Consider the following 60,948-nt stretch of genomic DNA (forward strand, 5'->3'; position numbering starts at 1 on the left):
AACCTGTAACAAAAAATTTCACCGATGAATTACCGGTGCACCCCAAAGTCAGTTGACACTTACGCAGCTAAAACTACGTTGGCGTGTGGGTTCTGCTCGACGAACAGGCTTTCCCTGGTGTATGATAGTTGGAGCACATCGTCACTGAACAGGTCCCACGAGTGTATATGATACTCTCCAGAAAGAAGCATTCGGTAAAATTCCTCCGGCGAAGAAATATACTTGGTGTTTGGTTTGTTGTCCTGCATGCCCAAACGGCCCCAGAAGCTGCAAACAAAGGCGGTCATTGTGCGCTTTGCAAAGCAACAAGTTCAAGTATATACCTATTCAAACAGAGCTTTGCCAGTGCTCTCATCCCTGGATTGGCTTCTATCTTGTCGCGCTCCAGTTCGATCCCTTCGTGTTCATGGAAATCCCGCAGATACTGGTCTTTTTCCAGGTCGCTAGCGACATCCGCTGGCCATCCACTCGCTTCGGTTTTGATCTTGAGAAAACGATCAATGTAGTCCGCGAACAATCGCTCTTCGGACTGTTCGAAATGCCAAACTTCAAATATCTTTATCACGACGTAACCGCGGTCAATTGCAGCGTGTAACTCCGGCAAACCTAAAAAAAGTTCCCGTGGGGGTTTATGTGGGGGTTTTACACATGCGGAATTCGATACTTACACCAAGTTCCAATGAGTACCCGTTCATCGTTCGCGTGTGTACATGGTGCGTTCTGCTTTTCTTGGGCGCAAGTGCGGCATAAAGAAAAGACCAACTTCCCGTTGGATCGGTATGGCAAGACGGAAAGATAGAGATCTGACGGTGGCAGTACTTCACACTGAATTATCCCAAAGTAATTGGCAATCCCATCAAAATCCTTATTGATGATGGTCGGATGTCCGATGGGGTAGCGCTTGTTCTTATTAACGTAGGGGTATTCGCTGCAGACATCAAAGTAACGAATCTTTTCGTCGTCCTTCACGCTATGAAAAAGCTTGGTGGCATTCGTGCGACCGCCATAAAACGCATCCCGGGGATTAATGGGCTGCCGTACAGTGATCTCTTCAATAAAGGCTGCAAAAAACGGCTCCTGTTTCACAAGACTGTCGAACTCGTGCTCCCAAATCACGCAAAGTTCATGGCCCATGCTACGAATACGAGCATCCCGTTGGATGGTTTCTTCATAAATCTTGCTCATGGGCAGGTTTCGGAAAGGGTGGAACGTATCCGGAGCAGTGCATTCAGGGCATCCATGGTCCCAGCAACCGTGAAATTCAAAAACTTTACCGGTAGAGGCCGAGTACCCATCCACAAAATACTGTCCAATTTTGAATTCTGCTCCTGAGGCTCTGGTCTGGATAGGACAGTTCTCTTCCAGCTCCATCCACTGCAGCCACTTCAGTGCCTTGGCGGACTGGTTTCTGTTGGAGTGGTATCCTTGTGGTGGAATCAAACCGATCTGGTTAGCCTTGAGGATATTTGTACGCCAATACAAACCGCATAATCCAGCAATGGTTATGGACGACGAAAATGGACAGATTCCGTTGCTGATGCCCAAAAAGAGACTGCGGAACTGCAGGCAACACTTACGAAGCACAGTTACGTCGTTACTGCAGTAGCTGACAAACTCTTTGCGGAAGTCAAAGGTGTTCTCTTTGGCAGCAACTTCATCTTCGTACCATATCTTGAAAGATTCCCGGTCCTTCTTGTTCATAAACCGGTACCCGTACTCCTCCATGGAAGGGAACTCCGTCACTTGGTCCCAGTTTTCGGGGCGATTAAAACGGTGTGGGAAAAGGCCTTTAGCGGTATCTGCAATGCCGAACGTGGCGGGCCATTTGGACAGGCTTTGCGGGTTGAAATTAATGCTGTCCCGAAAGCGAATGTTGAGCTGCGGTACATCTAGTTGCATTATCTTGCCGCCGTTCATAATCACTCGGGGAACAATACCGTTGGTCAGAAGCCAGTTCATGATGAAATACCCGTCGAATGCCTTCAAATTAACAACACCATGTACTAAGAAAACAAACAGCCACCGGAGAACTTACTTGAAAATTATGGGCAATAATGTAATGATCACGGTGGTCGTCGCTGAACAGAAATCGGCACAGCTGATCAGTGATGTCGCAAAGCGGTTCATTCTCTCTGGGAAATATCCACTCTTCGCCATCGTCATTTTGCATCACCTACAGTGGCCACAAAAACAACAGACTGTCGGTGGGGGTTTTGGTGGGGGTAGCAAAATCACATCTGTTATCTCACTGTCTAGTTTTTGTGAACATATTATTCAAAAAATACCCCTGTTTCCAAGTATAAAAGATTGCGCAACCAGTTATAGCAAACACATTTTATTAAAATTTGAAAAATCTTACTAACTATCGTGCGTTGCACTTACTGCAAGATTTGGGTACAGCCGCCCGGCCTCAGCAACGTAAGTCTCGAAGTCGAAAAATAAGAACTGAGCATCGGAGTACTGCATCTTCTGGAACGGGCCCAATTTCTGTGGCTTCATATAACAGCGATGGTCCCCTACGACGTGTTCTCGACAGGTCTTGCAGAACATCTCTCCACACAAGTGACTCGCTCCTGGTTGTCGTCTCATCAGAGAATAAACAGATCCGCACTGGTCGCACATTTTCACGGTACTGCAGATGCTTCGCCGATTGCGAAATAACATCTCCGTGCTGGGGCCCAACTTATGGTGGTCAAAACAAGACTGTCCATAAAACTTTACAATCAGTGTAGGAGAGCATATTGGAAGTGTCCATTGGACAACTCGGACGCAAACACTGATTGCACTGCCCAGTGCAACGATGGCTTCTTCGGTCGTTGTAGCCTTTGTTGCATTCAAAACACTAATAGCCACGATTGAAGAATGCCGTCATTGATGTCAACACGTCAAAATGCCGATTATGGAACAACAGACAAATATGTTTTTTCTCGCGTTTTCCACTGTAGACGATACTATTAGCTTGCATGGTGCTGACAACCACAATTTGGTATCCAGGGAGTACCTTTTCGAAGGCCGCAACGTCGGCGAGCGTGTATTCTCGGATGGGTAAGCCAGCGTCTTCAATAAGGTCCTTGGACAGTGCGAGGATTTCCCTTTTTCCCTTGGCAATATGTTTGGCATAATCCTCCCGGCCGTCCGCAAAAGCTTTACCGATTACCAGCGCGCGGGCCATACAAATCTCGTCGTCGTTGTTGATCAAGATGACCGACCTCATCTTCTTCAGCTTCTGGTGAAATAACAACGGGACGTCCTGCACACATCGACCAGAAGGAATCTCCGTATGCTCCATGGAAACCGCAAACGAATCATCGATGACCAACTCTTGATGCGAATTGAGGACCTTCGATATTTCCGCCATCCAACGCTGCACGGTCAGCTGTGATCGTAAGGTCGGAGGCGTCCAGATAGGAAAGGACAAATGGGCCGACTCCACTGATACACGAACATACTGGTGATCAGCGATTCCCTCCAGAACAGTAGCAAGGATGTAATCCAACACAGCCACTATTACAGCAGGTGCTTCAATAAAACTGATGGCGTCCAAATCATGCACGCTAACCATAAACCACTTGAAACGCATGTTGTGAGTCTTTGAAAAACGGTGCCCTTTGGCCTCGACAGCAACATGTTCAACCACTCAAAAATCCTGAGGGATACCGCCACCACCTCCTACTTGAGCCACACCGAACACCCAGTCATTCATACCGGCTAACTCGGCAGCATCAATAATGTCTTCATGCGACAAAACCATTGCCTCATCTTCAAAGACCAAGTCGTCTAAGGCCGCTAAAGCTGCCGCATCAACAAGGTCATTTTCCGATAACTCGCAATCCATAATTTCAAGAATAACAAAATCCGACGGAACGAAATTACGAACACTGAATGTGCACAACAGCAGATTTTTGAATGTCGAAAAATTACAAGAGCAAAATTTCAACTGTCAGAATCTAACTCGAAGTGATTTTTGGACCAACAGATTTTATATTTCGAAAAGCACCGATTTGCATACCAGCCTCCTATGCAATTTGCAGATTTTATTTCACAATGGACACGTACGAGTTCAGAAGTATAACTGAAAACAAGGAAGTGAAAATAAGGAAGTAACTAGCACAAAAAGCAGAACAAAAAATACTGTCCACGGAAATTCCCGTGGGGGTTCCGGTGGGGGTAACAGAAAACAACAGAAATAATTCAACAATACTAGAAACCATACTAGTCCAGCATAATGACGTCGTCACCGTCTTCGTCCTGGTGGTCGCTGGCGTCCATGCCCGGTTCGGAAGCCGAATCCGAAATATGATCCACATCATCGTCGGACAGCAGCCATGTGCTGTCTGCAAGAATTGCCGAAAAAATTTTACAAACGAAGGTTGGAACAATTACGTTAGTAAGAGCAGTTACCTGAATCGGCCATCGAGGCATCGTCGGCTTCTTCCTCCTTCTCTGACCCTGATTCAAAATACATGAAATTTTCTGAGTAAAAAACTTCATAAAACGCAATTAAAAATTAATTTATCACGGTGACAAGGAATAATTCTCACCGCTCATTTCTGCATCGCTGTCGCAGTCGGTCTCTCCACCGTCTCCGTCCCAGTGCATAACCTGCGGCACGGCATCGTACAGCTGGCGGTGATGGGTGCGGTTCACGCTGTTGTAACCAAGGTCCACCGTGTGCAGGGCCGGCAAGTCCTTCAATGGCTTCAGAATGTCGTCGCTGCTGATCCCGTTGTTTGCCAACGTAAGCCGCTTCAGATTCGGTGTAGCCGTCGCGAGCACCTCGAAATGGGGACTGTCCGGGTTGTATCCCAGCTGGTTGTCGTTCAACTGAAGATAGGTCAGGTTGGGCAGCGGTGGCAGTCCAAGGACCGACTTCACTCCACAGGCGTTGGCCGACAGACAACGCAGGTTCGTGAAGCGCAGCAGCGGCACGTCGCGGAAATCGCTGAAAGGAAATTCATCCAGGATGATGGTCTTGGCGTCGTCGGGCTGGTCAGCCAAGTACGCAAACATATTAATAGTGGTATAAATAGGAGAGCGGAACATTTTCCAGATGAAGTACAGAACAGTATACAGTAACAACAAGTACAGTGCTACACACACACAAAAAGTGCACAATACTGTGTAAGTATACAACAATAATTAATCATTAACATTTATTCCGGTACAGTGTACATAGTGTTTTATACACAATCTGTCCTATGCAAAGTGGCTCAGTTCGGTAGACAAAGACAATTTCCACGATTTGCATAGGAGCGGTTGCATAGGAGGCTGGTATGCAAAATTGAATAGTTGGTAACTGTGCACAGGCGGTGGTTGACCGCCATGTGTGCTAACTGCCACCCGCACGCTGTTACGCCACCCGCACACCGTATCCCACCATACGCAGGACTGTAGCCATAGACATTTTCCCAATTATATGGGCTACAGTCCTTACTAGAATGGGCGATTCCTATTGGGGACCGGACCTACGTGCTGCTGTATGGCGGTGAAAACCAGGGACGACGCGTCGCTCTTATCCACATTCGGTTCGTTGGTTGCCATTTCCCCGGCCATGCTGCAGGTTATCGTGATGGGCGGGGCTTCGTAGCAGGTCGCAGCAGTTGACGCAGTTGGTGCCGAAGGGCCTTAAAGAAAATCCAAACGAAGAATTACATTTGAAATGGAAGCAACTACTACTCTGTACCACATGTGCCGCGTTAGAGACGCATGGACTTCCTTACGTTACGTTACGTAAAAACCATTCAAGTGCATCATCAGCTGCTCTGGTGAACTGCTACCTTATTTTCTTATGAAGGCTGGGAAAATTACGTCTTGACTTGAATAATACCGAAAATTTTGTGTGTTTTTTAAAAGCATATTAAAGAAACGTTTATAGTCCAAAAAGCAGTGAAATACGTACAGTAGCGGAAAAGGTCAGAGGTAAACGCCGTACGGGCATCAAAGCTCCTTCCATTGCAAGAAAAATAGACACCGCTGTTGGTGTTGGGTTTGCGTAAGCCGCGTGTCCACCGGAAGAAGTCCTCCACTTCACAACAGCCACATTCCGGCGAGCTGAAGCCCTTACAGAAAGCGTTAGTATAAAAGTTGAAAACTTAGTTTGACGGATTTCGCGGCACGATGGGACGGAGGATGTCGTAGGAGACGTTTGTGATACCGTTCGAGCTGACGACGAAGCTCGTGAGGAAGAGCGGGAAGCCGGGACCGCTGCGCATCAGGGCGGTCATGGGAGGGTTCTGGCTGCTCAAATCGAGAACATCCTGCAAGAAATAAAAATCATTAAAACCATCTTAAGTTGCAAACCATCTTAAGTTGCAAGTAAAAAATAGAAATGTTTAATAATTTTATAGTTTAGAAAAGTTATATTTTTTTAAATAATATTTAAAGTTAAATTTAATTTATGTTTTTTTGTTTTTTAGAATGAATAAATTAGTATTATATTTTCAAAAAATAAAAAATTAATTTGACTTTTGTGTGGTTAATTGTTTTCCAAAAACATAGCAAAGAGAATTTATTTTTTGTTTTTTCTGCTCATTAAAGTTTTTAAAAAGCTGTGTAAGCAGTAATGTAGCGTAATCATTTGTTTCTTAATTAGAAACCTGTATGAAAAAAGATTTAATTACATATTTTAATTTTTATTTATTACAAAATTTTTTAGAAAGTGAAAATGTGTTGTCCCTGTGTTGATGCGATTGAAATTGCGGGATAAAACTTGTATTTGCATTTCCAAGTGAAATCCATAACTCAACGTCGCTAGACTTACCATACTGTACGACACCGGCTTCAGAACCGTTAAATCAAACTGTCGCAGCGCGTTACTGGATAGTGTCAGCTCGCGCAATGTTGACGACACGCTGACGTTAAACCCTGGCGCCAGAGGAAAACGTAGCGCCTGAAACGCAGTCGGCGCGATATCCTGAATATAATCCGTCGCTAGGTTCAGCGCCCGTAACGAGGCAAACCCGCGCAGCAGCTCCGCGTCCAGATACCCAACTTTGCTGTTCGTGATGTGCAGTGCGGTGATGTGGGGCGCCACGTTCTGCAGGAGCTTCTCGAAGCGCGGTCGCGAACCGTTGGTGGCAGATTGGAAGCCTTGTAAGGTGACAGTTAGGAGGGCGGGGCGGAAGGGGATTGGGTCGCAGTCATCGTGCAACGTATTACAAAAATACGAGGCGCTGTACGACGGACAGCCGATGCGCAGGGTCGCCACGTCCGGTACGAGGTCCACGGCGAAATCCCTGGGCAGGTTTTTATTGCCGGTCAAGCATTCCAGGAGGGTTGGGGCGCTGGCGGTGTATTTGCAGTTGGGGTGGGGGAGACAGGCATACGGGGATATACACAGCAGTAACGTGGCGAAGAGGATCACTGGGCGATGCATGGTGCCGATTTCTTGCGATGCGGGAGCCTGCAGACTGAGCAGCTTGATAGCGATTATTACAACTTTAATGTCATCATGCGATGGTCGGGCTACGTTTATCTTGGACAGGATAAATGATGAGCACGCTGTTATCGCAAGAATGCAAACTTTCCATTGTGGCTATCTTAAGTTTTTATTTGGATATCGGCTGTCGGCGTCAACCGCCAACTTCTGTTGTATTAAACACAGTTGCTGAGGAAATAATGCAACTGCGCTGATAAGCGGAACAAACGACAGAACAAAACATTTGATAGGATATCTGCACGTGCAAGCTGCTTATAGTGTTTAGTCAAAAATGATTTCTCAGTCGTTCTGATGCGCGGTTATTCGCTGATCGATCATAAAAGACTTCGGGTTGCCGGTAGCGTCTACTGTAAATCAGTAATTCAATTCGAGTCTGAATTCCAGAACACAATTCAGATCTTTTTTAATTAAGTTATTGCGCAACGCATGTTACAAGTGCATAGTCTTTATGTACTATATTTCTGCATCAAACTTTTTGAAACATCTTGAACTTTTTCAGATGCCGTTAAACTTTTTTTATATTATGGAATAGAATATCGACATTTTGTAAACTGTCCCTGTTCTATAAATACTGCCATACGTTCACACATTTTTTTCTTGTTTTTGATTTTTAAACCACGATAACAATATCAAGAGTTAAGGTTACAGCAAAACACCACTCTCGACGGTACGAATGACACAGGCAGTATTTTCCTGCTAACACCTTCCAAAGACGGATTTCGTTTTCATAGAGCGTTCCCCTGGGTTGCGCTCTCGCGGCGATACCGGCCGGCGCACGATGTCGTGTTTGCAGTCGTGTCTTGGCCGTGGGTTTATGTTGCTGTTTGGTGTACAGTCCGGGCCGGCATGGGCTCCGATGTAAACGGTCACCCGGAAGACTGCCACGCCACGACGGTATAATTACTTGTGGGCTAAAAATGGCCCGTTTTCCAGCGAGGATGAAACCAAAAGGTCTGTCGGTGAAAGATAAGAACAGGCCAGATGTGATCTTCCTTGTGCCATGGGAGCGCGGAAAACCGCTGACCGTGGATGTCACCTGCGTGGACACACTGGCAGCCTCGTACATCGACTGCACCGGCGTGAGAGTAGGCGCAGAGGCCGAACTCGCGGAAAGGGGGAAACGCAACTAAAAAGCTAGTGGAAAAAGCTGAAAGTGGTATAGCGACTACCATTGCCAGAAACATGTGAATGAATTTTGAAAGCAGCGAGTGTCTATCCAAATACGACGAAGAATCGCGATTTGGGTAATGGGTACGATCCCCGATAAGGATAGCATAGAGGAAGTTTTTCTGTTATAATAATTATTTCGTTTTTAGTACTAAGTCTGTATCCGCCTCCGGTGTCAAATAATAATTATTAAATGTATTCATTGCTTTCACACAAGGATACGTAAATTCGATTCTCCACGACAATTTTTGTATGAAACAGGGCTCTTAGTCAGCATTTTTTGTATACAAGCACCGAATGAAACCATGAACCGTCGACGAATAATTTTGTAGATACAGATATTAAATTTTTTAATAACAATTTTCGCTGCTTATGCTGTAAATTACGAGCATACACTCGGGCGAGGAACCTGTTGACTATCGTGATGATTAGCATTAAATAAACACTGTAACAGCTGAAAACATACTATCGCTCGTTGTTGTACTAAGGGCCGGATGATGTCCCGCTAACGGCTGTGGGATGCAGGCTACTCTGCCCGGAAGTCGAATTGGCCGTATGTGAAGTGCTACTGCCGGTCTTCGTATTCAACGCAGAAAACAAGGACCATAATCTCTTGCGGTATTCTTGTGACATTATGAGGAAGATGAACTGCAAAAAAAAACAGTGACTCAGCTAGCCAAGGTTCTGCCAGTTTTTAAAGCTCTTCATGGTATTACAGAATTGAATAAAATCATACTTACCGGTGATCCAGCAAAACCCGCAATATAGATCGTACGCATCCACAGACCCAGCGGTGGATTTTTGGCGTACAGGTACGGAAAGTTGGACACAATCAGTGTGTGCGGCAAATAGCAGACCAGGTACCATAGCACTGCTATAAACAGCATCCGGGCTTTGATCATGCGCTTAAAATTCTGTCTGCGTGCCGCGGCGTTTCTGGGTACGATGGTCTTGGTGTCCCCTACGCGCTGAGGCGCCCGCGTCCACCATGATCCGATCATGATGCTGAGATACGCCGTCATCGTGCCAGCCACAGGAATAATCGTGCAAATATAATTAACCGCTTGCAGCGCCCAGTCCGCACCGTTGGCTTTCTGCACACTACAGCTGTTCCATGGTTGGGTGATAGCCGTGGATTTCCCGCCAATCTGCAGGATAATCAGCAGATTAGCCAGAAACGGTATGATCCAACTGGTGAGCAGAATGATGACTGTGTGGCGGCGCATGGCGAAGGTCTGATAGAAATGCGGAAGAAAAATCCCCACGACACGATTAACGGCCAGGAAGAACGTCGACCACTGCTCCACACCAATCAACAGCATGTAGAAAAACTGGGCAAAATCGCAGGTCATATAGACGAACCGGAACGTCGGCAAGTAGAACATGAAACATAATGCCGGGAACATGATACCGCAGATAGCGAATTCCGTTGCCAGAAGATGTATAATCTGAATGGTGGACGAGGACTGTCGCTGTGTACCGGTGGCGATAACATAAATCAGTAGACACAGCAGGATGATGGCCGGTGAAAAAAGGGTGAGATTCACGGCAAACCATGCTGTTAGGATCGGCTCATATTGTTGCCGGAGAGAAACATTAAAAACTGTGGATGTGTTATTCATTTTAAAGCCTTAACATTTACGGAAAAGCTGTCGTTGCACGTTTTATATTGCAACAGTTTATCGATGAGGACAAAGCGTGGTGCTGCATTCGCTACTTGTATGTGCTTCTCGGTGAGTATCCCATCGCGTCCATAAAGCACCTGCTGGCTTTTTGGTGATCCGGAGGGAGACCCTTTCCCGGTACAGCGATTATGGTTTTCTGGTTAGTTAGGACTCCTATAGTGCAGTGTCCTTTGGAGCCATACCAGCGCACCTTTGCGAAGGCGTATTTCCGGCTTACTAGGGGCACAGTATGTTCTCTTCAGCGTAATCCGCGGCATGCCGCCCAGCTAATTGACTGGATGGTTGTCTTAACAAGGGAGACAAAAGACGCTCTGTACGGTAAATGTGAAGGTACAGTATGTTTTGTTTTCGACTCAGGGAACAGATTTATGTAAGCAGGGTGCCCCATGAATCCCATCGGGATGAAAACCACCCTTAGGCGCACCTAGCGCTTGTCCGGTGTTACTGAGGAAAACGTCCGCCTACGTTCTGCGTTGTAAATATTCTATGTATCCATGAACAAAGGCACGTGATGAATCCCGTAATCCACCAAGGCACGTGCTATTTGACACTCAAACCGTAACAAAACCAAATACCCATCGCGGATGCGTAATTATACGGACAGTACAGAGTACAGATATGTGCACTCTTTGCAGCAGTATGATACTGCTGATGCTCTGTTTCACAGATCTTCTTTTTTTGCTCTTTCTTATTAGTCAGAATCCACTCTAGGCACACTCGCTAGATCATTAATTCCTGACAGATGTCTTGATGAATAAATTAATTTAGCTAGCGCTGAAATATCATCAGTGCATTGGTCATGTCCAACATTAAACATCTCTGTAATAAACGCTCCTTGTTTTAAGCGCCTCTCTTGGAGCACATTAAGCAAAGTAATATGCAGTTTTCCGTGTTATCGTTTTCTAAATCTGTACATATTTCCGCTTATTTATCGGTTTCCATTCATTTTTGACAATGAAGCAGCATGTTCAGTTCCTTTCAACTCGCATGCATATCCATCAGCTAAAATTACAGTATGTAATCGAAATCTTCTACTTACTACTTACTGCTTACTGCTGTAAAGGGAATCGTCCCGTCTCTCGTACTTGTATGATACGCCTGTATGTTTGCTCCAGCATCTCTATCCCGCCCCGTATTCGGGAGTATATAAGATTAAGATATGTACGATATTTCCATCACTGTTAGCATTTCAGTTTTGGTTCAGTATTAAAGTTATTTGCCGAGTATTATACTTTCTCCTTCCGTTTCCCACCACACTGCCCACATCTTCTACATAATGTCAATACGAATAAAACAAAAAAAAGAGGGTACTTTCATTGCTTTAAATTTTTGCCAATAAGAATATATACGAATATATACGAATACTTGTCAATACGAATAAAACAAAAAAAGAGGGTACTTTCATTGCTTTAAATTTTTTTTCTTGTCGGCGATTAAAAGTCAAGTGCAAGAGAAATGCACACTACTTGTGAAGGCGTGGTTGTAGAGGTAAGCTGTAGTGCAATAACCGGTTGGTGAGTTATCCACTTATGAGCAGTGCACTGGCAGCAGTTTGTCGTGGTACGCTGCGTAAGCAGCACATTAATTTTCATCTTCGTCACATGTAAGATTTTTCAGACTGCAATAATCACAACCGTGCAAGTCCTGCTACACATGCGCGTCGTACTGCTATAAAATATTTCAGCCACTATTCTTGGGCTCTGTATTAAGGGACACCATCAATGTACAAGTAGCAAACTCACAGCACATAATGTTTTTGTGTTGATGTTTTCTAAAGGGAATCGTTTTACTGCATAAACCTGCCTAAATTTTGGTACTATCGTTAATTTCACTGGTTGCATGAACACCAGCATCCAGTGGTAATCATCGGTTAATGAGACCAGGCCATTGCGCCGCCATTGACAACGTTAATTTGCTTCGACACCACAATATACGTAATATGGAGGTCCTTAATAAGGAACAATTAACGCAGTTATCCCAGCAAATTTCCAAAGATTTTCCGTGGGCGCTAGCGGATCTACCACTTGCTAAGGAACTGGAAGAGTTGCAGTTGTCCAAGCCAAGCGAAGATATACATCCGGGTGAGGATGAGGAAGACTTTCACTTCACGGAAGTCAATCTGCTTATTCTCGGTAAGCGCCACAGTAAACGGCGTAATACACGCAGTCATAAAATTTTATACAATTATTGTATTATAAGTTGCTAACGGTTTTGCACAAACCAGTGCTTCTCTGTTCGGAACCAGGGCAGACGATCTCTGCAGGCAGCATGCCGGTTGTGTTCCTTTTGCACAACGATTGATTTTCTTATTAGATTTCTGAACCGCAGACCGACTGTCTCGAACTCCGCTTTCCGAACTTTAAATTATTTCTGTTACCTTGAACCTTATGGAAAGTATATCACCTGATTATTGTGCGACAGGTGAAGAAATCGATGCGGGGAAATCCATCTGGATCAGCGGATTCGCAAGCTCTTTAACATGCTCATCCTTGGATGAAGCTTTAAATAAACCCGGTATTCGTATTCCGCTACAATTTGAAATCCTGGATCCATGTTTCTGCAAACATGTGGTTTCCATTGGATCCAGCAGCGATGAGAACGCTACCGTGCCCTTTGCGGGTACGGTCACCTTCGGGACCTACCCTGCGAAAAATACTGGCCGCATTATTCGAATGCTAAGCCCACTCTCCGTTCGGGACGGTAACGATACGGCCGAAAAATATCGGAGAACCGAAGCAATCGTGAAACATTTGGGCACATTCGGAGAGCTTCACGGCATCTGCATTTTACTGAAATCTGGTACTGGTCTGACGCCAGCGCTGCAAGAGTTATTAAGCGTCGTTCTGGGTCGCCTACACCGTGATGCCCGTCGCCATATCGTCTTCGTGTTTACCGACGCGGGATCGCCAATCAATCTTCCAGTGGATACTGTGGCAAAACTAGAGGAATTGCTTGCGGCCGGTGTCGAATTCCATCGGGAAACCTTGTACTGCTTCGACAACGATGTGTTCCGGTGTATGCTAGCGCTGCAAAATGGAGTCGAGATCGGTGCCGTCATGATGAAAGGCGTGTCGAGTTGTTGGGCAATCGCTGCTGACGAAGCCGAGCGTTTATTAAAGCACATAGAAGCGCTGCCTCCGTATAAGACCGAAGCGACGCAACCGATTGCGATGGCACGAGAACTGTATGAGGCAATTGTTGAAATGATCGCGGCCGAGTCGTGGGCTAGTGAATTTGTGCCGGTCGTTAAACAGAGGATCCTGCAGGATAAATTAGCGGAGATCGAAAAAGCCAAAACAGAGCGAGACGAGCTGCGCCGCCAAACGGAAATCAATCCACAGGCTGAAAAGGTACGCCGGTTATTGGAGCAGAAAGACCAAGAAATTGCCAAGGACGAGAGTATCGCCGCCAGCCTTCCGCTGAACCAGCCCACCGTTTTCGACCGGCGACAACGGGAAGAGATGGGGCCAATGCTGCTTGTGGCGGCTAAGGTGCGGGTTTTCCTAAAAGAATTCTGCGCTGTGCCAGGGAAGGACACCATGGAGCAGCTGCTGATGGATCTGGTGGCAGCCGAAACGGAGAAAGTGGCCTCGGGATCCAGTCGAGATAAGCTGAGCATTCGTCAGCACGACTTAAAAGAATACCGGGTGTATTTGATGTTTTGGAATGAGGAGATTCGGACTAAGAATCCCCACCGCGTAACGATGGAAGCCATTCGGGCGGATGTTAAAATACTCAAGACTTTCCCGAATAATGGCCTCATGTTCAGGGATTTTGCGTTGTGATCCTGGTCTACCCTTTACGCTTTCCTTGTTTCAAACTGGTATTGCACAACACGGTGTAATAATGTTTTGTCAAAGGAAGCATAATGCATGCTGCATGAACAATAATTTTTAAAATGGTCACAGTGGATTTATATTAATAGGGTTTGTATTCTGAAGCCTTCACATTAGTACAAACTGCACGGTTATTAGCAGACAAGAAAACGCTAAAATGTCCGTGTATCCTTTGGACTGGAAAACATTTTTAGGCAAATGCACTGTATACAAATTATTAATTTTAGCTTTAGAATTTAGACTAATGATACAAAATTACGAAAAAATGTTAGATAGTGCGCGAAAGTTCTGTGTATGCTGCTGGCTTTCGTACAATGTGCCGATCAGATACCATTGGTGCTGTCAACTGTCTTCAGGCACACTGACTAGAAAGAAACGGATACGGGTAAGTCTAATGTAGTGTTCTGCAATCATTCCAGCGCCGACTGCAGATATCTCATGATACGTTGGAAAGCATCCCGGCACAGCTGATTGGGTGCGGAATAGTAACGAAAATTGGCGAAGACCGCCTGTTCCGGATTCCCATCAGACAAAACCACTTGACCTTTCTGGCACACCGCAATCACGGCGTCCCGTTTCCACGCTTCGGGAGCCCCGCTCTCGACGACCGTATTCCGTTGGGACAAAATATGCCGGTGTATGTTTATGGCGATCTGTCGGCAGCGGAAGCTGTTATCTGATTGGAAAACCAGCTCCGTCGCATCGCTCGATGTTGTGTCGTTGAAGGTGGACACCGTAGCCGTTCCGTTGCAACGTACAATCAGTGGAGGGACTTTCGAACAGATCAGGAACTCTTCCGTCCACCGATTCAAGGGAACAATCTGGGTGCTCGATGACGTGACGTTCTGATTCGGTTTCTGCGGGAATTTTTTCGTATAGATCCAGGCGACGAACTGCTGGAATTTCTCCTGACATTCCGCACTTGAGTCCGTGTCCAGTGTTAGTTGTGTAACGCTGGCAACGTTTGCGTCCCCAACATCCACGGTCAGCTGTCCCTCGACACAAATCCCTGTGATGGTTCCGTGCTGACTTTGGGTGGAATTGCTGTGCGCGGCCATCTGCAGGAGCTTCAAGTGAATGTCGTACAAGATACTACGACAGCGGAAGCCGTTAATGGCGGAAAAGCTTAGCGCCGAGGCGTCGCTCTTGGCCAGATCGGGCTCGCTGGTCGCTAGTTCTCCGTTGCCAATACAGGTGATGGCGATGGGCGGAGCCTCGTAACAAACTGTTTTATCAGAGTTAACTGATGTTAATGGACCTGGAAAACAGAGACATGCGGATATATGTAGTTTGGCAAAATAATTTGTTATTCCCTCGTTTGTAGGAATACAGATTCCCTTGATTTTGCTCCAAGCAATAATATAACGAGGAATTCAAAACTTAAATACTTCGCAATACACTTTTACACCTACAGTGTAAAAGTGTATTGCGAAGTGGTTCTGTGTTCAAAACCAATGTTGGCGGTTTCTGCAAGGTGGATATAGCATACTATTTGGTGAATTTATTATATTTTTGAACTGTGGACCTAATCTTAAATTTTTTAGTCCTACTGTCCTACACTGTGTTGTTGCTTGAATCGCAACCAAGTGTTCGTACGATACAAAGCATAATGCATGGAAGAGTTAGTACATGACACATGTACCGGTTTTTTGAGTGATGCCTGAAATAGTTTACCGATTGTAATTTGCATCGTGTCACCTGAATGCGGGTCGACTTTGGCACTGAAATTTAAGTCTAATAGACTAATCCGAATTTATAAATCTTGGCCGAGGAACTCCACTGTGCCCGGGACCTTGTTTACTTACAGCTGCTGAAAAGGTTGAGGGCCAAGGTGGAGCTCTGGCTGAAGGATTTGCCGCTGCAGGTGAACTGCAATCCGAATGATCCGCCGGGTTTACGGATACTAGACGCCCAGCGAAAGAAATCCTCCAGTTCACAGCAGGAGCAATCGGTTTTCATGGTGCAGAAGCCGTTACTCTGCCAATCAAAGTTGACATACGATGATGATGGACGCGGCGTAATGGACTGTAGAACGTCCCGGGAAACATTCGTCAGACTGTTAGAGCGCACGCTGAACGTCGTCAGCGCCAGCTGGAAACCGGGATGGCTCTGGATGATGGAATTTAAACTGGGATTCTGACCGCTCAACTCCAAGATTTCCTGCAGTCAGGAAATGTTCGTCATGCCTCGGTATCGCAGTAATGTACTCGTATTTGATAAGGCTATAATACTTATAAGTATCTGTACGATATCTGTACATTATATCGAATAAGTAGACTTTCCCAATACTACAATAGTACATACAGTAGAAGTAGCTATAATATTTGCCTGTACAAAAACGTAGCTAAAGAAAACTATTTTTTCCTGTGGAGCGATGCGGTAAAATATATGTGGCGAAGGTTTTTTTGCTGTCATTACACATATCTTATCAGAGCTAGCACAAGCGATTCTAATGCAAAAGCTGCCCAAGTGCAACTCTTACTAAACTTTGCGCAATCGGCTTAAAAACCGATAAATCGATTTGGCGCAGTGCGTTGCCCTGCAGATAGAGATCCCGGAGTCTCGTTGAAACGGAAGTGTGAACAGCGGGCGCCAGCGGAAACCGGAGCGCTTGGAAGGTGCCCGGTGCAATGGCCGGTATATCGTTGTTAGCCAGCGACAGGGTACGGAGCGCCGCGAATCCCCGCAGCAGGTGTGCATCCACAGTGCCCACTCGACTATAACCAATGCGCAGTTCCGTAATCTGCGGCGCCAAACTGTGCAGAAACCGGCGAAAACCCGGCTGACCGGAGCCGGCGGACTGAAAGCCATTCAGCTCCACAGTGACTAGTGCCGGTCGCCCGGGCAGCGGTGGACTGTCTTCCCGTAGAGTATTGCAATACAGTTTCGCGGCGTAATTCGGGCAGGATAGACGCAGAAGCGGCACATTTGGAACCATGGTCACATCGAAATTCACGGGAATATCCAGGTTGGTGCTGGTGCATTCCAGATTAGAGGACGTATAACGGCAGTTGGGATGGGGCAGGCCGTGGAGCGGGATTATGTGTAGTAGCGAAACCAGTGCGTACAGCACACTATGAAGCCGAATAGGAAACCTCATTTTTGCCGGTTGTTAGTAGCAGTTATAACTGGCAAAGTTAGTCATGTCATGGGTGCTTTAAAGCGACATATGGAATACCTACTTCACTTACGCAATGAGGCGCTGCAGAAGCGGCAATTTACCGGCAAGATAACGTTCTGTGCCCAAGAGAACAACTGCTTATCACCGACCTTTAATTCTTCTTCTTCCTTTTAATTGTTACCTACTTACAAACGCAGAGGCGGCTTATTTCGTAATCACTGTTTAAAAGATACGGTTCTACGGATACGAGAGAAAATCACTGTTTAGTTCTCGAACAATGCGATTAACTAATCAACCTTCATTCAAAACAGTTCTGTTGTATCGCTCAGCGGTATTTGATAGCGAAAAATATGGTGTTGCAAGCGATGCACGGCATATCACCCTGCTGTTAAACAGTGAACCCGGCCAAATTAATCACAGCCGCATTATAATGTTTGCTTTGCTGTCTTTGCAATGGTTACAATCATAACACTAAATTTGCGCCTAACGCAGCGAAGTGCAGCATTTAAGGTAATTTCGAAAGTAAAAATTTTGTCTGACGCAATATTGCTGCAGCACTGCTGAAAGCATCTTCGGCTCAAAATGGTTTGAATGCTGAAGGAGCACGCAGCTGCGTAGATTGTTAAAAAAATGTAGGATGCCGGAATACGGATGCCCTTCTTCTAAAATACTCTGCAGGGACATTCGAAGCCAGATACCTAAGTGCGATTTAAAGTTACACAAACCAGACAACAGAATTAAAATCTAAACATCTCTGTAATTTAAAGTCCTGGGTCAATTTAAGATACCCATAACAGGGCCCATAATAGGGCCCTTAACTTTGTTCAGTCACAAACTACGAACTGAAATAATACGCTTTGTAAGATGCAGAGCGTCGATACTGTACGTACTTTGTCGTTCAGATTATATACATTTACATCCTGAAGAACGAAAAACGACCTTACTCTATGATTCTGCATAAGAGCAACATAAAACTAAGCAGGGCGCCATCCGATGGAAACCGAGAAACGGCCGCAAAATGCACGGCAACCTAGGTAACGGCAACTGACTCAAGCAAAAAACTGCAGCATTTTTAAGATTTTCATTGAACTGTGCCTTTTGTGTGCTTCGTAGTTACTGCAAATAATACAATAAAATCCAAATGACTGAAGCGGCTTACAATCAAATAATTAATACCGTTTGGTGGTAGTCAGTGATTCAGAACGGCTTTTTTGTCTGTTTTTCACACTTGGACTGTGACGTACCCATGGTTACCATCGACGTACCGGTTCATCGACCTCGCTTCCTTTGTTGCCACTTTCCCGTTGCGCCGTAGAAAATGGAGCAAGCAAACACGCTGAACCAACACAAACGCTTATTCAGGCCTGATGATGTGCGGCAGACAGGTGCATTACTCAGTTACTGGCCCAGCTGCTCCGAACGCACTCGTTAAGTACTACGCCGGTAAAGCAGCATGAACGAGGTTATAGAGGCGCATTGTAGAATAGGAACCGGTTGGTGAGCTGGCGGCTTATTGAACCGCTGCAACGTAGTACAACACTGCACATGCCTTCCTCAAGTTTACACCGTTTTCAGTCCATATACAGTAATCAATATCATACCTCAAAGCGACTCGCAATGTTGATCGTGGTGATGTGTGCTCCAACTACAGATGTTTGCTATTATTACACTCTAATATTTTGTGCTTTTTTTGCTCTGTGATATGTGGCAGATCTGTATGTATTCTACGGTCATTATCACTGAAACGCCTTTCTCTGGGCGGTTAAAATTAACGGAAACTCGGTACTCACGTTCATTTAATTGAAGGATCGGAACGAAACATGAACAGCCCGTGCCAGTAAACGGTTAATTATCACAATATCACCTTGTTCCAACTACTTCCAAGTCAATTGTTTTAATGCTCCACTATGGATGTTTTTAAGAGCGAACAAATGGCGCGGTTATCCCAAAAAATCTCTAATGATTTTCCGTGGAAATTAGAGGTACCACTGTTGAAGGAGGTGGAAGAATCGCAGCCGCTTAAGCAGACAGAAGAAAGGCCGCCCACGGACGTGAACGAGCCGCAATCCGCCAAGGAAATAACCATCCTGGTTCTCGGTAAGCACTACAATATGGCGGACCAGCAGTCATACACTTTATTGTAATTAAAGCACACGCACAGTGCAGGCCTACCAAAAAACGTGGAAGCGGGCCAATCGATCGCGGGCCAAAAATTTATAAAGCGAAATTTATAAAGTGTGCAACAGAGGCACATTTAGTGCGCATAAGTCGCCAGAACTGGAGAGCCTGCTTTGCACAGTATGCGTTAAATGTAGCAGGAACCTTAACAGATGCAGTTGTCATTGAACATCGCTACATCAAAATCAATCAAAATCATTATTTTTTTATGCAACAGGCGACGGTATGCATTCGGAAAAAGCCCTCTGGATTAACGGCTTCACACTCTCCTTAATGCGCTCATCACTGGATGAAGCTCTGGCGAAACCTGGTATTGCCGTTCCGGTACACTTCGAGATATTGGATCAAGATCTGCGGAAACACGTCGTTTCTAATGACTCCAGTGGCGCTGACAACGCTGCAGTGCGCCCCGGGGTGGTTACTTTTCAAATCTGTACTGTAAAAAAATCCGGCCGAATTATTCGCATACTGAACACACCCACTGTTAGTAACGGTGGCGAACCGGGAGAAATCCGGCGAATAGCGGGCGCTATCTTGAAGTTACTGGAAAATTACGTGGAGCTCCACGGCATCTGCATCCTGTTGAAATCCCGTAACATCGTCATGACACCGGCGCTGCAAGAGTTATTGAAAGCTTTGTTGAGTCGCCTGCACCGTGATATCGTTCTCAATATCGTCTTCGTGTTTACCGATGCCGGGTCACCGGTAAACCTCCCGGTTGACACCGTGGCAAAACTACAGGAATGGGAATTGTCTGGTGTTAAATTAAATCCTGAAGCAATATACTGCTTCGACAACGATGTCTTCCGCTGTGTAACGGCAGCACAAACTGGAATTCAGTTCGGTGCTGCCGTAACGAACGCCATGTCGGCTTCCTGGACAATCGGTGTGCAAGAATCCGAACGGCTACTGCAGCACGTAACGGCGCTGCCTCCGTATAACGTGAAGGCAACGCAACAATTAACCGCGACGCGGCAACTGTTGGAGCAACTCGTGGAGATGATCGCTGCCCAGGCGCGCACTGCTGATATTGCGCCACGATTTTTTTCTGGTATGATCCAGAGCAAAATAGCGGATGTGGAACGCGCCAAGCGAGACCGCAACCGGTTGCGTCGCGAGCTCTACTGGTCGGCGATTGATTGGCAGAGGGTTCCGCTGCCACATCCGCGTGTCATCTGTGTAAGTCCCCGATGCGCCACCTCTCGTGCGTGCCATAGCGTGTGCTACTGTCTGGCCGAAGCATCGCAGCATGGACTGCAGTGCTGTTGCATGGATGTCGAAATAAAGCGGTGCCGGCGCTGTGGTTGTGCGTGGGACTCGCACCGGCACATCACCAGCGTAGTGCGCCCAGTTGAGATCAATGCCGTGGATGAGCGGGTTCGCCGTGTGCTGGAGATCAAGGACCAGGAGATCGCCGAGTTGGAAGACACCGTTACAGCGCTGAACCAGCGCTCTGATGACGATAGTCAGGAAAGCGACGAGAAATTTTGGCTGCTTTTATTGGCGGCGAAGATACGCTGCTTCTTAAAAATACACACGGCGCTGCCGGGGAAAGATATCATGGAAGAATTGCTGGATAACTTGGTTGCAACCAAAACTGCGGACGTAGCGGCTGGCGGTGATCAACTTAAACTGGAGAGTCGCGAACGCGAATTGAGTAACTATCGACGGTTAGCGGAATTCTGGGATGACGTGCGGACTGATGGCTTTCAATTACCAGACGGTTTCAATGAAAAGTTGTATGGGATTACGATGGAGGGCATTCGGGATGATGTTGAACAGTTGAAAGTCCTGCCCCTAATTGGCCTTTTTTTTGACGACCTTCGCTTGTAAAATTATGACCGGCATCTACTTTATGCACTGCAGCTGTAATTTGTATTCCACTGCACAAGCATTACAGCACGCTTTATTCTTATATTTTATTCAAATGAAGAATTTGCCCCAGTTAATGACAAGGGACTGTGCACAATACACTCATAGCATTACCACGCATAATCCCTACCGTTAAATGCTGAAACAAAACACACGAACAGATAGAGCGACTCTCGCCTGTCCTTAAAAACAGTTTCTTCCAAAATCTCCTTTAACAAGACAATGCCGGCCTCACACCAAGTGCCAAAAGCCTCGCATGCAAACGGCACAAAATATCTGTAGTACGATCAGTAAAAGACTTGTACTTCTCCATCATCTTTCTGAAAGCAAGTTCGGCGGCGGCGCCAGCACACTTTGAAGTCGCGCCGTTTTACGAATCCGCTATCGTGTCTCTGTCTGTAAAGGCTGTCGTGGTACCACTTCCAACGCGTGGCTACATCCGGGCGCTTTTTATTTTCGCGCAAAAAGCCAACAAGCTCCGGATACGACTCAATGCCGGCATTGCATAACGCTGGAATTATGATTTCGTTACTGTAATGTCGTATGGGGTTCCCTTCTACCAATGAAGAGCTTGCTTGATTGAAAAACACAATTGTAGAAAGTAGAAACCAAGGGCTAACAGATCGCTTTATTTACAATGTCGCTAGTCCGCGACCAATCGGCTGTGCGCGCAACATTTAGCTGGTGATTGACAACTGACGAAACTGTTAGGGCATACCAAAAAATTAGGTATGTTTATTAACCGCCTTTATCCCGGCAACGCCTGCTAGGTGGAAAAACTACTAGTAAAGTTCGCCAATTTTTACAACGTCAGGACTATTTTCGTTGACTGGGCTAAATATGCAGATAGAGCAAAGATAACTCTTTGCACAGTGAATTTAGTTTTTTTATCAACACGCCATAAAAATCCTGCACTGTTCAATAAAAAACATTGAAAAGATAACGTAAATTTCTGCGAAGAGATCTAAACGGCTGTTATGATTAAAATTTGGGATTAAATTAGTGATAACTTCGTGTGAGTACCTCACAATTTCAGTATCACACAAAAGTCTGCAGCTCTTCTGTAAAACGCTGTGAATTTTCTAAAACAGCTAGTGGAAATTCCACCGCTCGGGCATTGGCGTAGGACAGTAACACGCTTCCTGAACAGGCACAGTGCAGTGACCAGAGCCGCACACTTCATATGCTTCAGCCGTTGCACATTAGGAGAGTATCTAAACCAGAACACTGTCAGCCAACTGATCAAAATATCAAACACATAAGGACATCTGAGGGCTTTTATAATAAACATTTTTCTTATCATATCACAATGTCTTCTTCGACTGCAATAGGTAAAAAGAACAATAAAACGACGTTGTGATCGAAGCAGCCAACCATAAATATGGCTGGAAACCCTGTTGACCCTGTTGCATACTGGCCGGAAATCACTCATTTTTTTTAATGTAAATTTAACCATGAATCTTTTTACGATGAATTAAACTGCATAAGCTAACTATGCAGTTTAATTTTGCAGTCCTCCTTTAAGGTACTCCTGCAGGCACTCCTTGTTTAAGGTTTCGCTCATCCTTTACAAAATTCCCGACAATGTTAATTTGGCTAGGATGGTGTGAGGGGTGGGGAGGGTGCGTGCTGAAAGGGTCCACAATTAGTGCGGCGCTCGCAAAATCAAAACGAAGTTATCATAATTAGACTGCGCACCACCTGTGCTCTAAATAGCAGTAATGGTATGTAATACTGCGTTATCATTTAATTGTTGGTTGGCCACGCCCTTTGAGTCTTTGCAGATAAAGAGATTATTTTGCAGATTATTCTTTTAATTCTATTAGATTATTTTTGCAGATTAATTTTTAATTCTATTAGGGTCCTTTCCAGAAAATATCAGAATTTTCTGAATTTAGACCCGGAAAATATGCACTGGTAGACTCTAGCTCATGAATCGTTTGCACATTTCCACTTTTTATTCGTTTCAAAACATGTGTACTCATTGTGAAACTTCAACTAGGTCAAAATGTTTTAGAAATGTGATTATGGGCCTTTGATGCAAAGTTCAAGAAGTGCCGGATGATAACCTGGCTTTCGGATGCGACACAATGTTGTTTAACATCTTAGACATTTTAGTTCGTCATATTTCAGCAATCTTGTGGTTACACACAGCACAAAACGGTGTTAGGGTCAAAGTCTACAAACTTAATTGGTTGCAACGGACAGGATGAGAGAGAAACAATGAAGAAAAGTGTTTTGAAACGCGCGAAAGCGAAACAATTGATGGATATCTTATGAATACGAAGATAGACGTAAACAATAATAATTTTACCGGCGGATGCAAGACTTGCCGTTTATTATTCAGTGTGCTGAATATCACGTTCCTTTACCGGTGCTAGTTGCGCTCGTCGTTTGTTACTACTACAAAATGACTACGAGATTGCGGTTAGGCTTCTCTATGAATGCAGAAGTATTGTAGTTTTAATAGGACTACATATCGCACAACTGAGCTGCAAATACAATATCTGCATAACTGCATTCAATAATACTGATAAAAAGCCGTTGATAAGTGGCCAAGCTCGCATTATCAGCGTTATCTAACCGGCAAGCTGGCATCTCCGCGTTGCACACGCCGGCCGGGTTATTGAATGCGGCTTTAGTATGAGCCCTTGCCGCCACTAAGGCCGCGGTACGGTTTTTCTTAATTCGCTTTTTTCATTACCGGTAAAATGCAGTCGCCTCCGCTGTATAGTGGCGTTCTAAAGACCGTGGTGCTGCTGCTGTGTTTTGCTGCTCTAAACGGTCTGCCACATCCCAATTGTGCTTACACCGCGTCCAGCCTGGACTGCACGCAGGCTAACCTGGATATTCCCGGGAATTTCGACGTCAGCCTCGTGCCGAATGTCCGCCACCTGCAGTTGTCGTGCCCCAACGTTCACTACCAAACTTTCTGCAATACACTGCGCGAGGACTGCGAACCGTTGCCATGGCGATCGGCACTGGTGCGGGTGACGCTCCAGGGTTTCCAGGCCACAACCGGTCACGATCACCCACCGTTCGGCCGCTTCCTTCAGAATATTGCCCATCAGATTACGGAATTGAGTATCTATTACAGTCAAATTAACGTTGTTGACGCTGAGCTGCTGCGAAGATTTGCAGCATTGACGGTGCTGTCGCTGACCAACAACCGCATCCAGGCGATCGCTCCTGACGCATTCCAGGCGCTCAGCTACCCGCGTGCGCCGGACTTCAACCTGACTGTTGCGCCAACATTACGGCAGCTGAATCTGAACAGCAACGCCCTGCGCCACATCGATTTAACAGTGTTCCGACCAGTTGCTCAAAGCTTGGTGCGTGTTCCATAGCGCTTGATGAACTAATCGGATAAGATGTCGCGAATCGTGCATACTCGTACGATTTGCTATGATCTACAAATATATGCATGTGCTACGAGTATAAACTACGAAATCATATCGAAACTTTGAAAACAGAATGCAGCCGTTTGCGCTGTACTTGATAAATGTGATAAAAAAAGTATTGTCCTATGTACAGTACATTGCGTATCATACTTTCTGCTAAGAAAATCTGATTACAGGATACTCTGGATTTGAGCTCTCAAAGTCCCTGGTTGAACTCCCTTACCCACAGCGACCCCAGCGTGCAGTTTTTACTGACAACTTTTACTGTCCGCTCTAATAGCCTGACGAATTTATCGCGCGAAGTCCTACAGGCCATCGCACCGCGGAAGCCGTCGAGTTTCAGTTTTGACCTGGAAAGTAACAGTTTCTGTTCCAGTACATCCAAAACAGATTGCTCCTGCTGTGAAATGGAGAACGTACTGCGATGGGCATCCAGTATTCGAAAACCCTTGACAAACACCGGGATTCTGTTCAGCTGCGCTGGACGTTCCTATACCGACCGCTCCGCCTTCACGCTCGACCTGTTTCGAAATTGTAAGCTGAAAAGCCTATGAAATCCAGGGTCATAAGAAACCGTTTGCTCTTTTGAAGGTCCTTCACAAACAGCCACTCTCCAGAACGCGGTGTGCTACGAAGCTCCGCCCATCGTCATCAATTGCACCGGCAACGGCGAAATGGCTACCAGCGAACCCGATCTGCCCAAGAGCGACGCTTCAGCTGTGGCGTTCTCCGCCATAAACGGCTTTCGTTGCCGCAGCACCCTATATGACATCCACGTTAAGCTCCTGCAAATGGCCGACATCAGCCACTCCAATCAAAGCCTGCCAGGAATCGTTACCGCTGTGTGTTCTCAGGGAACACTGACTGCGGATGTAAGCGATGCCAACACCGCCAGTGTGACCAAACTGACGCTGGACAGTGACTCCAGTGCAGAGTGCCGGGAGAAACTTCACCAGTTCGTTACGTTCATCTACACGAAAAAGTTCCCGCGGAACCCGAACCAGAACCTTAACACTTCCCTAGCAATTATCCCGGTAGATCGCTGGACGAAGGAGTTCCTTATCTGCACGACAGTTCCACCGCTGGTTGTGCGCTGCAACGGAACGACTACAATCTTTTCGTACAACCATACAGATCCAACCAACGCGACGGCTCTGCTTTTCGAATCGGACGACAGTTTCCGCTGCCGACAGATCGCCATCAACATTCACAAGCACATTCTCTCCCAACGGAACACCGTTGTCGAAAGTGCTGTTTCCGAAACGACAGAGCGGGATGCCGTGGTGGCGGTGTGTCAGAAAGGTCAAGTCGTCCTGTCCGATGGTAACCCGGAGCAGTCGGTGTACGCCAATATTCGCTATTATTCCGCACCCAATCAGCTGTGCCGCGATGCTTTCGCCCGTTTTCGAAAATACTTGCAGTCAGCGTTGGGCTGAGATGAACCGGTTTTTTGTCTACAAATGTGTCCTAATTATCTTGTGTGCAAAGAAAAAAAAACCACATAGCACTAAAGGGCAAAATTAGCAAAATTTATGAAGTAATATCAAGGTGTTTACTACTATCAACAACGGCATAGAGAGAATTTGCTGACGACCTTTTGTTTCTTTTTCCGATTTGTAGTTTAGTTCGCTAGACTTTTGTGGTGTCTTTTTTTTGTGTTTGGGAAATTTTTCTGTCGGTCAGCAACTTGATGTTAGCAGATGGTTGGTGTTCAGCAAACGTTCGGCAATACGTACATATGTCTATCAGAGATTTAACGATTCAACAAATCGTTGAGTCGGTCGGTCGGAATTTGTCGGTCCAATTTACCAAAAAAAACTAAATCCCAGGCAAACTCGGAAACTTTAGAGAAACTAAGAAAACAAACGAAGAAGACGCTAAGATAAACTGAGACAAACAAATTAAGGAAAACTAAGCTATGAAAATCCAAGAGAATAGAAAACTAAGAAATTCTAAGGAGCAACAGCAGAAAATTAAGAAACCCCAAGAAAACCACTTGGTTACGTAAGAAAAAAGGCTAGGAATCCTAGAAATTCTAAAAATGTCTGAACTGGACCGCCAAGCGAGAGGAAACGAACAATGAAAATTAACATTTTCGGCGAAATGTTTGAGAGCGATTTGGCTGAATAACAAAATCGTAGGCCAAGGTCCTTTATCTGTCAGCGAGAAGTGGTGAGCAGCAGTTTCTCGGAAAGCAAAACGAATGTCCGGGGATTGGTGTGCTACCGTCTACGGGACTTTACTGTTAGTGGTCAGAGGTTTTTGAAGCATCTTTGTAATTTGTACCATAAAATTATATATTATCTAAGGTACTGTTTCGTACAGTGTGCCCAATCACCCAGTAAATCTTTGAGTAAGTTTCCATAATTATCGAAAAGGTCAGAACTTGCTGAAAGAAAGAAACTGGCGAAACACGCTTGGATGCAAACAAGATACGATTTCGTTGCTGCAGCCTTCGAAATTTACGGACCTTTTGGAGACGGTACTAAAAAGCTATTAGAAACGGTTGGAAACGGCATAGCGACTTCAACTGGCCAAAAGTGGGCGAAAGAGTTTTTTAAACAGCGAATATCTATGCAAATACAACGGGGAAACGCGATTTGTGTTATGGGTACGATCCCCGATCAGGATAGCATAGATGTTCTGGTGCATAGTTTGTACTCGTACCATGATACTTATTAAAAGTTACATCAGTAGATTTAATTCAGGGATTAAAATAGTAGAAATTCAATAATGCACACTTCCCTCATTCCACCAGGGGACTGCCCCTGGCACTCCGGGGGGGGAGGTTATGAGCCCAGCATTCTTGTTAAGTAGCTACGTATACAGATATGTAATCTTATATAAACAACCTAATGATACTGTGAATGAGGAAACCTTCGCGCGTAGCGCAAAGCCCACAAGCTATTTTCCGAAAACAACGCTTGGAGTTTTGCTCTAATAAGTAACAACGATAGCAAAGCAACGAGTATTTTAGACAGCTTTTACTACAATTAAATAAATACTCAGATCCATGCAGGTCACGTAAAATGAAGCGGTTATTGCTGTCAGAGTGTTAGTGCAGGTTTTTTTGAAACCGATTTTTGCCAAAGATACAGACAAACCTTAGGCATATTCGAATTTCCTGTTGAAGAGCCATGAATTCTTGTTGGTTAGAATGTTTTTTTCGGGCGTCTTTTGAGCACGATGTCCACCGTTACAAAGTGTTGCATATAGTTCCGCGCGACGCGCGAAGCCGACGGCAGATTTTGCCTTAAGAAATTAATAAATTCCAATAAAAATACAAATTTAAATTGAATTTTTTTATCGGGCAGACCCTTCTAATGTTTTTCTCAACTGATTTAAACTTTTTTAATGTTGCACATCTGAGACTTTAAAAAATACACAAAACACATTTAATAATACACAAACTGTGTAATAACACGCCCTATTTTAACCTATGAGATTTATTGTAATACAAATCGCATTGCTTGCAGTAGCTGTGCAAAATCCTTCGAGGAACCGCTCAGAAATACAGTGTGCAATGCACACCAACCAGTGTATTAGAATATTTGTTACGTGCGTGACGACCCGTTAAAAGACTGGCAGTTACAAGATAACTTGCCCTAACCTTCGTGCAGTAGAGATGAATTTTAGATATTTTGTTAACAAAATGGTATGGTTTTGAATTCTGCTAGAGTACAGATTCATTATTAAAATACAGTAGATGTAACACAATTATGCGATGCATAATGCAGTAGTCATCGGTTCACGCCAAAGCTGTAGCATGCACATGCTCAAATTTATCCAACGGGTCTGATTGTCACCAGGTTTCCCGGTTGCTGGCGGTTTCCCGGTCGCTTTGCGGATAATGGCCAGGACGTAAAGAAAAATGTAATGGGATCAATTACGCAGGACAAATAAAACATCATATGAAGGATCGTGGTTCCCAGTGCCGTACGCTTAAAGAACCAGCTGTAGAATTCACTAGGAAACCAAGTCAGAAAGACGGTGAGTACCATAAAGAAGAACACCATAAGTTTGCGTGAAGGTCGTCGCTGTTGTCCTCGTATACAAAACGCACAATTCCAATTTCCTCGACCAGCTATAAGGAAAGTAAAGTTAATTTTTAAATCGAGGTCTAATTATGCTTGCTATCATACAGATTTGGATTGTTACCTGGTAGTACGTTGTTCGCTGCTGGAGAGACACGATTAGCCGTCTGTCGCTTCGACCACCACATTCTCCCGAGAACATACGGGAAACTAGCCAGAATCAGCAAGGTACACGGTGTCAGCAGGATCCTCATCGCGGAAAAGTAGGCGGGCATGGTACGCAGCAGCATTCGCATATTGTCTTCGCATGATTCGCCCCCGGTGTACTTGGATAGTCCCACCACAATTCCCGGGATGCGCAACGTCAGAAACAGAACGAATGTCACCGTACAGACAAGAACCGCGAACTTTTTATTATGGTGCTCGCGATATGATGTTGGCCAGGTCACCGCCCAAATACGATTCAGGGCAATGAGGACGTGTCCAATGGTGGCGGTAGTCTGCAGAGCCCATTCGTGTACTGTGTGTACAGCGCACAGGGAAAATGTGTCGTAAGGTGAACGTCCAATAGCCGCTAAAACGGTGGTCGGGAGCGCTAGAATCATGGCGGCGGAATAACAGTTGCATAATGTAGATGTTGAAGGAAGTGTGCAGGGAACGCTGATAGCCGTAGTACCCCAGTACAAGGACGGACAAAACTAACGACACGGTATACTCGGGTAATTTTATCAGCGCACGCAATCGCTGAAGATCGAAGTCGTGGGGATTCGATAAGTTATCGTGAAGGATCCAGTTCCCAGTAGCGGTGACGTTGCCTGTTATGTTCATTATCAGATACGTTATAGAACGTTTATTATGTATAAATGTTGTGGAGAGCGGGGAGACCCCGCTGATTTTATGTACAGTAGTTCTATAAACGGTTTGAAAAATATGAAAAGGGATCGTCTCCCAAACAGTTGTTCGCGGAAAGATATGTGCCACGAATTCCGGATAATAAGGAGGCCATAACGACTGTCGAGCGATCAAGCAGAATAATGAGGGAATTCTGTCGGAAGGCAACTTTCTAAAAACCGGCGGCCCAGAGCACAGACGTGCCCATGCCGTGACTTTGTAAATAGTACGAAATTAAGTAGCAAGATTGAATACTGCATGAAGTCACTTGCGTCATAGATTATGTACTTTTATTATTGTGCATCCAGAAATTGTGTTTCACCTGCCATAAAGCTCACGGCACTGATATCTTGCTTTGTTCGCGGTGTTTACGCTCTATAGTATGCCTAATTCATCAAGCATCGATAATTTTATATTAAAACCAGTGGATTACCGCATCAAAATTTCATTTATTAAGGTTGGTTGACGGCGGAACAATTTTCCGGTTTTCCAAACAGCTGCACTGGTATGGATAAGTGGCTGCATGCTAAAACTGTGTGCTTTACTGAATGTAAATAAGGTACTACATCTATTGAGCAGTGTTCCAAACAAAACGCTGTGTGCAAACCTGCTCTGGAAAAACGCCTTGTTTTCAGAGGAACTGGATTCAGACTGGTCATAATTTCCCGTTGGTTACAGATGCAGACGACTGAAGTAAGATGCAGATTCAGCTGTAAACTCTGGCAAAGGTGACACTATATATTGGTGAGATGCTGTCGTATTATTATATATCAATTAGCAGCCGGTAATCAAGATTAAAGTATAGCACTAATTATGCAGTATCCGAAAATCAGATTTAGTTATGTTACAGTACATTAAAACTCCATTTCCCGTAACCGCTGGACACGATTAACCGCAAATTAAAACAAAAAATCTTTAACGCCATCGGATTCGGAATAATATCAGGAAATTTGCGACATTCATTTTGTTTAGAAAACATCTTTTTCGGAGCGGTGTAAGCAACGCGGGCGGATCTCTGCTTCAACACGAGGAGGCTTGTCGTAACATTGGTAGCGCATTCGTCGCCCACTGATAAAGTTGTTAGTTTTCCTGGTTCTCTTGACTGTTATTCTAATCCTGTTAATCTTTAGCTCGTAGGCGAAATGTCTCGGCTGCGAATCGGCCCAGCAACGAAATGTCCTGCGGTGTCATGCGCTGCCGACAAACGCTCGCGACAAAACCTTACGCGGCGAAGGCGAAGTGACTTTGCGGCGAAATATTTGCGACCGGAAAATGCCATGCTTGTCCTAATTATCGAAATGTCGCGGTGCCGGATATTGACTGTGTCGGTTTTCCTCACGTACTCCAGCGGCTAACTGCAATGACCATCGTCATCGTTTGTCCTTGTGTCGTTTGTCGAATTGTGCATCTTATATACCGGTCAGCTGGTTATTGGCTGCTCCGGTGCGTTACTTGTACTTCTCTACATTTACACAACGCATATCGCCTCCACAAAATGAAAGCCGGTTCCTCCATGCCGCTCGCCCATTCCCTAACCATGGACTTGCGGTGCTGTCTAGTGGGGATGCCGATCATAAAATAATCTGCCTATCGGTACGCATGCCGGTATAGTCAGATTATACCGATTACCGTTTGAGAGTGCAATCGACGTTATGCAATAGATAATTATACCGACGTACAAGCTTGTCCGGTAATTTCTGACGAATCAATACAGCGATTGACACAAATTTGCGTGTTACGCCAAACTTCACACTACGGCGCGCCACGCCACACTGTTTAAACACGTAACCAGCATTTGGCTAGCTGGTGGCTTGGTACACGCCATATAATTTTATGAGAATAATAGTAACTGCCTGGCGGAAGGTGGCTAGAAAATGGTCGGTGCAGTAAGCAACAGTCTAACTGCGGAGCGCATTTAGAGATTTTGATAAACGTATTGAAGTGGCCATCGTTATAAGCGCAAAATTCGCGCTAGCTGTACCTTTACGTAGGAAAGTACCGGACAAGCTTGTATCTGTACGTAGTCTTTTGCTACTTTCATATGGCATGACGTGCTCGATCTCATCGCTGTTTATCGATTGCGCATGTACAGACGTATTGATCGGCCTAACAGTGAGCATTAATGCTGAAATACTGAGTGTCGCAGCATATCACTACATCTCCGATATACATAGTTTTATCGTAAAGAATGACTCTAAGCTCTTCAATGCGCAGAAAATATATGCGCTGGCATTTCGACAGCAAATAAATCATAATGGATATACATTATCAACGGAAGTACGCCTGTAGTCGACAAGAATTGCTGCTCGATGTCCTGGACGCCGACGGCAACTTGACACGCGGCAGTCTTATTGACTGCAACCCCACACATCTGACCGTTAACTTCCAATGTCGTCAGCGCCAACAGGAGACCGTTCCTTTCGAACGGGCGTATCTCGTCAGCGACGATGATTCTGATGACGACATCCAGAAAACCTCAAGAACTGCGGAACTGGAGGTTCGTCTGCGGATAACCGACGACGCTCCCGAGCGCTGGTATCCCTGTCAACTGCTACAGTGGCAACCCAACACTGGGAAGGCGCAGCGCCCGTCCAGTCACTGGCATCTTGCCACGGTAGACACCGCCGAGAGCGGTCGGTTGGTCGTCAATGACGGCCCGTACTGGATGCACCGCCGGTTGCGCCGGCGGAAGAAACGGCGAGCGGTTCGACCGGAGACCTTCCAGAAAATCAAGATTAATTTGCAGCAGATTTGTGCGGAAGCCGTTGCTCGCGTGCAGGACCTCCAGGCGGAATGGGAGTGGACGGACCAAACCGCAACCGTGCTGGTAGGTGTCGAGATGGACGGTGTCTGGGTGATCTGTAGGACGAGTATGATCGAGTCCTTCACGCCGGAAGTGCGACGTTTTGCGGCGGAACTGCAGCAGAGAAATTTAACTGTGAATATTATTGACAATCCGACGCGAACAGATTCTAGCTCGATGGAAGACTGGTTTGGCTTTGAAGAACTGACGGTGGATCTGTTTGGCGATGTGTGCGCGTACCTCGACGCATGTCAACGACAGATCGTCAAAATGTGCGGCAGATCTGCAATAGTTTTGCACAAAGCATGTATACTTATGATACACTAGAAAAACAAATATCATTCTAGCAATTTGCAAAAATATATACATTCTGCAAAATATATATGTATGTATATGTGCTGCACAAACATATATACGACTTTATTCGTACTTGGCTTTATTCCTCCGGAAATGCGTTATTCGTTCAAGGTATTCTGCTAAATGACCCAGTAAAATTATTTTTTATTAGTGTATCGAGGTTCTGGGCTGACGTCCTCAGCTGGAAATCCCTGGAAAGAGAACTTGTCTTCCGCGAAGGAAAATTCATCGCCAGTTCGTATAGTCTGGCGCTGGCCGTACACCACTGCGCCTCAGCAGCGACCAGCGTTATTTATCTACACGGCCGCCACCATCAAAGCCTACTGGCTTTATGCCGCATTCTGCAGCACAAACAGATCAGACTGCGCTATCTGGTCTTTTTCAACAGCATCGTCGCAGCCAGGGATTTTATCGACGGATACAGCTCTTTGGGCATCCGTCCCGAAGTGCGCAATACCTGTATAAAGGTTATACTTAAAGAGTGTCAGTTACAGATATGTACAGTGTATGGCGACAACAGTATTTCGCCGCTGGATGGACCCGACAATTGTGCACCGTATTGCCTGTTTCCTGTGGCGCTGACGAGCTTTCCTACTAGTGTGAATATAGAACAATTCTACCGGCAGCTGGAACGTTTCGTTAGTTATCCGAGAGGAGACAAATTGTGAGACTAGACGAATTTAAATGTGCAAAATTTTCAACGGGTTGCCGCGCACTAAAAGTTAAATCGCTAGCCGTTCGTGTCGAAATTTTCCTGTAAAAAACAACAGTGATTTAATTCTGAATCAGAAATTTCGGTTTGTAGAATTTTCCTGGATTTAACAGAAAGAAGCATTGTGAAATATTTGAAATTCACTTCAAAATTATAAAAAACTGCCAGATTTGCCGTATAGGCACAACAATGAAGAAGTACGGCAGCTAAAAGGATTCCGAATTTGTCAGAAGTTGGCGTAAAAAATCTACGATTTTCCATTAACGACGGTGCAATAAAATATGAGTACTACGCATTCCTTAATAAACTGAAATAGCTTACGTACACATCTTAGTGCTTCTTAAAACACTTGTGTGGGTTTTCGCCAGTACATAAACAAATCCTTTCATCATAGAGCTGTATTTACGAAACCGATAATAAAGAATTAACCAGCAGCGTTCCGAACCGTGATAAATTAAGATCAGCCTAGTTTAGGTACCGTTAGAATCTTTAGAAAAGTAATGAGTGGTATACAATACTGGTATGTAGTGATAGTGTAATTCATTCATATTCATGCCCATGCATTTAATGCCATTCATGTAGTGGTGAATGAATGATCAGGTTGTGCAGTTCAGAATCTATTCTCTAAATAAACTTTTTAGCGAGCTCGCTTTTGCACGATGCCGCAAGCATCCAACCTACAGCGCACCCGTGCAGTCAATAAGGCAACCATATGTACCACAATAACCGTAGAAATCACAAGCACCGATATTGTACGTTACCGAAGAAGCCATAGAAAGACAAAACCGGTTTTCCGTGCATACAAAATTCCGTAACAATCTGTACCTATCGGACCGCACGATTTATTATGAAACTATACATCAGAAATACTCGTATGCAGCGGTACGTGTACTGTATTGTACACTGTATCTCTACTTACTGTACGCATCAGCCGGTAAAGCGGAGTGTCAATGATCGCGAAGATCAACCGCGGAAGTTGCTCAACTGCTGGGTATTGTGCACAAACAGTTACAAACATTCTCTTAATACAACGGAACAATATGTTTTCAACGGCATCGAAATATGGTTGGAAGGAAATACTGTGCTGTATAGTATTGGCGGCGTCCTGCTTCCTTCTCGGCTACAGAATATCCCGCATCATCAGTCCGGTCGATGTAAGTGTCATCCATGCGTCAACCTTTCTTTTAGAGCAAAATACGCCGCAGTGTTACCGAAAGTCGGAGCTAGGTTTGCGGGGAAATTTGATTGTCCCTTATTTCGAGTCACTTTGCGTGTATGTTTCAATAAGATCGTCATCGACGTATCGTGGCTTTTAACGAAATTTTTAAAAATGAACCTTTTTCTTGGTAAAAACTTCCCTCGAGATATTCAGCTCATAAACTGTACATCATGGACAAAAACCAATTTACAACCTGAAATTAGGAGCCTCGATACCAGATGCAGAAGCGTACGCAGTTTACGGTTATTAAAGTAGCACCCACTAGGGTGGTAATTTATGGACAATTTGGCAAACATATGCGTAAAATAAACCAGGTATGTACATATTTCTATTGCAAGGCGTTCGTTAATGTTTCTAGCCGAAAAACTGCGATATATTATCCAACAACCGGGACTGCACCCTGGAATTCATCGGCTACGAAAGCAGCGCCTTCGAATTCTTATGGCTCAACCACATCCTCGAATGGCAAGGGGACCCCTGCGCCCAGTTCCCCGCCCAACGCCGCCAGGCCGACGCCTGGGTCACCTACACCGCACGGGCCCAGTACCGGCGTCCGGTGAAGCCGGCACCCAAGGGTATCTTCAGCGCCTTCCGCTACCGGGATATCTGTGACGAACATGAGGTCCGCGTGCCCATCGAGCCCTTGGCGATGGTAACCCGGCATCCGTACACGTGTCTCCCGGATCCCGTTTCCACCGCGTCGTACCATGAGCGGTACGCGGCGGATAAGGAGTACCTGTTGACGGCGTGGAATGCACCGGAGACGGCGGCAGGGAAGGCGTATTATTTTGATCTGGGCGCCAGCACCTATGACACCGGACCCGGTATGAACTCTCATGTTTTCGCCTGCGAAACGCTTTTTTCAATGATTATGTCCAGGAGGCACTTAGGTGCTTTATTAGCATTCTAGTGGCCGAACAACATTTTAAGTAAGCTGCAGAATTTAGCTGTACAGGCTGCAATGCTGCAACCACAAATATATACAATATACAATAGTTAACTAATGGTACTAAATTATTAGCTAAATATTATTAGTATTAATAGTTAAATAGTTAACTAATAATACTGGCAGGTGTGGAGTCGTTAGTTAGCATTAACATGGCGCTGCCTATTTTCCCCTTTGCAGCGCACGGTTTATACGTCCGCCGTTACATGTAAACTACTACAGAGTGTGCACACTAATTTTTTGGCAGGCGTATTTGCAACTCTACCATTTACTGACACAGAAATTAATACCATTTCAGACTGAAAAACGTGTACGCTCCCTTTTTAACGCACAGTGCTCAAACATAAAAACAACCTTTTTCTCGGTTCGCACCCAGTGCTGACAACTTAATTAAGGGAAGTGGCCCAACACATACTATCACATTCGGGTATATGCACGAAACCTTTCTCGCGCGCTGCCAAACACTTTACCGTGTTTTATGACATTAAATATCGAAGTGATTTGTATACATTGTTGTGAAAACTGTTTGCGCGCGCTACATCCGGTTGAGAAGTTATAGCTGTAAGAAAAATTAGAAAATACGAAAAAGTTTAAACGCATCTACATGTACCAAAAATCAGGTTATGGAGCGACTTTTTTTATATGTAGCGCAAAAATCAACATAAGCATAAAAAACCGTTTTGACAAGGGGCCGGAATTTTGGTGAATTTTAGCGTTTCATGAAGCTCATTTTAAAATTTGAAATCATTATAGAAAATCATCAAACCTTTTTGAATGTTTTAATAGTTATAACTTCTCAACCGGAAGTTGCGCGCACAAACGGCTTTCACAGCAAAGTACAAGACATACAGTACATATACAAGTCACATCGCCTGCAACTCCATAAAACATTGTAAAAAGCGCTTGGGAGTGGGCGAAAGTAAACGCTGGTGCACATATACCCGAATTCATACCATGCATCGGGTCACTTCCTTAAGCGCTTTCGATGTGTTTATAGCGCACACTGGTGGTTGGTTTAATAAATAAGTTTCCGAACCGCGAACCGACCGACCAGTTTCAAGTACATTAGTCTCACATTGCGTTTGTACCTACGGATCCTATCAATGGGTAAAGTGCACCTGATCACGCTCATAACACAATCGCGTGTACACGCACTCGGCTGTAGCATGGAATCCGACGACTGACACTAAACACACTGTCGACTCCGTCTTCTTGCCCCAATTATCAAAACTTCTGACCCTTTACGGTGCTCTATCCCGATCTCAGTGACTGAACAGACCAACTTCATAATCCCGGTAGTAAAATGAGAACCACACCGATGAGGATGGGCAAATCAGGAACTGTGCCATTTCCGGTGCAAGTTATAACTAAATGCGCCACCGGCTTCGGTCAAGCCAGTGCAGGTGGCGGAACACCAGGCGAAGTTAGCGGCCGGCAAAGGTGACGACCCCCTGTAGGAGCCGATTCCAACGACGTCATCGATGCCGGGAAGGCCTAGTGATGACATACGTGGTGTCGAACGGCGAACGTCCAGGCGCTATTTTATCCTCGGGGACAAAATAGCCGCTGGTGCACCTAAGCCCATTTCGCGGGTCAAGGGGCTTTCCGGGGGCCAGCTGTCGGATGGGACTGTGGCGCCACAAGGGAAAACTTCGTATGTCCAGAGAATTCCATAATGGCGTTACAGTCCCACTGCTACAACCGTCCACAAGACGAGATTACGCAGGACTCTTAATCCACGATTAATACAGGGAGAATTGTAGCTGGTATTCCCGGAAGCGTTAGTAACGCTCCATGGTTTCAGCATCTAAATGTTGGCTTTGTAAACCGCACCGCATCATCAAGGTTGGTTGGTTGGGGTTGCCTTTAACACACACTAAATTACTGTTTCCCCCACTGTCCATACAGCTTTTCTGCCGGCTATCGCCAAACAATCTCAGTTAGCTACTTCTGTCAGGCAAAGTCCGAAGGACGTACAGACAGCAGTTATTTCATGGTACGAAGCACGCGGCCATGGCGTGACATTAATCAGGGCCATGCCAGCGGCTCCCGGCTCAGAAAAATTTCGTTTTTTGTGCGAAGTCAAAGTAACCCTTGGGTATACTTAAAAAAAATATTTTCATCGGCCATGGTTAAGTGGCCGTGGCCAAAGTAAAATTCCAATGGTAGTATGTCTTAAGGGAATAGCGACGGAATACCGTAATAGTGCACCTTACAATGCATAGGTTTTCACAAAAGCGGCCCCAACACTACAATTATCGCAATGTTTACGTCTCCAGTGAAATGTTATTTTAAATAAATTCGATTGACAAACTCTTCAGTTTAACGATAGAATCATTATGTTCGTAAATACGATATAAGAGTATCAGTATCTGAAGAACAGAGTAAAGAGTACATCAGTCATCTGTATTTCTCGCTGTACCTTTTAGAAGGGCGAAATAAATCACCGGGCTGTGCACACTGATTTGTACTTAATTTGTAGGCGGTGCCAGCCAGAAATGGATAGTCGATCAGTACAAGCTGCGCGGCGTGGATTTCCACCGGATCTTCGCCTGGGAAGCCAAACCCTACGACCCCGAAACCATCTTCCAATCTATCCCGGCGGAGCTGCATCACACGTACCACTGGTACAATTTCCCGGCGTCCGCCAACCCCGACAGCCATCGCAATCCGTGGAATACGTTACAGCGCGTCGTCAGCGCCGAGGACTTTGTCGTGGTCAAGATGGATATTGACACGCCGGAGATTGAGAACCGTTTGGTGCGGCAGTTACTGGCTGATCCACAATTGCAGGTTCTGATTGATGATTTTTATTTTGAACATCATGTGAATGCCACGCCCATGTCGGCGTTCTGGGGACCGATTAAGGATCTGTATCTTAAAGATACGTATGAGATTTTTCTGGCGTTAAGACAAGCCGGGATTCGAGCGCATTCATGGGTATAAAATAGCGGCACGGTTGTGCAGTACTTCTGTTTGTTTCGTTATGCATTTGTTTGCTTTTTTGTGCATTTCTTTAGAGTCTTAGAGTTGGGGTCAAATTGTAATGAAGTTTGCGAAATACAGCAGAAAGTGTACCGGCGCATAAGTAAAACACGCTTTTATATGTATAAAAATTCTGCTTATTTTCCGATCTTCTATGAACTCTCATCGAAAAAGCCGCCTGTGTAGCCTAAAGCTTAAAAGGTGGAATGCCGATAAAAAGTTAAGAAAAGCTTATTTATTATTTATTATAATTTTTTAGCTTATTTATTATTTATTATAACTTTTGTCGTAGACTTTTCAGATTATGCAGAGTAGCTCTTTGGCTTATTACACGGAAACTGAGAATGTTTCGGTTGTTTCTGCGCTCGTATCACAATCCGGCGTCGGCTGCCCATTCTATCGATACATAAAATTATTTCCAAGACTCAGTTTACAATATGTAACTATGAAACTGGACAATTTCAGTTTCTGAACCCGAAAATTGCGCTCTCTCAAATACCGAACTTAACAAAAACGACATGGCCGTAAGTCGAAGGTGTTGCACAAACCCCTATTAACGAAAACTGCTATTAAGGTTTTCTTGAACGCACCTTGCTGGCGAACGCGATAACAAACAGGATTACTCACAATCACAACAGACCGCCCCGCAGCCTGCGCCTGCTGGCAGCTGTGCACTGTGTTTACTGGTTTTTGACGTCCCATAGGCCTTGCCTGTTAAGGATTCTGATTGTTTCTTAAAACGCATCTCGTTTGAGGGTGCGCGATGGCGAAAATTCCCGCGCATGTTGTCAGGGAAAACGATGAACGCCGCGACATGCTCAGCGGAAATTGCAAAATAATGAATATTAATGTGCATGCTACTCGTATCTTTTTTCGGAACGCAGAGTACCGTGTGGGCATGTGGGAATCCTTTACTGGGGAGGAGCGTCCGCTGCGCACCTGTACGCGCATGTTTGCTGGTTTCCAGCCCCTGCCCCTGCTAGCTTGGCAAAATAGATTCGAGCATACCTTTATCTGCCCTAGGACTGCTGTTGGAATGCTGTCGAGCTTTGCGATACAGCATCTCTTCACTCCTCGAATGGAAGTCCGACACAGAATCAACAACTGCATAAGCAGGATTGAGGCAAACCTGTAGTGTCCTTTAAATTCCATCTTTCCCAGTAAAATCTGGTCATTCAAATCATTAGCAAGTCAAGTATGTTGCTCCAATGGTAAACTTTTGAGCGCATAAGCAGAGCGGCTTGATGAATAAAGCTACGTCATTTCACCGATTGAATCAGACCTTTTGACGGAGCTAGCTTATTGTCATTAATTGCAAACTGCTGAAAAGCTAAACACCTGGGTTCTTTCGTTCAAATAATTGTTATTGGTTATCGCTTTACCATGCGATAAAGGATTTACTGGTGATATGTTGTTGTGTACATAATGTAGCATACATACGATTGTTTCATAAGGCTCGTACGCTACAGCTGCCCAGTCGACAAGATAAGACCTGTTTCAGCGGGAGCGGTAGATAGTTAAACAGGTAAAAGATACAATTAATAGAATGTGTAGTGCAGTTATTTGAGTGCTCATGCCGCTGTTGTTAATCTTTGCTTATCAACGATTTGGGTCGGTAACAGAACCAAAGTGCCTACTTGAATTCTGTTGTATAGTAATTACGTAGCATTACACTGTTTCCACAGAATGTCGCACCGAACAGACTGATTCTGATACGACGGTATGATTCTGATACCGTATCATAATAAAAGTACGCTACAGCTGCCCAGGTCTCCAGTCAATTGTGAGAAGTTTGGAGTTGCGCATGTTGCGCTTAACGAATACCTAACCTTTATTTCCGATTTCGAATTATACCTATTTGCGCCACATGGCTTCGGATTCCATTGAGATAAGCCCTCAACCAGCCGCTACACTCTTCTTGGATTTCAACCCGGCATTTATTCGGGCAGCGGCTGAATTACCAAATGGACATATTCAGCAGCTAAAATTCAAAGGCTATCAAGAACTTTCTACTTACGTCTACTTGCATTATGGTACAACGGAGGAGCACCTTGCTGAACCGGAATATCCTACACACCCAAGGGCTCCATACCAACTTCCGGGGAAATTTTGCAGTCCCTTAATACTGTTAAGCAGCGACAGAGTTTACGGAAACAGAAACGCTCTAACGACACCACTTTCAACAGAATATGGGAATGCTTTCGACAGTAAATGCCTGATCGTTTCACAGTGTAAAGGATTATCAGACCTTAGCAGCAACAGCCTTCATTAATTTTTAGCCTTACTTTCGATCCATTATCGGCATTGAAATTCTCCAACTCGCACGATAATATTGTACATCTGAATCGTCAGTTCATGACCAAACTACTAACGGCATGTCAACAGCAAATCGGGGAAAGCTGCACGATTGCGAACTGCATCATTGCCTCATATAATGTAGCGCATTTTGAACAATGTTTGCGAGAAGTGCTTCGTCATGCCGATTTTAACCGAATGCGGTTCACATTTATAGAACGCCTGCAAGGGGAGATTAGCAATTTAATCTGGCGATTTCCGCGATTATCGCAACGCCCTACCACCGTCGCTGTATTGCGAATGAACGCGAGATTTTCCAGATGTTTTATCTATTCAGTGCAACCTGTTAGCTGCCAGGTGATCACGCACTCCGAAATAAATTTTGGCGGAAATGACATCGACATGACTGTGTTTAACTACTGTCTTGATGAGTTCCGTAACAATCATTTTGCGAAGAGCGTTCGTTTCCCTCGAAGTAGCTTACAGCGTTTACTGCAGAACTGTGAGAGAGGTAAAATTGCGTTGTCCTCCTCCAGATGCGTCATGATTCGCGTGGAGAGTTTCTATAGAAGAATAGATTTAGCTGTGACTCTGACCCGTGCTACGTTCAATCACCTTATCCTCGATCGCTGCCTGGATATTGTCAGACAGTTTGCTGTCAAGATCTGGGATGTTGTCTGGCCGGACATTGGGAAAATTTCCCCACTGAAAACACAAATGGCACTTGAAGGGCTTGATAGCAAAGCTCCGATATTTTCTACGAAGACCGGTAACTCTTTTCAGCTAATGCCACCGCAGACGCATGATAAGTTTGAACTGTTTCTGTTGGGAAAAATTACCAGAATCCCGCTTCTGCAACGACTTACAAGGACAATGCTGAAAAAGCCAAATGTAGCGGAAAGCACCATTTGGGATGAACTAGTAATAGGTGGCTTGAAAGCTACTTGTGGTTCCCGTGATACCGGGTTAGATTTGCATAGTGACGCTCCAGATACAGCACCAAGCGTAGCCCTAGCGCGTGGATTTTCGGGGGCGTTGCTTAGCAGAAATTTTGATGCATACGGCAGTACTTGCACGTACCATTACGATCCTAATACGGACTGGATTGGTCAGGGATCATTCGGTGCTGTATATAAAGCCACCATTCAAAAGCGGGGTGATTTTACCGGGTCAAACACCGTTGCTGTCAAAAAGATGTTTATGGCGAATCCCAAAAAGCGATCTGCTGCATGGGAAACCGACGGCAGTTTTGGAGATAACATGCATAGATGGAAGACTTTACTGACGCTGAACCATGAGCGGTTAGTTTCATATCACAAGATCGTTCATGGACGTTTGCCGACTGGTGGAGAGACTCTCGAAATAATGATGGACTACTTTCCAGGTTAGAAATGACGAAATAATATTATACAGTTTGTATTCATTATTACAAAACACTTTCGTACTTCAAGCTTTTATAGCACGATGTATCGGAGTATGCGCACAAGTTTGTGGACGACCAAAAGGCTTTTAAGCGTGCAACAAGCTCCGCGGCATGAGTTCAAATTTCACAGAAATAACGCGGTAACAGTCGCGTATCACAGCATTACTATAGTATATTATTAGGAAATGTCTATAGACACCCCCTTTCACCCCCAGGAATCTACAGGCACCCCCTTTCGTACCCACTTTGACTGTAGGCACCCCTTTTCGATTAATTAATCCCTGAACCCCCGTCGCGTGTGAACGCTATAGGCTAAGGCCACCATTTCATTGTCCGTTGCGATGTTTCAAGGCCGAATTTCGTTACCTTAAAGAATTTTCAGAAGTCGTTGCACTATCGCTGCATATATTACAAGATTTTTCCGTCAGGCCTGCACACCGTTGCAGGACCTATACACTATAATAAAAACAGAAAGTGAGACTTTCTGTATAAGAGTGTATACGGCTTGTTTCTTGCACGGTCTATGGGGAAATCTGTAACCAAAATGTTACACCCCTGTGATTGGCACAAGTTAGGGGTGTGGTTTACGGTATGCCAGTTAATACGGGCATACTGCATAGTCAGCATAGCTGTCGCTAGAATGTGGTTGGGCTAATAGCCTAATAATTATAGAAGTATTCCATGTGGTTTGCATCCAGTTCCCGTTTATCCCGATTATTTCCCTTTCCCATCCAGGCCTGACGGAGCTATTTCCGTAGGAAATGTCACTTTAGTGTTTTTCTCTTGTAATATATGCGAGTTCTGCAGCAAAATTGGTGGCTCTGCATAAATAATTCATATTGTGCGATAGTTCTTTAATCAGTAGCCCATCCGAAGATAATCCACGATCTGACAATGACCCGGCCTACCCAAAGGCTACCCGGCCTTTTTGGCTTTTCCGCATTCGAAGCTGCTTTGAAGCAGTATCAAAGAGACACGTTGCAAACATTCGTAGTCAAACGCTCTGATCTACGGTATGCTGGCCGATCGTCCAAACTGGCCCATTGTCGGATGTGGTCCCTACTCCCTAGTACACCCTTTTATATGAATGCCTGACCTAGTCCAGTCAGTTCGACGGACCATTTCCGTCGAACTGCATACATATCAGCAACTATGCGTGATTATGTTAGTAACACATTGCATCTCCTTAGTAACAAAAGCGCGTTCGGCGATTAACATAGCGGTTAGCATTCCTTTGTAAGCTCTACGTGGAAAACCAACCTGGTGTTCAAATTCCAAGTAAATTCAGGTTGTTGACATATGGTATTTGTAAACATTTTGACTCGATGTCAATAATTTTATTTCGGGCTCTAATTTAAGCGAGGGAGTGTGGTATCCTTCAAGCGCTACATTATGCCGTTGTTCAGATAGGTATGTATCATGGGCTTACTACAGTGTGAAAACTGAAAAAGACTGGTAACCAGCCGTTTGAAGTCATCGCTTTCGCATACCGGGTGGCGGCTGCCATGGTATCTGGTGCGCGTTTTCCCCGTTTTTTTGTCAGTTTTCTCAGCAGATTTCGCTTCTCTTCTATTTCTAGCCTCCGAAATTTTCCCAGTCCTTACAGCTATAGTAAATTCTTGGTAGTATAAATAAAAAGGATTCGCTATGAAGCCACTTCGTAAATAAAATCATGCGGCACTCCTGGACTTGACTCCGCTATAAGATATTCCTGAACTTCGAACCAGCAGCGTGTATGTGATCGCGAAGCTCCACTGAAATGCGATATGGCGCGCATATTTTATCCCACCCGTTAAACTAAGTAACCAACAGCATTCGGGGCGAGTGCTACGGTTTAGCTGAAACACTCAAAAGTGCAGAGCCCGAGCACCTTATTACATTTGTCGCATAAGTGCGGTGAAGGGGCCCTTCATTTGTGCCCTGATATGGCTACTCATTGTAATTATTATAATCATTATTAATATTAATACGAATATTATATTCGTATGATTAATTATTAACTAATTAATTATTGTTAGTAATTATTAATTAGTTATTATTGTTATTAACTGTTATTGTTATTAATTGTTATTAATTAATTATTGTTATTATTGTTAATTAACTAATCTTATATTATTGTGATTAATTATTAATTAATTACTATTATTGGTTAATTAATTATTAGTAACGGGGTGAAAGGATCTGCCAGTATAAAACGATGAAAGGGTCCTTTCCCCAACTGGATTGTCCAACCAACTGGAGGATCGGTTATCCAAATAGCTAACCTAATCCAAATAGTTAACGCTTATCAGAATAGTGATAATCAGTAAAGAAGCCTGAGTACAGTACATAAGTAATTACGCACCGATTAATCGTGTACGTAATTATTACGACACTAAGGAGAACTAAAAAACTGTTGGAGGAGTAATATTGTACGTAATTATTCTACGATAAGGAAAACTTCAACCTGAGAAAGTTAGGACGAGTCATACAAACCAGGAAAACAGTAATAAAAATTATCAGGGCACATAAGGGGGCCCTTCACCGCATAAGTGCGGTGAATACAGAGGCAATGCATCTCGATTATCGCGGTCCGGTCCACAACCTTTGGCTATTTTCAGCACTGCCGGTTGCGTTGTGGCGCCTACCGTGAACATTCGCAATAGTTCTTCCGTTTCAAAGCATCAACCTTTTTTATTGCAGATGGTGATTTGGCTGGCTTTATTGACGTCTCCTCAAGAAGCAGAGAAAGCTTTTCAGTAACAAATGTAGTAAATTTTGGACGGCAAATCGCGGAAGGTCTGGTATTCCTCCATGATAATAATATCATTCACGGAGATTTAAAACCAGCTAATGTACTTATCCGACGAACTAAGGCAAGCGAGACTAACTTATACATCGCTGATCTAGACGGACAAATCGTCATGGCTCAGGGAGAAACATGCACCAAAGACGTTACGCACATCCACGGAACGGCACGCTACATGTCACCCGAGATGGTGAGAACATTTCTAGTCGGTGAGAGCCAGAAACCCGGTCGGAAAACCGATATCTGGAGTCTGGGTTGTGTATTGGTGGAACTACTGGACTGCCACTATAAAGTGGAAGAGACATGGCTGTGTAGAAAAGTAGCCGACGCAGTTGCTGAATACTTCAGATCACTGGAAAAAGTAGGAATTTCACTATCTTGCACAAAATTGCAGATGGATTTGTGCCCATTGTGGAATGCGATGACCGGCACATCAGTGACACGATACAAAGATGCCTTTGTGAAAATAGTAGTAATCGAATTTCTTCTTCGGATTTACTGCACACGCTAAACCGCATTTACACCATTACTGTGCACACCGGGTCTCCTGCGTTTCTACAAAATAATTGGGAGGCAGACCCGAGTTGAGCTTTGTAGAACGCCGGATTTCTTATAAATTTCATTAACAGAGTTGCCGGCTCAAGCTCTCATTTAAACAAATTATTTGCCTCGCAGTGTCGCAGTATAGAGTTCTCTTGTAAGCGCCTCTTGTATGCTACCTGTACAGGTCAACGATGACCTATATGTGTACCTATGTGTACCTATACAACTAGACAACGCACCCGTGTGTCCGTGACCTTTAATCAACATATATCACTATGCCCACTATAACAGTACTAATGCTGCTAAGCTAGCTATGCCAGGGAAGGCTTGGAGTGGACTGATCTGGTGCTGTGGTGGAGGGGGGCTTTATATATCGTCCCGGTCGAGGTGCGCCCGACGATCGCGGGCGGGGCTGGTGTAGGGAGGATCCAATGTCGGGGCGCATGACGGCATGACGATGTAATATGCCGTCAGCATGAAATAACATGACCGCGCGGGAATGTGCGCGGCATACCTGCACGCGCACTTCCGGTGACTAATGGCAGTGCGATGGCGGTGTGGTTCGACAAGTGACGAGGTCGTCACAGCAGTAACATTTCTAAGAAAACCAAATGTTAAATGCAAAGTGTAAACAAATACAGCAGGGTCGCTCTATTGTGTAATGTATACGGGGAAAGGTTTTGCTTTTTAATGATCAACTTAACGAATACTTGTCGTGGTCAGACGGTAACTATAGGAATGGTTTCGGTTATGACTATATTATCTTTACTGGGGGTACCATTAGTAACAAATGTCTAATTAAAACGCGGTTTAATTGCTAATAACGGGGCGTACGAGTATTGTTCGCCTTGCTTGTCCCGCCCAGCTCTTGTTTCTCCACGCTAGCTCAGCACTGATTCTCCGTCTCTCTTCAAGGCCGTTCTCTGGGCGGTCTTCTGTTATCACAAAAATGACATCTTTCTTATACTGTTACGTAACGAAGAAGGCCCGTAAAGAACAGCTTTGGTCTGCGTGAACAAACTTGTCTAGTTCAGAAACCAACGTTTTGCCATTCGGTCCATCGTTTTAATTTAGTGACCTTGCCGCCTCTAATGCTTCCATAACCTTGCTCTTAGAATTAAGTACATACTTTGGCAAAAATACCGTACATCAGTTCTATTAGCCTTTGCTGAACTCTTTCCAGCAGCGAAGGGAATAAACAGCGAAGTAATTTAGCTATCCCGCTGCCGTCTTCGTTTATTCCTCACGTCTCCCACCGCCATGCCGGCCACATTACGCTATTATCGGGAGTTACGCTCGGGCGCGCGGGAAGTGAACTACGGGAACACGGTGCTGGTGCAGCGCGACGACGACCAGTGGTGGCTGGGATACGTTCAGGATATTAACGGCGACCAGTTCTTCGTGGATTTCGATGCCAGCAGCATCCGCGCGGAGTGGATCCACACTGACCGTCTGTGGCCCCACCACTGGTTCGGGGCCGATCGCATCAAACCGGGCCTGATGGTGCAGGTGGCACTGCCGCTGGAATCCGGCGGACCGTTGATTTTCCGACCCGCCACGCTGCTGGAGGACCTGTGCGACATGTTCTGTGCTGTTAGCCTGGAACAGCCCAATCAGAGCACGGCAGCAGAATCCCGTGTTGTCCCTGTGCGCCAGCTAACCTTCCACCTGCCAGCATCCCGTAGCGAGCCGAGTTTTTCGGGCAGAGTTAGCGGACTTTTGTACAAAAAGCACGTCATCGCTTTCGAGAGGGCGCATGCGTTACGCATGTTAAATTTCATGCCCAAGATGCTGATTCGCGCTTGCCAGGCAGTATTCGGCCCGGGTGTACCAGTTCACAACAGCTGTCAATTGGAAAGGCATGAGGGATGGGGCAGATTGTATTTCCGATGCGACGAACCGCATGAGTGGCCACAGTGGCAGTATGAGTTCGATGGCGGTTGTCGTGTGTTTGTGCGAGCGGGATGCGACACCGTCACGTTTATCTGTGCCGAAGTGCACGGCGACGCAGTGGGAAGCAGTATGTTGTGGGACGAGGATGCGTTAAAGGGAGCGTGCGAAAACTACCTCGTCAAGCAACTGTCGCGGGGATCTGCTGAAGCCGGCGAGATTGTTGCTGCGATCGCTTCCCAACACGGTATGTATATTACTAGTAATTCTTGGATTAGCAAAAGTATAGATAATGGTTGCGGATAACCACTGTGAGGAGAAAGCGGCTCAAGTACAGCGATAAAGTTTTCAAAAGATTTCAACGTACAAGGGAACCTCCGGATCCTGAACACCCTCGGTACGTAAATTTTCGTTCAGGGTTCAGAGGTGTTCACGGCTCAGAAGTTACCGCCAGTGTTATGCATTACGACGGTACGAAAAAATCTGTTCGAGGTTCAGAGGTGTTCATCGCTTGGAGGTGTTCAAACTCGGAGGTTCCACTGTATTGCGCCGTGGTGCAGTGGTGGCACTGCCTACGCGGATCTAACGACGTAGCCGGGATTCGATTCCCCCATCGGTGCATTCTTCGGCCGTTTCTCGGTTTCCAGTGGATGGCGCCCTGCTTAGACCACATTACGTTTTATGGGGTTATCCATATGAATCGTATTGCTGGACGTGCCAGTACCACTGGTATTACCGTTAACTGGATATTTTGCAGAAACGGAGGAAATGCTTATTTACGACCTTCCGATTGCGATACTGGCCAGTGTCTTTCTCAGCTTGGATGTGATTTCTCAGTTACGGATGAGTCAGTAAGTTGGCAAAACAATTAAATTCTACTCACGGATCGAGTGAGGCCGTTAAAGTTCACACACTCGCAACTTTACTCCAAGAAATGACACTGCAGTCGACCCATCTCAAGGTTGATCGATATTTGTACGGTGTACTTGTACACTGTTCCGTTTAATAAGCTGAGATGCTAGGGACTCAGTCCTTCTGCGATAACTTAATCAGAATTCGACGCGGCACCACATGCAGTTAAACGTACATCAGAAAAAGGATTTTTCTACACTATTATTGGTCTCGATCAAGTTTCGTTGGGTTATTTTTTTCTTGAAGCATTACCATTAGAGCATTTCTCTACCTAACTATAGTTAGCGTAGTACGAGTACTTGTGCAGGTTCAGCCCTGAATCTCCTGATTGTTGTAGACGTCAAACAAGGTGCACAAACCAACAAAAAACCTACATTTGAAAACAGGGTTCTTCATCCGGCTCAACTACATAATTGGTAAGGTTTTGAAGTCAAAATTTTATGTTAAATTCACAGAGCGTTAACGGTTCATTCAATAAAATTCTGAAATCGATATTCGGTACGAAGAGAATACAGAAGTTTATCACTCACTGAAATTTTCAATATCGTTGAAAGCAAGATTTGAAGCTTTGACATGCTTGACACGAGATTCTTATATATTTTTATGTGTATTAGACATGTGTTTCTTATGTACTTCTAATAAATGTTAGTTTCTTCAGTGTTAATTCTGACCGCTTTCAGGGTGTGCGCCTTGTGGAAGCTGATTGCGCGCGACTATCTGCGCAATCGTCATATCATCTTTGTCATCCCTGTGCCACGGTTCGCCGCCGGGGATGACTCGATCAGTTCTGCTTTGGACCATGTCACCGATTATAAGCTGCGAACCATCCTGGAACGAGTCATTTCCCCCAAAACACGAGCGCTGGCAGTGGTCGACGAACGAACGCGTGATAACCGAAAGAAGTGGAGCAAACAAGGCCGCGGCATCGCCACGAAAATGCAGACGATCGTGAATGTGCTGCAGAATAAAGATCTTCGCCTGCCGCTTATCGTTGCCAAGAACGGCTACGAGACCCGATTGGCCGGGAGCCGCTCTTTCTTGATGCTGGGAATGAACGAGAAGACTCGGCAGTTCCATTGCCGTTTGCTGACGCAGTGGATGACCGTGTGCGAGACGCTGATGCTGATCAACTATACCGCCTCCTCCGAGGGCACCGGCTACCGCTCCCTGTGGCTGTATAGTGCCGGTCTGACGCAGCCGGCAGGCGAAGCGGCGTTTCTGCGGAATGTCGATGCCGGTCGCCTGGATGTGACGATTCCGTTTGTGCGCTTCGTCGGCACGCAGACATCCGCGGAGCTGTGCCAACGTTTCATCAGCGCGGCCAACAACAGCTGTCCGGCCGTTGCGCAGCGAACGCTGGAAAAGGTCACCGCGATACATGCGCGCTGGGTGCAGACATTGGACTATCCCGGTCAGTGGGTCGGGATTCGCGACCTCTTCCAGATGTGAGTACGAAAACGGCATCAATACATGCTTGTCGACAAATTGAGCATTCGTAAATACAGCGAACATTAGAAATTTACGGGTAACGCGCAAATCCGTACTACGCCACGCCACTCTTTTATACACGTAACATGCATTTAGTTGGCTGGTGGTCTGGTGCACGCCAGATATTTTAATGAGAATAATTGTAACTGCCGGGCGGAATGTGGCTAGAAAACGGTCGATGCAGTAAGGGACAATGGCATAGGTCAATTGCTCTGTGTAAGCATTACGCGACGCGCAAGCGGCAGTCGGGTAAAAAAACATGACGTCACGGCGCGTAAGCAGGTAAACGATTTGATTGGTAAACCAGAATTCTGTGATGGGTTTTCAGCTTACCCGTCCGCGTAACCGTTGCGCTTCGACGTCGAAGCGCAACCGTTACCCAAACTACGAGTAACTCGTAACTCTCCTGCCCAGATCAACAAAATTTTTGTTTTTTTGAACCAAAAGTGCATCCAGCGATCCAGATTCACACTTCTAAACTCAGAATCAACTTTTTTGACGTTTTACCGCATTAAAGCATCAAAAACAGATTTTTCAGTTCCACTTCAGTTTTTCCGTTGTTCAATTTCTTTCTTGGCACGGAAGCGTACTCGCCTTACGATTGGACGATATTTTTTTCGCTGAGTCATGGACAGATTTTTACCCGTTTCTCTGTTACCCGACGCGCATCGGTTACCCAAATGCAGTTGACCTATACCAATCTACTGCGAAGCGCAATTACGCGTTGTGATTAGGCGTAGTGCAGTGGCCATCATTCAAGCGCCAACTTTGCGCTAATATGTATAGAAGTATCGCTCTTCTTGTACCTCCGCATGCTCAGTTTGTCGACAGGCTTGTAATTCTTAAACCTGACGTGGTTCCATTGCGAGATTCTTGTTGATTAGGTTCAATGGCACTCATCCCGACGGCCGTCCGCAGCGTTGGGATGTCGTGGACTTGCGCCAACTGGATGTGTCCGTATTGAACCAGTTAACCTTTGCCGCGCTCGATGTGTACTACAATGACTGAAGCATGTGAGAAATCTGCGTTGCGGCAGCATGATATGAAGTATTTTAATATTTAAATCCTTTGAAGCACATCCGTCAGGTCTACCACTCGACGTTTAACGAGAAAGATGAGGAGGAACAATCAGCTGAATATGCGCTGCTGCATTGAAAGGAGTTGAAGTTTAGCTGTGCACTAGATCGCCGTTGAATTCTGAGCATTAGCTGTGTTTGGATCGCAACTGTGGCTGTACTTGTTTACGTTTTTTTTTATACTGTTTGTACTTTTTCTGGCTTTTCATCACAATCTGCCGGCAACGCTGTGCATTACCGTAATTAACAGTCACTAGTGAATAAATTCCGCTTACTCCACTGTTGGTTGGTAACTTAGTAGGTGTTCTTAGTTTAGTTTATTCAAACGGAAACCGCCACGGAGCAATGTGGTTTTCCCGCGTGCATGCGGGCATTCTGTAGTGCGCATGCGCACAAAAATTTCAGAGGGGAGACAGCATGTTGAAAATAATCTTGTAATCGATATTTTTTTATTTATAACGTTTGGCGGAACGATTGCAACGGTCAGGTAGAAAGTGAAATATAGAGAATTTGTTCTTTACATGTCCAATGTAGAACTTGCCAAGTACAATTAAATTTTATGAGAGAGTTTCAGGAAGCAGTAAACGAAATACACTGGTACTGAAATAGAACTACTGTACTGAACTGCAGTACCACTGTGTGTGCGCCAACTGAGGGTGCGCGCAAGATGATGTAGCAGCTTGGATCTGGACATTTATGGTCAAATTATTTTTGTATTGCGCAGATTACAAGTACATTTTCATGGACAAGTTTTATACGGGATTGTAGAGAAATAAAATTAATTCTCTACTGAATATGGAACGCGTTAGTAATTACTTACTATTATATACTAAAGTATTAATTATATACTAAAGTAATTATAAGCTAAAGTAATTATATAATATAATTAACGCGAGTTTTAGTACATTTGTTAAATTTTTGAAATTTTATTCACAAGGATAAAAAGACATTTACAAATGGTGCTTTGGCACGCGCGAAAGGAAAGATTTCCATAAATGTACTCGGTGTTCGAATTTAGCACCGTGTACTGTACCGGGTAAAATACCAGATCGGCTTAATACGAGGATGCAATTACATGCTGTGTGCGTTTGCTTGTCTGTATGAAGAGCAACACACAAGGTGTGTTTTGCACGCAACACTAATCTTTATTTTTCCATACTTCAAAGAAGTATAGCCTTAATCAGAATGTTTGTCATGGCAGACAACAGAAAAATAATCCGCGAATAATTAAAAAATATTTCGGGAAACAGCGCGCATTCAGTCGAAGCTATTCACTTTCACTGAACGAGATTATTAAGAAAGACATTAATCCGTATTATTCCGTTATTATAATCCCCAGCCATTTCACAAATGACCGCGCCGCTGGCACGGCCAAAGAAATCCCACAAAACCCAACCGATACAATCGCGCTGTGATTTACCAGCGGAGTAAACACGCCGCTTACACAACCGTCTTAACGGACAGTGTGCGCAGGTACACTCCGTAGAAGATGGGGTTGAGTAGCGCACTGAGTCCCAGCGAGACGATCATCAGACTGTCGCTGATCTGCAGGACCACGTCGTCCTTGCTGGGGTTGTTCTCCGCCACGGCCAGCTGCGTGACGAGGACGACGTAGGGGGTGTGGCTGGTGATGAAGGACAGCAGGACCACCAGTGCCAGTTTGATGACGCGGTAGCGGGCTTCCCGTCGGATGCTGGTGTCCGTGTGGCGCAGCTGCAGGCCGGTGTTGAGACGGTCCCGGGCCGGTGTCGCCGGCGTATCACCTGGAGAAAAATTATACGCATTTGGTGACCTTCTCAAAATGTTGGTAAAGTTGGTAAAGATTTAAGTTTCCTACGTTTTTTGCCATTTCTTAATATATGTAAAGCGAGAATGTTGGCAGCTAATTACTTTTCGTGCATTTCTTTGCTATGGATGCCCGAAATATATATGCAGCTAGTGACCTTTTCGTTATGTTAGCAGATAGTTAAATCTTATATGGCTCTTTGCTATGGCTTAAAAATATATATGCATTTTTTTACCTTTTGGTTGTATCTTAGTACATAATTAATTCTTTTACGACTCACTTGCTATGGCTGCCTAAAATATATATGAATTTGATGACCTTTTGCTGGTGTAAGCAGTCAGTTAATTTTGTTCAGTTTTTTTACTATAGCACGTACAAAAACACACATAAATTTATATATATGTGTAGCTACATGTATATGTAGCTGATGACCTTTTTCATTATGTTAAGGGGTAATAAAGTTTTTACGAATCTTCGGTATGGTTGCCAAAACTACGTAGCAACGAATGACCTTGCGATAAGTCGTCAGGTATATCAATTATCGTGGGTTGTTTTGCTTTAGCTGATTCCTAAATTCAATTTAAATCTGGTAACGGCCAGGTTTCGCTGCATGTTTCAGGCTTCGGGACCACTAAGTCTTGAAAAGGATTCTAAATTTAAACAAGAAAAAACGTTTCGCATACGAAGTTTACTGACGTGAGCAGAAGCCGGCACTCGTTTTCGGTTCGATGTACAGTTACGGAAAGTTAAATAAAATTTTGTTTATTGCAAAAAGTTGCCATAAGGGCTTGAAAAAAGTTCCAGGATTTATTTTCCAGGTTTTGGCTTTTCAAAGAAAAATCTTTACACAACACTACAACAACAAATCTCAGATCAATCCAGCGATTGGCGTTACTGAGCCTGGAACATTAAACCAATAGTCGCCCGCAGCGTACTCTCGTTAATGCTGGGAGCGGAGTCCAAGTTGCTCTTGGATTAACTGAACATTCCGCCATTACGGCGCTTTATGGGCAATTAGCGTCGCGGTACCCACGTAGTCCATTACGCAACTTTTATCATTTTAACGACTTTACCATTCAAAACATGATCCTCTTTCCGTTTCACCATTAGACCAATAGCCCATAAGTGTAATGATAAAGACGGCGTCCAGTTTCGTCACCACGGCAAAACTGGTTTTTCCGTCTTAACAAAAAAATCGTTTTCGAGCAACAGATATCGCACTACTGTGCGAGCATAACGCTCGGCCAGCACACTTATGACTCGCGCGTACCGGGAATTCCTCGTTCGTGAGCAATAATTACAAATTTCCTTTACCTTGTTCAGAGGAGAGCGTCTTGAGTGAGTAGCGCGACCCGATCTCGTACTCGCTCCAGTCATCGTCCCCGTCCAACTCCATCTCCTGATCCTCCCCGGCCTCGTTGATGACGTTGATGGAGATGGAGACGCGGGTCAGGCGGTGGGGACGGGGCGGTTTGGGTTTGGCCCGACAGGCTTTGTGCAGCAGTAGCCCGGTCAGCGGCAGCATGATGGACAGCGGCAGGACGTAGACAGCGATTAGGCCGAAGGCGATATAGGTGTGCTCGGCGTTCAGACTGATGAAAGAGCCGGAGTGGACGCACTGGGTGTAGTCCGGGTCCATGTACTCCACATGGTAGACGATCGCCTATTAATAAAGCAGAAGTGATGGTAAAAAATTGATGACAGTTTATTAACGAAGCGAGGATAAAGATTACCAGCTAATTACTAAAAACTTATAACTACTACTTTTCAGTTCAAGATAAAAATTTAATGTTATTAACTATTGCTAGAAAGGTAAGTGAATGCTTAAGAATTATTAATAAAGGATACATAGAAACGTTGTTTATTAATGACGTATTGACCGGTTAATTAGACACCCACAAAGGTCACCGCTTAACTAATAATCTGAATTAATGACTTTTAATTTCAAATTTGCTGTCGGATTCGAAACTTTCGGAAGTTTTGGTACATCAGCGAAGAAGCCGGTTTTAAGAGGTCAGAAAGAGGATCGAGCTAAAAATAGGCGAGATTCGCAGGCACGAGTTTTTGAGGCAGAATATTGCAATTCAATGGTGTAATGTCGCTTCTGTTATGGGTTCGGTAGAAAATGTTGTTTTGGTTAAGTGAAACTGTCTCTTGATATTGTTATCGCGTTACTAAAAAACCTTATAGTCAGCAGGAAAAGAACCTTATAGTCAGCAGGAAAAGGTCACTTAATCAAATTATTTAAATAAGTAAACGCAAAGCTCACCAGCAGCAACCACTTAATGCAGCAATGAGAAAGGCTACTTGAAAGATCGGGCGCCGATACAAAGAGCCCACTGGTTAAATGTCACGGGATCTATAGATTAATTATTCAGCTGATTATACGTATTGACCATGCCAGCGAATTTGAGATTACGAGCTTTGAAAGAAGATCCTAAAATTGAATAGCATGGCGAGATTACTGCCGCACATCGTAATCAGTGCGGAGTAGTTAATAAAGTAACTGTGGATTGGGCGCAGGCTCCCTGGGAAATCACGAGGCCTTAGAAAAGACCAGCCGCACGTGAGACCGCTAAATAAGCACAGGTACAATGGAACTATATTCAAAGAATGCGGGACCTGTCTTCATCAATTCTCGTTATAAAGAAAAGACCGGTAATTTCGAGAAAAATCGTCGTGCGTTGAGATGGCGCGTGCTTTTCTGTAAAGGTGGTTTTGAAAAGATGCTAATTAAAACCGATTACGATTTAGCTTGTGCTTAAGTATCAGCTAGCCAAGCTTACTTAAAGGTCACGTTTTACAGATAGCAGAACCTAATTAAAATTTATTACTGTCCAGCAAAAATGCAATTTTTTCTGGATTCGGAAATTTAGCTTATGCTTAAATGGCAGAAGTTTCAAGAAACCGTTTACTTGCGCCTATCCTCTTTGCAGGAAAAATGTAGTGGATTTTGTTAAGCTAATCGTTTACGGCGTATCGTATTTCAATAAATCTTCCGCCTTTCTTCACATTAGCAGCGGAAAGGCAAACGCCGGCGGAAGAAACGATCTGCTGCGGCGTAAAATGTACACTAATCGATCGGCTGCCTTGGCTGACGGGAAACATAAGCCGCTAATGCCCGGAACTAATCAAAGTGCGCGCGCGACGGGAGCCGGTAATGTGTTGTGCAGATGGTCACGCCAAGGAAACAGTCAACACGCTGTGTACATCACGCCGGAAGACCAGGCAGTGTGCGCCGCTGACCTGAAAAATCATTTACTCTCGCTTCCGCACACGCGCACACGGTCTTCGGGGAAGCAGCCGTACCCGCCCCGGAATACACATAATCATGACGTCACATGCGGTTTTCATTCCGGCGCTATTATGATCAATCGAAGCGGGCTACTTGGCCGGCTTCGTGGAGATAATAAGATGCGGCATCGGAAGATGGTTAAAACATTCTACCGGCTGGATAAATCCGGATACTGCGCATCCAGGCATAAATAATTATATAGAAATCTGATCTTACGTAATACCGGCATGCATTATAGAATCTTAAAGTAAATGCTTCGTCATAACATGCGTTGCGCAAACAAGCGCATCATTATTCGAACCCGGTGTTGGCGATTTATGCGCAATAGTGTTCCTGTTGTACATAGTTTGTTGATTCTATATTATTTAACTTTTTAAATTTCTGACCGATTTCTTTTTTTTTACGTTGCGTTGTACAATTATTGTGTATGCACCATGTGATTGGAATCCTGGAGACTATAGCGAAATTTCGTTCAAACATAACTACTTCAGTAGTTCAATAAAAAAATAATCTTCAGTAATGCACGTCATATTTAGTCTTCGATGGAGTTTACAGCGGAACAAATGTTTATTATGTTTAGTATTTTTAAATAGTTGTGTTATCTAACAAGGTATGTTCTGGCAGTTGTAAATTATTTGATAATTATGCGCGACATGGGTATGAATACTTAGCCTGCGACAAAGCTTATAGCGGAACGAATATTAAATATTAAACAGAAAAAAAAATAATAAGTATATTAACTCAGGCTTTACTCATACAGGCGATTCTAGGTTGTTTGATATCAGCGTCATATTTAACCTTCGATGGAGTTTAAGCGAGAAAGGACATAATTTATTTCGCACCAATTGTTTATTCACTGACCTGCGGTACACTGAAGACAAACGCCGCCATCCACCCGAGCGCCACCAGCGTCTTGGCCCGCTCATACCGCTCCTTACTGGGAATGGGCCGGCGCACCGAATAGTAATGATCGACACACATGGCCAGCACCACGTACGACTCGGCGTACAGTCCCATCGTCTTGGTCAGATTCAGGATGCGGCAGGCCACTTCGCCGGCACGCCACCGGATCGCCATCCGCCATCCCAACTCCAGGACCAGCGTGAAGAAACAGATGAACAGATCCGCCGCCACCAGGTTGAGCAGCATCATGCGCAGCCGGGCGTTGCTGCGGATGGTGGTCGGGCCGTGGATGCGGGTAGCGTGGAGGACCAGCGCCAGGAAGCCGGCGTTGAGGAGCACGGCCAGCGCGACGCACCCGGTCAGGATGCGGGTGGTGGCGTTGTACACGGCGAAGAAGCTCTCCTGCCGCTCCTGCTGGGTGCGGGTCATGTTCCCGAAGATGTCCTCCATCGCGTTGCGGCTTGACTTAACTAATTTCCTATTCGCTTCGCTCGGCGCTAATTATATCGGCGTGATGCTGATAACGACGCGATCCTCCGAATTGATATACGGAAATTCTGTGGTTACCGGAAGTGCAACAAACTGGCCAACTATAACACTGGGAGGTATGTATTCGTTTCGCTCGTTGCAGATGATGCCAGGGAAAAAATTAAGGACGCGATGATTCGAAGTGGTATACGCAAATTCCGCATATAGCAGAATTATTGTACTGCAGTTGTCCGTTTTACACGGTGGTTCCGAAAAAGGGGGACGCAAAGTCCGTTGATACTGCAAGTACAACAAACTGAATAGGTATTACGCGAAGATAATTGCTTGGCTCGCCGTAAATTATGTCAGCGAAATAGCCAGTTAGACGACGAGATTGCTCCCAGTAATGGACGCCGGTTCTGTTGATATCGGAAGTACAACAAACTGGTAAATATTATACCGGGCTTATTCGCTTGGCTCGTTGCAATTACAACAGCGGAAATAGAGAGATTGCCGCGATCTTTCGAAGTGGTGCACGCAAATTCCGTTGATATAAGAAGTACAACAAACCGCTTAATAATTAGTCTTATTACTGTTATTATTATTATGATTTAAAGACAAACACACGGCAGATTATAGAGCGGATGGCATGTAACGAGTGTGCTTGCACTAAGTGGCGGAAGTGCACAGTCTGTGTTTTCCCGGGTCGGGGATCAGCAGAACGGTTGGCGCATTGCAGCCGGCGGCGATCGATTTTTAATGACGGATTACTTAAGACCACTGTATACGCCGGTCTCAAGCCCGGCACACTGCTGATTAGAACAGCGGGATGCCGGGCGCTGTTGATCAGCGTCCGTATATATATTCAATTGCACAGCATACGGACACCGGTATCACCGCAGCCGGGGATTAAGGAGCGCCCAAATGGCCGTGCTAATTGGCCGGTGGTTTCACTTTACACACGGCACCGCCTCCCGCGCTCTGTCTTAGAGCGGGAGTGGAAATGCTGGTATCCTGTTGCGGCTGTTAAGAGCAATTATCTCCCGGCTGTCAGTTTCCGCCCTGTGTTTTCGGCTTCCGTTCGACTGTAAACAGGGAAGAAACGCTAAGATGTATTTCCATCGATCTGACATATGCTACTACGCGGTGCCGGTAAAGGTTTTTACTGTTTCTATGTTTTCTTATGTTTTCTCATGTTTTCTTAGGTTTTCTTATGTTTTCTTATGTTTTCTTATGTTTTCTTATGTTTTCTTATGTTTTATTAGGTTTTCTTAGGTTTTCTTATGTTTTCTCATATTCTTTCATGTTTTCTCATATTCTCTCATGTTTTCTTATGTTTTCTGATGTTTTCTCATATTCTCTCGTGTTTTCTTATGTTTTCTTCAATTTCTTGTAGGCTGAACTGCTTTGTTGGTTCCAAAGTTAAAAATTACTACTCTTTTCTTATTTTACAAAATATAAGTCAAATCCAAATAACGATCAATAATGATATTACCAAAAAAATCTACAAATAAAAATTGTCTGCCTGAAAATCAGTGCTGGCAACAAAAGTATTCTGCAAAAATCCAGGTAATAATTCTGATCGTTAATTCAGGTAGTAATTATTAAAAAAATCATCAAAATTTTAGTAAGTTAAAGCATCCAGGTTAACGCAGTTAACCTGAATCCAACCATAAGACTTTGTAGTGCAACGGCTAACGGTCGTTATAAACACTGGAAATAATCCATTGGCTTACATAAAACGAAGTAACGCAAAATGTGTACGAGCACCTGAACTGGAATTTTCTTTTTTGTTAGACATTTGGCTGCGGAATTATTTACAGAAAAATAAATTATATAGTTATGTAGGTGCGGTTACCTAAATATAATGTAATTTCTAGCTGATACCTTCGATACCTTCTAACTGATTTATATAATTATATTCAGATAACTCACTGCTAGCGCTGTACATGTTTTACTAATCAGTAATCACTAAATTTTAATGTTAATATAATCTACCTACAATTACTTACTTTTACTTCTTAAAATTATTTACTTTTAATTCATCTAAAATTTCTTACTTTAAATTTTTTTTATTTTTATGTTTGATAATATCTTTGAATCTTTCGTATTTTTAATAGAAAGTATGTTGATAGAAAGTATGTTATTTTTACCGGAAAACTGAATATAAAGCATATCATCCAAATATGGACATGAATAAAAGAGAAGATCTTGTTATTGCAGGTTTGCCTTTAACCGGAGCGGAAAATGTCAGCACGTGGGATCCTTTAACAGCTTCCTGACGTGATGCCGACAAAAGCATGTCCCGGCAACAAATGCGCCGTGCTAACCGGCATGAAAATCCGCGCTGCTCCTGATGAATTATGTAAGGGAAATCGGCACGCACTGGACCGGCATGGAAGAGCACCTAAGAGCGCCGCGCCGTGAATTAGTCAAAACTCTAAAGGCTGTTTCGCTATTTCCGTCCACCGGCTGCGCGTCACTGTAGCACACAGCGCAGCGGGAGCGGAAGTAACAAGCCGGCATTACACCGACACACGGCCGTCATGCCACCCCGCTAATCACATCAAATTTTCATAAAATCGCCACATCAACACACGGTTCATTGGTATTTCTGGCGCTGGAGATTATATTATATGCAGACAGTATTGAAGATTTGACCTTTGTCTTACCGGCAGCATAAACAACTTATATAAAAATATCATTGTTATACAGAGATTTTAAGAATATAATTTATGCGGTCATAATTTATTAATTCATATACCATTTATTTGTACGCTTTGTATAGTAATACATATGACTCTTAATTACGTAACATATATTCTTCTTTCTTCTATTTATTTAAAAAAAATCTAATTTATGTCTAAACGGTGATAAATTTTTTAATTCATATAATATGGTACAAAATTGTATGCATGAATCTTTGTATTAAGTGAGTAATTAACTAAAATCATATTTTTTTGTCAGACTGCGTATTACACGGGTTATGTACTTACCGGTATATAAAATTGTATCGGACAACAGTGGGCTGAAAAATTTAATGCTTCGTGCTACTGAATCTGTCTGTATATTTGCGCAAACGAACACTTCTCTGTTCGAGCCCAGAGCTGGCATTGTCTACATATGATTGATATGAACATGCTGATCGCCAGTTTTATGATTTAATGCTATGAAGACGATTAAAAATTCCATATTTGTTCATGCTTAAGTAAGCCACACAAGGGAAGCAATTGGTAGCGTAGAAATCGAATCACAGTTTATGTGAAGGCGAGCGTAGCACAATGGCATTAAGATCTTATACGGTATAGTGTTGAATTTTCCAAATTACACTCGTACAACGTTCAGGCAGCTGGTACTGTAATACTTATCAAATGACACCCTTTTTCATTTTCCTATAATTTTTTACAATATATAAATGGAAAAAATGGAAATGAAA

General features: G+C 44.6%; 11 protein-coding genes and 1 long non-coding RNA gene across 19 annotated transcripts in view; 7 read left to right on the plus strand and 5 right to left on the minus strand.

Moving 5' to 3' along the window:
* LOC129588868 (uncharacterized) overlaps positions 1-7,415 on the minus strand; it is a 23,912-nt gene extending 16,497 nt beyond the window's left edge. For 2 of the 3 annotated variants that reach the window (XM_055483274.1, XM_055483272.1), the window contains exons 1-6: positions 2,383-3,863; positions 2,036-2,173; positions 669-1,980; positions 324-606; positions 64-267; positions 1-3 (exon numbers count right to left, since the gene is read on the minus strand). The exon at positions 1-3 is cut by the window's left edge and continues 77 nt beyond it. In XM_055483274.1, coding sequence (XP_055339249.1) covers positions 1-3; positions 64-267; positions 324-606; positions 669-1,980; positions 2,036-2,173; positions 2,383-2,664 — 2,222 coding nt within the window. In that variant the 5' untranslated portion in view covers positions 2,665-3,863. Of the gene's footprint in view, positions 4-63; positions 268-323; positions 607-668; positions 1,981-2,035; positions 2,174-2,382; positions 3,864-5,469; positions 5,625-5,899; positions 6,258-6,760 lie in introns of those variants that run through there. The other variant, XM_055483273.1, reaches the window with a different exon arrangement.
* On the minus strand, positions 3,890-5,611 carry LOC129588870 (acidic leucine-rich nuclear phosphoprotein 32 family member B-like). Of its 2 annotated transcripts, none has more exons than XM_055483277.1 (3): positions 4,542-5,611; positions 4,402-4,449; positions 3,890-4,334 (listed from the first exon to the last, which is right to left on the minus strand). In XM_055483277.1, the coding sequence occupies exons 1-3, from the start codon at positions 5,041-5,043 to the stop codon at positions 4,213-4,215; spliced, it is 672 nt and encodes a 223-aa protein (XP_055339252.1). In that variant the 5' UTR covers positions 5,044-5,611; the 3' UTR covers positions 3,890-4,212. The 2 variants fall into 2 exon arrangements, with proteins under 2 accessions (XP_055339252.1, XP_055339251.1); XM_055483276.1 differs by having other exon boundaries at positions 4,402-4,473.
* Positions 7,416-11,932: 4,517 nt separating the features above from the next.
* LOC129588872 (uncharacterized) lies at positions 11,933-14,263 on the plus strand. The gene is made up of 2 exons (XM_055483282.1): positions 11,933-12,422; positions 12,712-14,263. The coding sequence occupies exons 1-2, from the start codon at positions 12,164-12,166 to the stop codon at positions 14,073-14,075; spliced, it is 1,623 nt and encodes a 540-aa protein (XP_055339257.1). The 5' UTR covers positions 11,933-12,163; the 3' UTR covers positions 14,076-14,263.
* LOC129588871 (uncharacterized) lies at positions 14,144-18,637 on the minus strand. 3 transcript variants are annotated; one of them, XM_055483281.1, is made up of 4 exons: positions 18,513-18,637; positions 16,609-17,200; positions 15,932-16,286; positions 14,144-15,384 (listed from the first exon to the last, which is right to left on the minus strand). In XM_055483281.1, the coding sequence occupies exons 1-4, from the start codon at positions 18,518-18,520 to the stop codon at positions 14,537-14,539; spliced, it is 1,803 nt and encodes a 600-aa protein (XP_055339256.1). In that variant the 5' UTR covers positions 18,521-18,637; the 3' UTR covers positions 14,144-14,536. The 3 variants fall into 3 exon arrangements, with proteins under 3 accessions (XP_055339256.1, XP_055339254.1, XP_055339255.1); XM_055483279.1 differs by having other exon boundaries at positions 18,492-18,565; XM_055483280.1 differs by lacking the exon at positions 18,513-18,637 and having other exon boundaries at positions 16,609-17,307.
* Positions 18,638-18,853: 216 nt separating this feature from the next.
* LOC129588922 (uncharacterized) lies at positions 18,854-21,410 on the plus strand. Its single transcript, XM_055483343.1, has 2 exons — positions 18,854-19,344; positions 19,643-21,410. The coding sequence occupies exons 1-2, from the start codon at positions 19,155-19,157 to the stop codon at positions 21,256-21,258; spliced, it is 1,806 nt and encodes a 601-aa protein (XP_055339318.1). The 5' UTR covers positions 18,854-19,154; the 3' UTR covers positions 21,259-21,410.
* Positions 21,411-23,915: 2,505 nt separating this feature from the next.
* LOC129588884 (uncharacterized) lies at positions 23,916-26,482 on the plus strand. The gene is made up of 3 exons (XM_055483299.1): positions 23,916-24,629; positions 24,875-25,232; positions 25,290-26,482. Exons 1-3 carry the CDS (start codon positions 24,009-24,011, stop codon positions 26,132-26,134), a joined length of 1,824 nt encoding a protein of 607 aa, XP_055339274.1. The 5' UTR covers positions 23,916-24,008; the 3' UTR covers positions 26,135-26,482.
* A 5,281-nt stretch (positions 26,483-31,763) lies between these two features.
* Positions 31,764-33,655, plus strand: LOC129588878 (uncharacterized). Its single transcript, XM_055483292.1, has 2 exons — positions 31,764-32,698; positions 32,935-33,655. The coding sequence occupies exons 1-2, from the start codon at positions 31,878-31,880 to the stop codon at positions 33,449-33,451; spliced, it is 1,338 nt and encodes a 445-aa protein (XP_055339267.1). The 5' UTR covers positions 31,764-31,877; the 3' UTR covers positions 33,452-33,655.
* LOC129588968 (uncharacterized) lies at positions 31,825-39,979 on the minus strand. 2 transcript variants are annotated; one of them, XR_008690553.1, is made up of 4 exons: positions 39,654-39,979; positions 38,083-38,531; positions 32,857-33,240; positions 31,825-32,709 (listed from the first exon to the last, which is right to left on the minus strand). It is a non-coding gene; the product is annotated as an uncharacterized LOC129588968 (long non-coding RNA). The 2 variants fall into 2 exon arrangements; XR_008690552.1 differs by lacking the exon at positions 39,654-39,979 and having other exon boundaries at positions 38,083-39,110.
* Positions 34,483-38,852, plus strand: LOC129588879 (uncharacterized). Its single transcript, XM_055483293.1, has 3 exons — positions 34,483-34,649; positions 35,073-35,538; positions 38,143-38,852. The coding sequence occupies exons 1-3, from the start codon at positions 34,536-34,538 to the stop codon at positions 38,604-38,606; spliced, it is 1,044 nt and encodes a 347-aa protein (XP_055339268.1). The 5' UTR covers positions 34,483-34,535; the 3' UTR covers positions 38,607-38,852.
* A 301-nt stretch (positions 39,980-40,280) lies between the features above and the next one.
* Positions 40,281-45,828, plus strand: LOC129588919 (uncharacterized). 2 transcript variants are annotated; one of them, XM_055483340.1, is made up of 3 exons: positions 40,281-42,324; positions 45,046-45,141; positions 45,253-45,828. In XM_055483340.1, the coding sequence occupies exons 1-3, from the start codon at positions 41,001-41,003 to the stop codon at positions 45,660-45,662; spliced, it is 1,830 nt and encodes a 609-aa protein (XP_055339315.1). In that variant the 5' UTR covers positions 40,281-41,000; the 3' UTR covers positions 45,663-45,828. The 2 variants fall into 2 exon arrangements, with proteins under 2 accessions (XP_055339315.1, XP_055339314.1); XM_055483339.1 differs by having other exon boundaries at positions 40,282-42,324; positions 45,046-45,828.
* Positions 45,829-47,799: 1,971 nt separating this feature from the next.
* LOC129588981 (uncharacterized) lies at positions 47,800-51,001 on the plus strand. The gene is made up of 5 exons (XM_055483420.1): positions 47,800-47,831; positions 48,342-48,435; positions 48,834-48,912; positions 49,177-49,941; positions 50,869-51,001. The coding sequence occupies exons 4-5, from the start codon at positions 49,433-49,435 to the stop codon at positions 50,990-50,992; spliced, it is 633 nt and encodes a 210-aa protein (XP_055339395.1). The 5' UTR covers positions 47,800-47,831; positions 48,342-48,435; positions 48,834-48,912; positions 49,177-49,432; the 3' UTR covers positions 50,993-51,001.
* Positions 51,002-52,194: 1,193 nt separating this feature from the next.
* Positions 52,195-58,329, minus strand: LOC129588932 (adipokinetic hormone/corazonin-related peptide receptor variant I-like). The gene is made up of 4 exons (XM_055483353.1): positions 57,973-58,329; positions 57,003-57,812; positions 54,161-54,509; positions 52,195-52,823 (listed from the first exon to the last, which is right to left on the minus strand). The coding sequence occupies exons 2-4, from the start codon at positions 57,492-57,494 to the stop codon at positions 52,501-52,503; spliced, it is 1,164 nt and encodes a 387-aa protein (XP_055339328.1). The 5' UTR covers positions 57,495-57,812; positions 57,973-58,329; the 3' UTR covers positions 52,195-52,500.
* Positions 58,330-60,948: the final 2,619 nt, after the last annotated feature.

The sequence above is a fragment of the Paramacrobiotus metropolitanus genome, unplaced genomic scaffold, assembly GCF_019649055.1.
Source record: "Paramacrobiotus metropolitanus isolate TYO unplaced genomic scaffold, Prichtersi_v1.0 Parri_scaffold0000032, whole genome shotgun sequence".
NCBI classification, from domain to species: Eukaryota; Metazoa; Tardigrada; class Eutardigrada; order Parachela; family Macrobiotidae; genus Paramacrobiotus; species Paramacrobiotus metropolitanus.

Excerpts from the sequence above, each read along its gene's own strand:
- LOC129588870 (XM_055483276.1), bottom strand. The coding sequence starts at position 5,043 with ATGTTCCGCTCTCCTATTTATACCACTATTAATATGTTTGCGTACTTG. Across the intron at positions 4,474-4,541 it reads CAGCGATGCAGAAATGAGCG|AAAATTTCATGTATTTTGAA; the intron begins GTGAGAATTATT and ends TTTTTTACTCAG. Across the intron at positions 4,335-4,401 it reads TGCCTCGATGGCCGATTCAG|ACAGCACATGGCTGCTGTCC; the intron begins GTAACTGCTCTT and ends CAATTCTTGCAG.
- LOC129588872 (XM_055483282.1), top strand. The coding sequence starts at position 12,164 with ATGAGACCAGGCCATTGCGCCGCCATTGACAACGTTAATTTGCTTCGA. Across the intron at positions 12,423-12,711 it reads AGTCAATCTGCTTATTCTCG|GTGAAGAAATCGATGCGGGG; the intron begins GTAAGCGCCACA and ends ATTGTGCGACAG.
- LOC129588871 (XM_055483279.1), bottom strand. The coding sequence starts at position 18,520 with ATGAACCGGTACGTCGATGGTAACCATGG. Across the intron at positions 16,287-16,608 it reads AGCCGATTGCGCAAAGTTTA|GAAATCTTGGAGTTGAGCGG; the intron begins GTAAGAGTTGCA and ends TCCTGACTGCAG. Across the intron at positions 15,385-15,931 it reads CCTCAACCTTTTCAGCAGCT|GTCCATTAACATCAGTTAAC; the intron begins GTAAGTAAACAA and ends TCTGTTTTCCAG.
- LOC129588922 (XM_055483343.1), top strand. The coding sequence starts at position 19,155 with ATGGATGTTTTTAAGAGCGAACAAATGGCGCGGTTATCCCAAAAAATC. Across the intron at positions 19,345-19,642 it reads AATAACCATCCTGGTTCTCG|GCGACGGTATGCATTCGGAA; the intron begins GTAAGCACTACA and ends TTTATGCAACAG.
- LOC129588884 (XM_055483299.1), top strand. The coding sequence starts at position 24,009 with ATGCAGTCGCCTCCGCTGTATAGTGGCGTTCTAAAGACCGTGGTGCTG. Across the intron at positions 24,630-24,874 it reads GACCAGTTGCTCAAAGCTTG|GATACTCTGGATTTGAGCTC; the intron begins GTGCGTGTTCCA and ends ATCTGATTACAG. Across the intron at positions 25,233-25,289 it reads GCTCGACCTGTTTCGAAATT|GTCCTTCACAAACAGCCACT; the intron begins GTAAGCTGAAAA and ends GCTCTTTTGAAG.
- LOC129588878 (XM_055483292.1), top strand. The coding sequence starts at position 31,878 with ATGGATATACATTATCAACGGAAGTACGCCTGTAGTCGACAAGAATTG. Across the intron at positions 32,699-32,934 it reads CAACGACAGATCGTCAAAAT|TGTATCGAGGTTCTGGGCTG; the intron begins GTGCGGCAGATC and ends ATTTTTTATTAG.
- LOC129588879 (XM_055483293.1), top strand. The coding sequence starts at position 34,536 with ATGTTTTCAACGGCATCGAAATATGGTTGGAAGGAAATACTGTGCTGT. Across the intron at positions 34,650-35,072 it reads GCATCATCAGTCCGGTCGAT|CCGAAAAACTGCGATATATT; the intron begins GTAAGTGTCATC and ends TAATGTTTCTAG. Across the intron at positions 35,539-38,142 it reads CACCTATGACACCGGACCCG|GCGGTGCCAGCCAGAAATGG; the intron begins GTATGAACTCTC and ends CTTAATTTGTAG.
- LOC129588919 (XM_055483339.1), top strand. The coding sequence starts at position 41,001 with ATGACCAAACTACTAACGGCATGTCAACAGCAAATCGGGGAAAGCTGC. Across the intron at positions 42,325-45,045 it reads AATGATGGACTACTTTCCAG|ATGGTGATTTGGCTGGCTTT; the intron begins GTTAGAAATGAC and ends TTTTTATTGCAG.
- LOC129588981 (XM_055483420.1), top strand. The coding sequence starts at position 49,433 with ATGCAGACGATCGTGAATGTGCTGCAGAATAAAGATCTTCGCCTGCCG. Across the intron at positions 49,942-50,868 it reads ATTCGCGACCTCTTCCAGAT|GTTCAATGGCACTCATCCCG; the intron begins GTGAGTACGAAA and ends CTTGTTGATTAG.
- LOC129588932 (XM_055483353.1), bottom strand. The coding sequence starts at position 57,494 with ATGGAGGACATCTTCGGGAACATGACCCGCACCCAGCAGGAGCGGCAG. Across the intron at positions 54,510-57,002 it reads TTGTCTTCAGTGTACCGCAG|GCGATCGTCTACCATGTGGA; the intron begins GTCAGTGAATAA and ends CTTTATTAATAG. Across the intron at positions 52,824-54,160 it reads GACGCTCTCCTCTGAACAAG|GTGATACGCCGGCGACACCG; the intron begins GTAAAGGAAATT and ends ATTTTTCTCCAG.